The sequence below is a fragment of the Malaclemys terrapin genome, chromosome 2, assembly GCF_027887155.1.
Source record: "Malaclemys terrapin pileata isolate rMalTer1 chromosome 2, rMalTer1.hap1, whole genome shotgun sequence".
Classification (NCBI taxonomy): domain Eukaryota; kingdom Metazoa; phylum Chordata; order Testudines; family Emydidae; genus Malaclemys; species Malaclemys terrapin.
Window position 1 is genome coordinate 141,053,503 of NC_071506.1, and position 68,807 is coordinate 141,122,309.

The 68,807-nt window shown below is 57.5% G+C and overlaps 2 protein-coding genes across 3 annotated transcripts; one reads left to right on the plus strand and one right to left on the minus strand.

Moving 5' to 3' along the window:
• The first annotated feature begins 4,486 nt into the window (after positions 1-4,486).
• Positions 4,487-30,048, plus strand: AEBP1 (AE binding protein 1). Its single transcript, XM_054017540.1, has 22 exons — positions 4,487-5,427; positions 10,018-10,449; positions 17,432-17,497; positions 17,863-17,934; positions 18,281-18,352; positions 19,190-19,279; positions 20,335-20,421; positions 21,019-21,108; positions 21,525-21,617; positions 22,099-22,173; positions 22,630-22,739; positions 22,859-22,998; positions 23,657-23,741; positions 24,335-24,479; positions 25,006-25,094; positions 25,764-25,887; positions 26,244-26,440; positions 26,775-26,954; positions 27,280-27,628; positions 28,172-28,311; positions 28,399-28,498; positions 29,004-30,048. Exons 1-22 carry the CDS (start codon positions 5,175-5,177, stop codon positions 29,561-29,563), a joined length of 3,549 nt encoding a protein of 1,182 aa, XP_053873515.1. The 5' UTR covers positions 4,487-5,174; the 3' UTR covers positions 29,564-30,048.
• Positions 30,049-30,613: 565 nt separating this feature from the next.
• On the minus strand, positions 30,614-50,309 carry POLD2 (DNA polymerase delta 2, accessory subunit). Of its 2 annotated transcripts, none has more exons than XM_054017542.1 (11): positions 50,156-50,309; positions 44,985-45,248; positions 37,788-37,909; positions 35,417-35,540; positions 34,955-35,069; positions 33,877-34,075; positions 32,756-32,836; positions 32,512-32,669; positions 32,097-32,224; positions 31,488-31,589; positions 30,614-30,874 (listed from the first exon to the last, which is right to left on the minus strand). In XM_054017542.1, the coding sequence occupies exons 2-11, from the start codon at positions 45,202-45,204 to the stop codon at positions 30,717-30,719; spliced, it is 1,407 nt and encodes a 468-aa protein (XP_053873517.1). In that variant the 5' UTR covers positions 45,205-45,248; positions 50,156-50,309; the 3' UTR covers positions 30,614-30,716. The 2 variants fall into 2 exon arrangements, with proteins under 2 accessions (XP_053873517.1, XP_053873516.1); XM_054017541.1 differs by lacking the exon at positions 50,156-50,309 and adding an exon at positions 45,709-45,872.
• Between the last annotated feature and the right edge of the window lie 18,498 nt (positions 50,310-68,807).

A 68,807-nucleotide genomic window follows, 5' to 3' on the forward strand; every position in this document is an offset into this window, starting at 1 on the left:
TTAGATGGGGAAACTGAGGCATAGAAAGGCTAAGTGACTTGCCCAAGGTGTCACAGGCAGCTGTGGCGGAGCAGGGACTGGACCCCAGGTCTCCTCAGTCCTAGATCGGTCCCCTACCCACTGCGCCCCCCTTCCTCTGTGAGAAGAGGCTGTCATGGGCTTGGCAACTCCTCTGGCTTGTTCGTATTGACCTGTGAGAAACGCCTTTTCCAAATAGAGCAGCCCGCCCATCTGCCGCACCTTGGGGGACTGGACCCTGCCACAGGGTGGGCAGAGCCTGGAAGAGTGGGGGTGGCTCAGCCAGTGAAGAGATCTGAGAGCGGGGAGAGCAGCGTGTGCTGTGATGAGGCTGGAACGGGTGTAGCAGAGGTTCTGGGCTTTCCCAGGGGAGAGGCTGCTACCCGTCTCCCCAGGACGGGCAGGTCACTGGTTTGCTGTCTGGGTGAGAATTAGACAATCGGCGGCCAGAGGGGGCCATGCTGCTCATCTGCCCGCCTGTATCACCCAGGCCAAAGAACTGTCCCAAGGGATTCCTGCATACAGCCCATAGCTTGTGGTTGTGCTACTAGAAAGAGCCCCCCCCCATTGAAAGTGCCCAGGCACTGGAAAGCCCCCCCTCACCCCCGCCCCCCCATCCGGGAGTGAGTGTTCTGGCGGTTCTTCGCCCCTCCCCGTTAAACATTTGTGCCTCATTTTTGTTCTTTCTGGCTAACTCACTCTCCTGACAACAAGGCTAAATAATGAACCCCATAAGGAGCTCAGGGCTCTTGCAGGGGGGCGAGGGGAGGAGCTGTATTGGCGCTGAAATGGCCCATCTGCTTCCAGCTTCCACCCATTCATCATTAGACTCTTCAGCCCAATGACAGTAATAACCACCCTAGCTAGCAGAGGATTCCTATCTTCAGCCCTTGGCCTCTCGCTTGGTTTGTTTCCCCGGATAGGGTCAGTAAGTGGTAAACAGGAAACACACTTGTGCCGTCACCCGCTCCCCTCCCCTGTTCTAGGCACTCGTGAGCCTGTGATGGATGGGGGATTGCCCTGGGAAACATGGATTCCTTGGCACACCGACCAACCGCAGCCATCAGTGGCCTCTCGTTCACGCCGTGCGAGGAACGGCTGATCCTCTGGCATGCCCTCGAGTCCAGATCGGCCCAACCGAGGGATGTGCTCTCAGATCCAAAGCTGTGTCGGATCCCACAACCCTCCAGAGACTCAGACTCACAGGCAGCCGCGACACAGAGGCCTTGGCCAAATGGGCCTTCAGAGCCAAAGTATTCAGGACTTGCAGCTTCCTAGGAGCCAGATGCCTCCTCCGATCCTGTAGTCACTGAGAACTCTGCCTGGCCCCTAGGACTCCCGCAGTTTGCCAGGAGCCTGCTCCGGAACCCCTATTCCGGTTTCTTTAGCCCAGGAGCTGCTGGTTTCTCCTGTCATGGCTCCAATGGGACAGCCTCCAGGGCTGGCCTCAGAGATGGGTCATCTGTGGGTTCTGGATCCCTCCATCTGCCCTTACATCCTGGGCTGCCTCCTCACCTGGGACCTCAGATACAGGCCTGGGGGGACTCATTCTGTCCATGGGAGAAAGGGCACTGGGTTCTTGGGCTAGGTTCCCCGTGTGACCCCGCCAACACCTCGCTGCCTCCCAGGGCTGGCCTGCGAACATGTGACAGAGCAGCCCAGATCACGCTCTCCTCTGGAGAACACGTTGCCTCCTCTCCCCTAGCATCTGGGGCTGTGTTAGGTTGGTGTTGACCAGGCTGATCAAGGGGTCTGAGATCCTGCTGCTGCCAGTGGAATCTCTCTGGCCTCCAGCTTCTCCCACTGATGATGGGCCGACAGCCCGGTACTTGACCCCAGATCTCATCTCTGCTGCGAGCCAAGCGTCTCCCTCCAGTGCCCCTTGGCCCAGAGGATCGCTGCACCGCTGGGGAAAGCTTCCAAGATATTAGACGTCACAGGTCACAAAGCCTATTCTGCGGCAATAGGCCCTGGATGGCCAATTACCTGGTAGCAATGGACAGGGTCCCTTCCCTTGCCTGTCGAATGATCCGCTGAAAGAGGCCAGGCCTGTCCCGGAGGGGCCGTGAGCAGAGTGCTGAGGGCAGGAGCTCACTCCGGCTGGCTGGTTTCATTCCATTCCCCCTGGTCGCTAGCCTGCCGGGCCACTAGTGATGTTTGTGTGCGTAGACTGGCACCCTGCGGTGCTGCGCGGTGACCACGCTGCCCAGCGACGGGCTGGCTGTGCAGACCGGGGCGGGTTTGGAATCACAGCCATGCCGCTGATTCTGCCTCGGAGGAGACGGGCTGGGTTCCGCCGACCTCTGAATAATGGCGCCCAACCAACTCCCATTAGGGTCTGTGGAAAGAGGCCCAGATGCCTGCAGTGGGGAGCCGGGCCAGGCCAAATCCAGCCACCTTGGAAGCGAGACATCCCCTTATCCCAGCGGCTGTGGGCGCCAGGGGCTCATTCCCGAGCACTGCTGGAGTGCACAAGGTGGAGGGAGAGGTGGGCCCAGTATTGGTGCCGTACAGAGTGGGCCTGGGAAGGGCTACCCAGCGCCAGGGAACAATCTTACCATAGGGAAACTCCAGGGGGACAGTGGGTGGGTGCCAGCTGCTGGCAGCTGGGACAAGAGTGAGGTTTGTCGCTTGGCCTGGGTACAGATCCATGTCTCCCAAAGGCTGGGACATTTGGAACTGGGGGTGGGCATCTGGAGCAGGAGGGGCCCACGGTATCAGTGACACCCTGGCGCCAGCAGCTCTGTGGCTATGGGAGGCGTCTGGGGGCAACTCCCATGGCTCTGCTGCGGCCATTGACAGCAGATGTTGCCAGCTCTGGTCTCCAGCCAGGGATTAGGACATCCCCGGGGAAGGGTTCTGGGGGTGTGTTAAGGGGTGAGGCAGGCAGACTCCTCCCAGTGCCCAGGGAGCCCTGTGAGTGATCCCAGAGAGCCTGGCGGGGGTAGATACCTGATTGCCAAGGAGCCCTGGGGAGCACCCTCTGCAGACTCCCCCATCGAAGGGTGGCTGCTGGAGCAGCCTGGCAGCCAGCCCCTGGTTTGGGGCACACTGTGGACAGGGAAAATGAGGGGCCGTGACCAGGGCACACCACACTGAAACTCTTCTCTGTTTCCCAGGGGCCACGAGGAGCACGGCGGGGCCGGTGTAGCTGACACAGGAGGCTGGGCAGGACCTGAATGCAAAGGGAGCTTAAAGCTGGCTGTGCCATGTCCTTCCGTCCTGCACTCAGCATAGGGAAGGCCTGGCTGAGAACTGAGGCCCAGCAGAGTCCACTGTTGGGGAATGTGCGGCAGAATTCTCCTCTGGGTGCAGATTTGGTTCCCAGGATCTCCCTGTTGGTGTGTGACTGCTACTCGACGAAAACCTGCCCTGTGTGACCTGGCAGAGATGCTAGAGCATGTTAACTCTGAACCCTACTGATGACACATGTGCACATTTACTTTATGTCCTAAGGTGCATCACCAAGTCTTGGAGGAGGGAGAAGTAAGGAGCTCTACCACATTTGGGGATCAAAGGGTGCCATGAGGGCAGGCTATGAACTGTTGATTGCTTTAGCAGAAGGAGCCAGCTAGTGTCTTCTCCCACAATCTCCCGATGCCTTCATAGGTGCCAGCCCCCTGCTGTCCCTCCCCAGCTGCCATGCGCTGCAGGCTCTCCCTGGCAGTTCCCATGGTGCAATCACGCAGCGTCCAGCAGCTTACGGCGAACGTGGAAAGAGCGCCCGGCAAACGGAGCTGGCTATCCCGCTGCGCAGAGGGCTAGGGGACTCCTTCCATCGTCATTAAGGCACAGAATTTCCCATCTGCTGCACCAGAGGCCGCTGAGTTCAGCGGGGGGCCTGGCCACCGAGTCCAGTGGACCTGGCATGGAAACCGGTGGGCCACAAAATCCAGGGGGGCGGGTCACTAGATCCAGGGGTCCAGCTGCAGAACCAACAGAGTTCTGGGAGAGGAAGGTGACTCTGCTGTTTGTACAGTCATGCCCCCCGGGTGCCTGCCTGGGCTTTGGGCCCCCAATCCCACCTCTGCTCGGTATATTTGGGGAGAGCCCGCTCCTTCTTCTGCAGGGATCTGGAGCCATCCGGCTCCTGCGTGGTTTGGATCAGATCTTCTCAGGGACTCCTGCATTCAGCAGTGGGCCGGCATCCCCGGCACCTTGGCGTGTGCACTCTGCCATCGGGGCGGTGTGCTGAACGGGTGCCGTAGAGGGGGCGTCCCAGAGGCCGATCCCAGTGCTGGCTGTGAATGGATCTCCGACACCGCTGGAAGTCTTTGCTGGTCCTGTGGTACGTGAGCTGGTGCTGGCTGCCTTGGGCAGCATCTCCGCTTTCCCAGGCAGGATGGGGTTACAGTGAACAGCGCTGCCCTCTCTGATCCACTCTTCTCTGGAAATGGGAAGGGGAGGCTGGCCTTCTCAGAGCTAGACGATTCCTCCAGCTGTCAGGCTTCCACTCTGACAGCTGTAGGGGAGAGGGGAAGGCGCCTGCTGCTGCTGCTGCTGCGCTCTGGGACTGGATCAACCCCCCACACCCTGCAGATTAGAGTCCCGGCGGGCGACCAGGCGCAGCAAAGGGAACTGCATTGCCGAAGCCCCCTCTGCATGGGGGGAGCTGGAGACCCTGGTGGGGCAGCAGGGCGACAGTGAGGAATCTCTGAGCTCTCGGGCGCCATTTGCTGGCTGCAGCGATCACTGGGCGTATTGGACCGGTCTGTACAGCCCAGCCTGGACCCCCCAGTTTTGGGTGTGTGTGGGGGGGCAACCTCTCCAGGGCGTCGTGGGGGCCTGCTGGCTCCCAGCCCTTGGCCTGCTGCCTCTGACTTCAAAGCTGACGCAGCCACAACCTTCTGGTCTGAATTAAGCCCAGCTGTGCGGAGCTGCATTCTTTGGGGCTGGCTCCGGCTCCCCCTCCGCCCCCCGTCAGCATCGCATTCCACCGCCCGCTCCGGAAGCCCCGGAGCTGCCCTGTCCTGACAGCTGCGCCGCATCTGCCTGCTGCGGAGCCCAGTGACCCCGAAGGAAGCGAGAGCGACAAACAGCCCCCCACCGGGTCCTGTCCCCACACGGCCAGCCAGCCAGGTGAGGCCAGGGTCTGTGCCCGCCGGGGCAGGGGTCTCTAACTCTGCCCTAGCCCCCCCGGGGTGCGCGAGGCTTCCATGGGGCTTGCCAGAGCCTGTCGCCTGCTGCCGCTCTGCCTGCTCGTGGGGCTGCTGACCCCCAGCCCGGGGCAGCCCCCGCCGGAGCTGACGGACGATGAGATCGAGGAGTTCCTGCAGGGCTTCCTGCGGGAGGTCAGCCCCGAGGGCGAGGAGGAAGCCGGGGGGCAGGGTCTGGAGGAGCCCCCCGAGCCGAGGCTGAAGCCAGCAGGGAAGGACAAGGCAGCCAAGGCCCCCATAGAGGTGGAAGAAGGTAAGTGTTCTGAGAGCAACCTGGGCACAGAGGGCCCGATCCTGCCCTACCCCGCCCCCTTGGGCCCAAATCTGCCTGGCTACGTTGGGGCCCGATCCTGTCCTACCCACCCTCCTTAGGTCCAATTCTGCCAGGGCCCTGCCCAGCCCTCTCAAAACCCCATTTCCTACATCCACTCTGCACAGGTGTGACTGGCATCCAGGGGCTGGGCAGGGGGAACTGGGCCTGGAGGGATGCGCCGGCAGGGCCAGCAGAGGGGCTGGGCTGGCTGCGACGTGCAGCTTGGGATGTGGGATTCCCGCTGACTGGGTCGTGCTGGGTGCCCCTGGGGAGAGGGGGAGCGGGAGAGCAGAGCAGCCAGTGCCCCTTGCCGTGCCGGGCTTCCCAAAACGCCTTGGGAGCTGCCGCCCCTTCCCCTGGCCCCAGGCCGGGCGGCGCTACCGGGGGTACCCAGCCAAGGGTGACAGGCTGGAGACTGGATCCAGGGTCAGCCCAGGCCCAGGGTCTGGTCTCTGACCCCTGGATGCTGCAGGAACCCTTCTGTGATGGGCACCCCTGGCCGTCAGAGGTGGGTGTGGACTGTCCCTTCCCAAGGAGCGACGGGGAGCCTGACGGAGATGTCTGGAGATCAGCACCTGGTCGGTTGTGTCCTCCTAGCAAACCAGGTGGCTAGTGCCTGGGGCAGCATGCTTAGCATCCCTGGGGCAAAGCCAAGGGGCAGCCACGGTGGAGTCTGTGCCCCCTGGGGCAGATCTCTCCCTCACCCCTCATGTAGATCCCAGATCTCACCCCCTCCCCTGCCTGTCACAGTGACAAGGGAGCAAACCCCTGTATGGACAGTGTCTATTCATCAGCCCCCCCTGCACTGCATGAGCAGAGCTGCTCCCTTCCTCTCCCCTGTGCCGATGGCCCAGGTAAGGAGCAGGGCTGCCGGGGGGCTAGTCCACGCTGTCCCTGTTAGAGGGGTCGATGGAGGGTTTAGCCCCTAGGGCTGAGAATCCAGCCCCACCTCTCTCCAAGTGTTAGTGCAGAGGGTGATGTGGGGAGCTGATATCCCAGTGTCCCCCCTCCAGACAGCCACACGGGGGCACAGGTAGGGCGGTTCCCCTCGCACCAGGGCTGTCTCTGGGACCAGCTCACAGGCGGGCCAGTCAGATGGTCACAAGAGTGATCCCAGGTCCGGCTCCAAAATGTCCCCACCGAGCTGCCTCTAGGGGAGAGCCCAGGCCAGGTGGGGAGCCAGGCCCACCCCCCCAAACATCAGCAGCCCAGAAAGCATGGGCTTGGCGGAGCAGTAAACGCGACTGGGTACTGTCTTTGGGGGCGGTGCCCCCCTGTGTGTGTGGTGGATACATGATGTCTGTGTTCATGTGGTTCCGTGCATCCGTGTGTGTGTTTGTATGTATGCACATGGTTCCCTCCATGCATGTGTTTGTGTGCCTGCCTGCTGCCACTCTCAGTCTTAACACAGCTCTGCCGCGCAGTTTTCCTGGTGGCTGGCAGGAGGTGCCTTCAGCCTTCCCCAACCCCAGGCCGCCCTGTCCCATGGCGTCCCCCTCCACGCTGACCCACAGCGGCAGCTCACCGGGTGATAGCAGTGTGAACCCTGCCGCATGGGTGTGTGACTGAGAACTAGAACATTTAGAGTTTTCAGTGGAAAAAAAATCAACCTCCCCAAATATTTTGATTCGGAAATGGGAGCCCCACCCATTCCCCTGCACAGCGCCCCCCCATTCATGGGACTTGTTGTTTGGGTGCCTTGTCCTCCCATTGGCTGCTATGGGGCTGGCTCCCTGGTCTGGCTACATCTCCCATGATGCACAACAGGTTCCCCTTTTGGGGAGGGGCTTGGAAGGCATATGGCTGTGGAGCATCATGGGAGACAAAGTCCCCTGGAGAGCGTGGCGCATCGAGAGAAGAGGGGAGCGAGGTAACTGAACTGCATCTCCCATGGAGCATTGCAGGATCCAAATATTGCAGGTTTCGGGCATTGGTTTTTCCACTGAAATCCCCCCACAAGAAAGAGAAGCTTTTTGCAACAACAACAACAAAAAACGCTGGTTTAGTGGAAAAGCCAATTTTCTATATGGTCTTGATGGAAAACTTTCAGCTGGCCCCCAGCTCCATCCTCTCTCCCTCCTGTGTCCTGAGGAGGCTGCGTCATCCCTGGGCTCTATGGGGGCTGGTGCCTTTGCCAGGGCTTCCCCCAGGCTGTGAGCAGGCCCCAGAGCACAGCGGGCAGCTGGGTTCGCTTCCCCCTGCTCCCAGTCCCCGCAGTGGGGTGGAAGCACTGTGTGGATCAGGTGTCGAGTGATGGGGCAGAAAGGGGAATCCTGCATGGGAGAGCTTTGTGCTGCTGTCCTTACTAGTGCCGTGCGTGGGGTCTGAGCTGACGGGCATCGCAGACGCTGGGGAAGAGCCCAGGGCTGGGATAGCAGGGGGTTGTGGGTCCGGATTGAAGGGCATGGAAGAGCTGGGTGGGGAAAGGGATAGCCATGCACACGCTGTCTCTTGCCAGCGCTCCCGATCACACAAGCCCCTGGCAGCACGGCCCCTCTGGGCTTTGGAAGTGGGCCGCCCACTCCGTCCTGTCAGCTTTTCCAGGCTGAGGCCTGCAGAGCGGGGTTTGGCTGCTGGCCCAGCCCTCAGGGGTGAGGTTTCCCTGCTTGGCGGCTGCCGGTGTGCAGCCTGGACCTTGGTGGGGGCTTGCTCTGTTTTGCTCAGCCTGTGGGGCTGTGCCAGCTTCTCCAAGGAGGGGGGCCGTGCTCCCTGCTCAGGGCCCCGAGCAGGACAGGAAGGCTTGTCTGAGACAGTCCTAATGGCCTGTCACCCAGGGGCAGGGCCCTGGGTTAGGGTAGGTGGCTGGAGAGGTGTGAGCTGGGGGCCGATCATTGCAGGGAGCTGTTAACACTGGAACCCAACAATGGCACACTGCTCTCCCTGAGGATCGTTTTGTTAGAAACCTGCAGCTTGTCTGCTTAGCCAGGGCCGCCGGGTGTATCAGCCCCGACCAGGTCGGGTGTGGGGGCATCCAATCGCTGCCGAGGTTGGGCAGAGAGTGAGGAACTCCAACTCGGCTTGTGCCCAGAATGGGGCTTCACCCACAGACCCGGGGGCGAGGGAGCAAGGAGGAGGAGGGAGCCCTGGTTGTTGTATCCTCTGCACGGGGGACTCGTTCCTCCCTGCAGCCTGCCCTGGGCATGTCAGTTCAGCGAGGCCATGTGAGTGTCACACTCCTGGGGGGCGCTGGCCAGACAGCGGGCACTCAGAGCGGTGGGGAAGTTCTGCCCCATTCCCCCAGGAGCAGGAGTGGCTACAAATCCGAGCCCAGAATTGGGCCCTCTCTGCTCACGCACCAGAGGACATGGGAACGCTGCTGCTCAGAGCTTTGGAATGAGCCTGCGGCTGCCGCGGGGCGACAGGGTCGTTACTCAGCAGCCTCATCTCCTTCCTGTCAGCCACTGAGTCATGGAGCGAGGCCTCCATGTCTGGCTGGAGCTTGCTGGAGCCCTGGGCCAGGGATATCTCAGAGCCCCCACCCTGACCATATGCCTGAAGAGCACCTGCCTCCTAGAGTGCCCTCTTCATCACACGCCAGTCCACGAGGGGCCTCCGGGCCAGGGCACTAACAGAGCCAGATACCCACGCTTCCCACTCCCCCTTTAGCTGTTCCCTGTTCCCCTGCCTCCATGTCCAGCTGACTATGCACCAAGGTGCTAGCTTCTGTCCTGGGGCCCATCCTGGGGTCAGATCAGTGGGGCTGGAGCTGGGCAATTATGCCAAGGCATTTCCTGCCATCTCTTTGGCGCTGGCTTCCTGCCTGTCCTGGGGAGGGCGGATTGTTCCCAGAAGAGGGGGAGATGATCTGTGACTGCTGGAGAACATTCCCAGAAAGCAAACCTCATATTCATAACCATGGGAATTCACTGGGGCAGCTGATTGCTTTCGCCCCATCGGGGAGTAGAAACAATTCTCAGGACCATGGTCTCCAATCAGTAGAACGGGAGGTTTGAAACACCCCCCAAGCTGCTTGCTGAGTAAGTGAGCGGCCAAGAGTGACGCACTCAAAGAATCTGGCTAATCGTTCCAACGGGTGCCCTCTCAGTTTGCAGACATGCCGCAGCCGGATTTGCTGGCTGCAGGGCTGGCACTACCAATGCCGACCATTCACAGCTTGTGAGCCTGGCTCCAAACAGCAGATTTAAAAATTCTAAATGCTGGGCTGCTTCTGCGCGGAAGTGGTGGAGAATGCAGACAGCCTAGGTCATCGTGTGGGAAATAGAAGGAACCCCAGGGAGCTGCTCGGACACAGAGGCTGTGGACTATGGTGCTGGCAAGGCTGGGTGCCCAATGGGCTGTGGGCATCAGAAATCCCCAGTGGGTATTGTTTAATGTCCTGCTGAAAGGCAGGGGAAGAGCCAGGCCCCAACAGAGTGTGGCTGGCTTCATGTGTGGAATGACAATGACTCCCTGGGGCCCAGGTGGTTGGGGGCAGGTGGCCCCACAGACCCAATGGGGAGAGGCCTGGGGCCCAGCTGGTTGGGTGGGGGCCAGACATCGGCCTGGGACTGACTCTTTCCTTTTATACAGGGACAACTGTGAAGGTTAAAGAGAAACCTAAGAAAGGGAAAAAGGAGAGGCCTCCCAAGCCCACCAAGAAGCCCAAGGAGAAGCAGCTAAAGGCCACCAAGAAGCCCAAGGAGAAGCAGCCAAAGGCCACCAAGAAGCCCAAAGAGAAGCACCCAAAGGCCACCAAGAAGCCCAAGGAGAAGCAGCCAAAGGCCACCAAGAAGCCCAAGGAGAAGCCTCCCAAAGCCACCAAGAAGCCGTCTGGCGGGAAGAGGCCCAAGATACCACCCCCCACCCAGCCCTACGAGGAAGAGGAGAGGTACCGGCAACCCGAGAGACCTCTGATCCCCCCACCAGCCAAAAAGGATTACGACCTGCCCGAGACTTCCAGAATCGCCTCACCCTATGACGAGGAAGAGGAGAGGTCCCGGACATATGGGGAACGGGATAAAGGTAAGTGCTACAGATTGGCTGATCGGGTTGCCAGTCACTCAGCACGAGACGCCCACCTGCCCCTCACTCCTTCCCACCTGGTCCCATCGCCCGCTGCCTCTCCAGAGCCCCCCAACCTCAAGGGCGACCCCCCAATTCCTACACACGACAGGCTCCTCCCCCTTTAGCGTGAAAGGACATGACCAAGGAGTTACCAATCCGTGAATGTCACTAAACATGCTGCATGGCCAGTCTGAGTGGTGGCTTCTCCCTGGAGAACGCCTCGTGGGCATCGTCTGGGGCGACATCTCCCTGCTTGGTAGCATCAGGGTCCCTTGGAGTAGAAACAGGGCCAGGAGGCTCTCGGGTGCCATCACTGCCTCTGGCTGTATTGCGGCTCGGGATTTCCAGGAGGCGGCAGTGTTGTGGAACTTGTGCTTCAAGACTGGGTTATGAGTCTTTTCTGGGGCATGTTCGGTGCCATTTCTCTCCACTGAGGCAGAGGGCCAGGTGCAGTCACTCCAGGGGTCCCCCAGTCAGCTTGGTCGTCCCTCACTAAGATTTTCTCACCCAGCCTGACCGCCTAGCCACAAATAAGCACATCCACCTGATTCTTATGAACATCCAGTTTAACCAGTCCAGGTGAGACCCTAAATTACCTCCCATAAACAACATTGCTAGCATCTGGTTTGCAATCGCATGGGCTTCATTGCTATAGGCCAAGAGAAAAATTGCAATATTGTGTGATAAGCCACCTTTATTGGGGGGTCATAGTCTAGATCGCTTGCTTGAATGTCTGCAGGAACATTTCTGCCAGGACGGTGAGGAGCTGAGGTGCCATGTTTGATACCATTTCTCTCGACAAACAATTGGACATCTTCGGATGTGAGTTAGGTTCCATTGTCACCATCTGCTCAGAAACTCCCGTCCCTGAAAAGCCAAGTCCTAACCCTCTGCGCTGACCTAGTGGAATGCACACAGAATACTACAAGTCGGTTAGGTTGGGCATCTACGGTAATATATGGCCCTTAAAACAGTCCAGTATTATCCATGCAATGGAGCACGTTTAGGCATGTGTTGCGTTGGCTGACAATCTTGACACTTGTTCTGGCATTTCCTCCATTGTGTATCAATCCCTGCCCACCACCCGGGACTCTTGGCCAGACTTTGCCTTTTTGAAATTCCCAAATAGTCTTTGTCTAATTCTTGGAATACGCGGGCCCTGAGCCCCATAGGAATAACCACGTTCGCAACCTTGGTTTACACTTAACGGTTCTTTGTGAGCAAAGAAAGATGGACACAGCTGTCCGTGCATATTACTCCATCCACTCCTCGAAATGTCCTGCTCTTTCACCAGCACTGGGTCATTGTTAGGGTTTTGTTGGCCATGGCAAGGGTGCCACATAGAATATACCTGCCTGACTCTGGTGCCACTTCCATATGCCAGCTTACCTGCCACTTTCCAACGGGCCAGCGTGTCAAGCAATCTGCATTTGCATGTCGGTTGGCCCTTTTGAACATCACCCCTCTCTGTAACCATGCTGGAGTCATTGCCGGGACTCCTTTAAAACCGAAAGCAGCGGTTGGTGAATCGTTGCCTACCCAGGGATTGGTGACACTTTTTAACTCCACTCTGAGCTTCTTGCTCACTTCAAGTACAGCTCCCTTCCCTTCTGCCAAAAGATCTAAAGCAGTGTGATCTTCCACCCCATGTGAAATGACTGCTCCAGTTCCATTATGTGAGGTGGCACAAGCTATCTTCATAAGCAAAGGTGCACTGTAGTTGGTAAGGACCCTTCCCGATCCTGGAAGCTTCTTGACTTCATCAAGAACAGTGGCTCACTGTAGACCAGTGGTTTTCAAACTTTTTTTCTGGCGACCCAGTTGAAGAAAATTGTTGATGCCTGCGACTCAATGGAGCTGGAGATGAGGGGTTTGGAGTGTGGGAGGGGCTCAGGGCTGGGGCAGAAGGTTGGGGTGTGGGGATGAGGGTAGTGGGGTGGGGCTGGGAATGAGGGGTTCAGGGTGTGGGAGGAGGCTCTTGGCTGGGGAAGGGGGTTGGGGTGCAAGAGGGGGATCAGGGCTCTGGGCTGGGGGTGCAGGCTCTGGGGGTGCAGGCTCTGGGGTTGGGGCCGGGGATGAGGGGTTCAAGGTGCAGGAGGGGGCTCCGGGTTTGGGGGGGAGAGTACTGGGCTGGGGCAGGGGGTTGGGGCACAGGGTTGGGGCATGAGCTTACCTCCAGCGGCTCTGGTCACTGGTGAAGCCGGGGTGCAGAGGCAGGCTTCCCGCCTGTCCTGGCACCACAGACTGCGCTGTGCCCTGGAAGCGACCAGCAGCAGGTCCAGCTCCTAGGCGGAAGTCCGCAGGCACCATCACCCCCAGCTCCCATTGGCCAGTTCCCAGTCAATGGGAGTGCGGAGCTGGTGCTCTGGCGGGGGCAGTGCACAGAGCCCTGTGGCTCCCCTGCCTAGGAGCTGGACCTGCTGCTGGCCACTTCCAGGGCACAGCGCGGTGTCAGAACAGGTAGGGACTACTAGTTTTTACTGGCCGGCTGCCAAGGTCCCTGGGTGCTGAGCAAAACGACCCAGTGCCTTGCATTCCGCGACCCAGTACTGGGTCGCGACCTGAAGTTTGAAAACCACTGCTGTAGATGGACAAGGTGGGTGAGGTCTTTTATTGGACCAACTTCGATTGGTGAGAGAGTCGAGCTGTAGACCTGCACCACTTCTGTGCAACAGCTCATAACCTGGCCGCTGCGTTAAGTAAGGTCGGTCGGTAGTAACTGACCGTGCCCAGAAAGGAATGTGAGTGGGACACATTTCGTGGCTGGGATGCCATAAGGACAGCTTCACCTAGCTCTTGGGATTTATGCAGCTCATCTTTGTCGATGGAATGGCCGCCGTATGCAACTGAACCTTGGAAAAAATCCCATTTCTCCTGGTTTGCCCCAAGCCCACATTCACAAGACTCACAACGGCCACCGGGAGGTTCTCCACGTGTTCCTCACCCCTAGCTCTTGTGACCAGTGTAGTAGCCTAGTAATGCCCTCTAATAGCAGGTCCAGAGCTCGCTTCCAGATAGTGAGTGTGGATGCTATTCCAAACACCAGCCAGTGATGTTGGAATAAGCCCTTGTGTGTGTTCATTGCGCAGTACTTGTGACAATCTTCAATCTCCATTTGTAGATAGGCTCAGGCTCAGTTGATCTTGGAGAAGCGCCTCCCACCAGCTAATGAGGCAATGATAGCCTGACTTCCAGGCCAGGAGTACTGATCTTCATGCACTACCGGGCAATCTTGAAATCACCACAAATGTGGCCAGCTGTGTTCTTTTTCATAGAATATCAGGGTTGGAAGGGACCTCAGGAGGTCAACCCCCTGCTCAAAGTAGGACCAATCCCCAGGCAGATTTTTGCCCCAGCTCCCTAAATGGTCCCCTCAAGGACTGAACTCACAACCCTGGGTTTAGCAGGCCAATGCTCAAACCACTGAGCTATCCCTCTGTGACAATGCGGTTCTGGCGGAACCCAACTGAGAGTGCCAACTCAGGGCAGATTGCTTAAACAGGGCAGTTGCAGCCCAAGGCTGGGGTATTTTCCACCTCTAAGGCAAACCAAACCAGCCAGACTAAGGGAACTTCGGTCTCACCCCACTGGCTAACTGCAAGTCTCTCAAGCAATCTCCTTAGACACTCCAGTTTCCCAGTATTACCACCAGTGCCACTCATACGGGGACAAATGGTTATGAAAACCAGTACCCAAGTAACAGAAAAAGGTTCTCCTGATCCCAAAGGACCAAGCCCCAGACCCAGCTCAATATACAATTCAGATCTTACCCATAAATCACGCTGTTGCTAATCCTTTAGAATCTAAAATCTAAAGGTTTATTTATAAAAGGAAAAAGATAGAGATGAGAGTTAGAATTGGTTAAATGGAATCAATTACATACAGTAATGGCACAGTTCTTGGTTCAGGCTTGCAGCAGCGATGGAATAAACTGCAGGGTCAAATCAAGTCTCTGGAATACATCCCCCGCTGGGATGGGTCCTCAGTCCTTTGTTCAGAGCTTCAGTTTGTAGCAAAGTTCCTCCAGAGGTAAGAAGCAGGATTGAAGACCAGATGGAGATGAGGCATCAGCCTTATATAGTCTTTCCCAGGTGTAAGAACACCTCTTTGTTCTTACTGTGGAAAATTACAGCAAGATGGAGTCTGGAGTCACATGGGCCAGTCCCTGCATACTTTGCTGAGTTACAAGGCGTATCTGCCTTCTCTCAATGGGTCCATTGTATAGCTGATGGTCCTTAATGGGCCATCAAGCAGGCTAGGCAGAGCTAATCTCAGCTTGTCTGGGATGTCACCCAGAAGCATAGCATAAGTTTGCCATACAGACAGTATAGAGCCAATATTCATAACTTCGACTACAACACTGATACACACATATAGACAGCATAATCATAACCAGTAAACCATAACCTTGTCCTAGACACCCCATTTGACCCCCTTTATACCAGATTTGGTGCTACTACAGGACCTTGGTTGCAACAATGATCTATATGGTCCCAGATTATATCAATAACGTCACACCCTCCTCCCCCTTTTTCACTCCATTTGCTCCAGTTGACCTTGGGTATAATTCTGGAATCCTAAGCGCCCTATGGCAAAATGCACTGGATGAACTTTGCAAAATGTAGGAATTGCTCCCTCTTCAGGCACAAGTTTTGCTGGCAGGTGTTTTAAGGTTTTGATGCCCTCCTGAAAGACATCCTCTGCCTTGTCCACAAGGTTTGTTTTGGGCCAGAGGCCATAACATTTTGTAAATCTGCTGGCATTTCGAAATCAACGGGAATTAGGTGCCTAAACAACTTGGAGGATCTGGACCTTTATGCTCTGCTGTCCACCTGAATCTCTCTCAGCCACTGTCCCTCAAATAATACCTGACCCTCTCGCTTCACAGCAGAGAGGTTTAACAGGTGCTGTACACATTTGTATGTTGCGTTCAGTGTAATAACCGCCAGGGCGGTGAGGACTTCCCCTGTGTATGTTTTTAGTAGCACCAAGTTTTCTGCAACGTCCCCTCTTTAAAGAGCCTCAGATTATCTGACACAGACATGGCAGACCTGGTATCCAGCTCCATTTGACGTCTTGCTCCAGCCGGTGTAAAGAAATCCATCGGACCCGTTATTGTTACACAAACTGTTGGAGAGATGGAATTGGAATTGGAAAAGATTCAGAAAAGGGCAACAAAAATGATGAGGGGTATGGAACGGCTTCCCTGTGAGGAGAGATTAATAAGACTGGGACTTTTCAGCTTGGAAACTAAGGGGGGATGTGATAGAGATCTATAAAATCATGCCTGGTGTGGAGACAGTAAATAAGGAAGTGTTATTTACTCCCCATAACACAAGAACTAGGGGTCACCCAATGAAATTAATAGGCAGCAGATTTAAAACAAACAAAAGGAAGTATTTCTTCACACAGAGTACAGTCAACCTGTGGAACTCCCTGCCAGAGGATGTTGTGAAGGCCAAGACTATAACAGGGTTCAAAAAAGATAAGTTCGTGGAGGATAGGTATTAGCCAGGATGGGCAGGGATGGTGTCCCTAGCCTCTGTTTGCCAGAAGCTGGGAATAGGCAACAGGGGATGGATCACTTGATGATTACCTGTTCTGTTCATTCCCTCTGGGGCACTTGGCATTGGCCACTATTGGAAGACAGGATACTAGGCTAGATGGACCTTTGGTCTGACCCAGTACGGCTGCTCTTATGTTCTTATGCCCCAGCATTCTCCGTGGACTCCACGCTGTAACCGGCGAGCTGACGAAAGCCCCCGGGCTTGTCCTTGTGAGATCGTGGTTGTGCGTTTTGCACATCATCTGTCTGTGCCCCAGTTTGTTGCAGCTTCTGCAGGGTTTGTCTGTGAACCAACCGTCCTTTGCACGGAGGGCCAGTTTGCCGCAGCAGGGGCATGCAGACAGAGTGCTGTTCGTTTTTGAGCTGACCTCCCGTTTATTTGTTGCCTGGGTGCTGTTGCAGCTCCCAGGCGGTTTTAGCAGCTGTCTCCATCGATAACGCAATTTCTAGTGCACATGTGAGGGTTAAAGCAGCCTCAGTCAATGCTCCATCTTGCAAACCGCACAGTAACTGAACACCCCATTGAAACGCTCTCCAAACTGGCACTGTGCTGTTAATGTCCTTGACCCAGCCGCAAATTCGGGACTTGCTGTTTGGTTCTATTTATAAAAGCGGAAACGCTCCGCGGTGCCCAGGGGCTGGGGGGAGGCGACTTGGGAGAATTTCCACAACCTCAGCAAACATCTGCTGAGTAAGAGAAGCCTGGAGGGTTGTGTTCCAGGTTATTAGCTGTAACCCCCCCCTTCTGCTGAGTAAAACCACCACTTTAATCGTCTCACTTGTACCATTAGCTATTCCGAGCTTTTCCACTCAGCCAGAGAGCTGGGCCAGTCCTCGCCAGAGCTGCCAAGGGCATTTTCCCCAAACAGCCAGAGGTCTTTAAACCCTTTCCCTGCAGGCCGCCGGGTACCGAGTGCCTACCCCCCAGGGGCTGTCCCGTTGGGTACCGAGCACCTCCTCCTGGGGACTGTCCCTGTCGGGTACCGAGCGCCTACCCTCCCTGGGGACCATCCCCTCCGGGTACTGAATGCCTACCCCCTGGGGACCGTCCCGCCGGGTTCCGAGCGCCTACCCCCCCGGGGATTGTCCCGCTGGGTACCGAGCACCTACCCCCCGGGGACTGTCCTGCCAGGTGCTGAGTCTCTCCCTGCAGGGACAAGGGCGATATGGCTTCCCCAGGCCCTGAGAGCTCCTCCTTCTCCCGGCAGGGTGGCGCTGAACCCTTTGCCCGGCCTGGTCCATGCACAGCCTGACCCCCTGTCACGTGGCTCTGCCCGCAGGGATCAAGAGGGCTGTTTGGTCCCAGCCCCCTGCCTTCCCGCCCCTCCCCAGCCCCCGGCCCAACGCTCTGAACTCCTGCCCTGTGTTTTGCAGCTGGATTTCCTGAGGAGCCGGATGAGCCGCGCTGGGCTGAAGAACAGGAGCCAGGGAGCCGCCGGAGTAAGAGCGATTCAGGGAAGGGGGTTGGGGGGGGACCCAGGGAGGAGGGGTGGGGGTTGGGGGGGACCCGCCCCCCTTGCAGCACTGCCCTGGCGCTTCGTACAGGCTTGGCCCCATCTCCCTAGGGCACAGGAGCTGGGAGCAGCTCGGTGAGCTTTGGCGGGAACAGCATGGGCTGCTGAGAGCTGTGGGGGGCAGAGGTGCAGGAGCGAGGGTGGCACAAGGGCAGGGCGTGGGCAGCATGCGGGCTATGCAGCACAAGGGCGGCTGGCCAGTGCATTGGCAGGGGCGGCTTCAGAGGCCCTGGCGCAGTGGGAAGGTGCCCGGCCTGAGGACCCCTCCCAGCCAACGGGTTTTGTTCCTAGATGAGTTCCATGAGCCCCCGACGGAGCCGTGGGAGCCCGGCAGGGAAGACCGGAGACCAGCGCCTGACCCCGGTGAGCGCTCGCCAGCTGCATGGGGCCTGGCCCTGGCCGTGTGCCCCTCAGTTCCCTGTTCTGAACCCAGAGCGTCCCCGTGGCCTCGGGGAGGGCAGGAGAGTCTCCAGGAGCCCCCAGACCTGGCACATCCTGTGGGAGCCCGGGGGGGGAGGGCCGCCCCTTGGGCCCACGGACCTGGTGCAGCCTCCCAGATGGGGCTGTAGCAATGACTGCGCTGCCCTCTCCGGCCTGCTGTTTGGCTCCAGCCCGGCGCAGCAGAGAGCAGCCCCTGCCGTGTCTCCCCCGCCTGGCCCCGGCACCCTCGCGGGCAGCAGCCGGTGACTGTGTCTGTCTCTCTCCGCAGTGCTGACGGAAGAGCCCGAGCCACCCACGCTGGACTACAATGAGCAGATCGAGCGGGAGGACTACGAGGACTGTACGGGGCTGCTGCTATCTCCCTGTGGCCCCTCCGCCCAGACCCTCGCTCCTCTCTGGGCCCCGGCCCTGTGGGGACAGCCCTGCCCTAGAGCAAGTGCACCCCAGGGACCCCCCCACACCAAGAAGAAGGGGCCGGCCTGCGACCCCCGATGCTTCCTTGGGACGGGGCAGTCTCACCTCCTAGGCCCCAGACCCCCAGCGCTGCACAGCCCCATCCCCTGTGCCCCTGGCCCCCCAGCACTCCCCTGAGGCTGCAGTGTGGAGCCTGGACCACAGAACGGCCCCTGCCCAACAGCTGGGGACTGAGCAGAGCCCGGACCCCCAGTGCTGGGATCCTGTAAGATGGCTCTTAAACACCTGATACCCCTTGGGCCAAAGTCCTACAGGGCCTGAGCCACCGTGATGTCCACGGTGCCAGGCGGGGAGGATCAGGCCCACAGTCTCTGTGCGGGGGGGACTACAACCAGGGCTGCTGGCATCAGCTGCTCTCAGAGTAAAGCTGCCAGGATCCGGGCTGCTCTGCCCCCTTGACCCCACTCGCAACAGTGAAGGGAGACCACCACCCCCTGACACTGACTGCCCACTCCTGCCCCAGGATTGCCCCAGCTCTCGGATGGCCTGGTAGAAAGCCATCCCTGCATCTGCTGGCCAGGCTGCCGCCCTGTTCTCCCCAGGGGGGGCATTACTCTTCCTCTTGCCAGCCCTTTCTGCCCACTCTGGACACTCGCGCCACATGGGAGCCCCCTGCCCCAACCCTGGGAGAAACCCCCTGGTTAGAGCCTCCGCTCTCCCTCCCGCAGCAGGACAGTGACAAACCTATGTTCCTTCCCCCCAGTCGAATATGTCCGGCAGCAGCAGAAACCCAAGAAACCTCTGAGCAGGAAGAAACCTGAGAGGCCGCCATTGGAGGTGGAGGAGAAGCCAAGTACGTTTCCTCCGGCCCCAAGTCTTCACCAGCCAGGGAGGAAGGGGGCTGGGGGACAGGCAGGGAAGAAAACCCCTTGAGTGGGCCACCACTGGAGGGGTCTGAGGCTGCCCTGCATCGGTGCAGAGGCTGTTGTGTGCACCGGCACCAAACCAGAGGGACCAGGGAGCCACTCCCCTCCCCATACTTGTTAACAAGAGGCACATAAGTGCAGAATTCATGTCCTCTGCAGATTGTTTTTCCCCCGCAGAATAATAGAGTCTGCTGCGGAGGTGCTGCGATTACACCTTTCACCCACCAGGGGCTGCTGTGTCACCAGAAGAAAGGGCAGCTGGCTCAGCCAGCCGCAGAGAGGAAGGGGGCACTTTGGCCTTGGGCTCCTCCCCCTTCTACAAAGGTTCTGGTGCCCTGGGTCATGTGCCCGCTGGTCAGAGAGGTGCCCACTCCTCATGCCCAGCTCCCCATGCAAAGCAGCACCTCCCCACTGCTTGGGTGTCAGGGCCCTTCCCATGGGGCTCACAGGCTCCGCTGCATGGGGAGCCGCAGGGGCAGTGCCCTTGGGTGACATGCCCAGGCCCAACTAGACCCTTGGACTCTGCCCCTGCCCCTTAGCCACACATCTGTGACCCACACAGCCTGGGAACCAAGGACCTGCTCAGTGTAGGAGGGGCTGGGGTGCTCCCACACCGTGGTTATTCTGGCCCCGTGCAAAGTCCCCAGGGGCTAGTGAAGCAGAGGGGCAATTTAGGGCAGCCCTCAGGTCTGCTCCAGCCACTGTCCCTGAATTCGCCTCAGAGCACCTCAGACCACAGGCCTAGCGCCCTATAATACCACAGATCGATGGGGAGGAGTTGTGGGGGTTGGACCATGATCTCTCCTCTGAAAGGCCCCTTGCCTGCCCTGTCCTGGGCCACGCTGTGCTGCGGGCAGCTGAACATTAGCCCTCGAGGGTCTGTCCTGGGCTAAGTCCCCCCAGCCCTGGCAGCTCTCCCCCGCGGGCACCTGGCTGTACCTGCCTCGCTGGGGCTCACTCGGACTTTCTCCTCCCCCTGCAGAGCCGCCCGTGGAGCCACCCCCTCCGCCCCCCGAGAGGGACTACGATGAGGAGCTGCCACTGCCACCACTGCCGGACTACGACGACAGTAGGTGTCGGCCGCCTCAGGACGGACTTGTGCCCGGCCTCCTGCCCCAGCACCCGGCCTCCTCCCCCACCAGCACTCGGCCCCTGCCCTTCCCCCCAGCACCCTGCCTTCCCCGCAGCTCTCTGTCCCCCTCTCCCCTGCTCTGGACCCCACAGCTTTCTGTCCCCTTCCCTCCCACTGCCCTACACTCAGACACCACAGCCCTGGCCACCGTATGATCCCGCTCCCACCCCCACCATGGCCTGGCCTCGCACCCAGCCAGTGCATGCAGGCCCAGTCAGCATGACGGGGCTTAAGCCAGCCAGGGGAGATCTGGCATTCCCCCCCAGGAGCTAACAGGGGCCCCAGCCCTAGTTAGAAGCAGCAGACAGGGGGTCCCACCCGGAGGGCCATGACTCTGGGCAGGGCTGGGATCCTGCGGGGAGTGCTGCCCAGTGCCTACACGGCCCAGCCTTGGTGCACGCCAGCCCAGCGCCATGTCCTGTGGCATACGGGGGGGAAAATCCCTGGCGTGTTCTCCCCCACTTCCCACTGCGTTCAGCGGCAGTGTCCCCGGCGCCCGGCCGGCCCCTCAGTGCGCCCCGCTCTCGCCCGCAGTGGAATACGGCCTGCCCCAGCCCAAGAAGTTCCCCAGCAAGAAAGAGGGTGAAGGCGAGATGGAAACGGATGAGGAGCGACTCAAGCCACGTAAGGAGAGGGCTTCCCCCAGTGGGGTGGGGCAGGGCACACAGGGGAAGGGGCCATGCACATGGGGCAGGGCCAGGTTAATTGTGAGGGGGGCCAGGCACAGGGGGCGGGGCCATGTTAATTTTGGGAGGGGCCAGGAACATGGGGCAGGGCCATGCTAATTGTTGGGGGGGGCCAGATATGCTGCCCATGCACGCATTCCTCAGTAGACCAAACCCCTGGCCATGTGGGCGCCCTTCTCCCGGCTGGCCAGTGCTGCTGGCTACCCCTGGCCAGGGCGCTGGCCCTGTGGCTACATGAGGATCCCCAGGGACACAGTGCTCAAGCGGCCCCGGGCAGAAGGAACCCACCAGCCTGGTCTAACCCTCCCTCGGCCACATTGGCCTTGACCCTGCCCCTTTCCCCTCCTGGAGCAGGAAATCCCAAGAAAGGCGGCAGCAGCAAGGAGGAGGAGGAGGTGGACACGGATGATGACAAGTGGGCGGAGGAGAAGACCAAGGAGCGGAAAGGTGAGTGCGGAACTGCCTCCCTGAACCACGTCCTCTCCGGAGCGGGGCCACACCCAGGACCCACGGCGGGGCCCAGCCCTGCGGCACCGTACCCAGAATCCCGGACCCGCGGCACCGTACCCAGAATTCCCAGCCAGGGCCCAGCCCCACGGCACCATACCCAGAATCCCCGGCTGGGGCCCAGCCCCGGGGCACTGTACTCAGGACCCTCAGTGGGGCCTGCTCTCCGGCCTGGCCCTGCATAGGTCATTCCAGGTGCTCTGGCCCTGCTAGCTTGAATTAGAGAGACAAGCACACAGTTCTCCCCACCCCCACCCCGCTGCCTCTCTGCCCTTCCCAGCCCCTTCCCCTTCTGCTGCTCTGGCCCTGCTCAGCTGCCAAGGGGTGCAGGGCAACAGGCCCCTATCCCACCTCTTCTCCGTGCCCAGCCCCGGCATCCTCCCCCTGCCGCTCACTAACCCCCCGCCCCAACCACCTGCAGGGAAGCCGAAGAAGCCGGGCGGGAAGAAGTGGGAGACAGATGAGGACGAATGGACGCCCCCGGAGGAGAAAACAAGTGAGTGACTCCTGGGCTGTGTCAGGGGCCCAGCCCGCCAGCCAGGGGGCAGAGCCACATGCCCCCTTTGGAGAGCAGGGGGCAGGAATGATGCAGGGGCAGGAGGGTGAGTGAGGTCGGTTTGCCCAGGGCTGGTTAATGCAGAAACTGGGCACAGCCCCGGCAGCCAAGCTGCCCGAGCCTCAGCGCCTCTGCCGGATTGGTGCCCACACTGGGCCTGAGGGCCTGACTGGCACCTGCTGCCTGGCAGAGGCCACGCCAGCTGCAAGGGGCAGAGAGCAGGGAGAGGTCCCCCAACCGCTCCGCCACCAGCAGTGGGCACAGCAGGGTCACTCCTGGGCAGGGGGCAGCTGGGTGTGCAGGCGTGGTCCTGAGCTGGGGAATGAGGGGCCGGAGGGAGCTGGGCTAGCGAGGGCCTCCTCCTGTCACGCGGGCGCTGCCCTCCCTGCCTTGCAGAGTGCCCCCCCATCGGGATGGAGTCCCATCGCATTGAGGACGACCAGATCCTAGCCTCGTCCATGCTGCGGCACGGCCTGGGAGCTCAGCGCGGTCGGCTCAACATGCAGGTAGGAGCAGCCCCATCCTCTGCCAGGCCCCCCAACCCCGGGGTCGCCCCCACCTGCCGTTGGCCTCAGGGCAGACCCTGCCCTCTCCCCTCTCCCCTCTCCCTCTGCACACCCCCCAGGCCGGCTCCAATGAGGACGATTTCTTCGACGGCGCCTGGTGTGCGGAGGACGACACCCGGGCTCACTGGATTGAGGTGGACACCAGGAGAACCACGAAATTCACAGGGGTCATCACACAGGGCCGGGACTCCCAAATCCAGTACGTACGGGCCAGGGGGGTGTCCCAGATCCAGTACGTATGGGCCGGGTTTTTTTTTTCCCCAGATCCAGTATGTACGGGCTGGGAAGGTTCCCAGATCCAGTACGTACGAGCTGGGTGTGTGTGTGTGTGTCCATCCCAGATCCAGTTCGTACGGACCAGGCTAGGGTTGCCAACTGTCTAATCACACAAACCCAAACACCCTTGTCCTGCCCCTTCCCCGAGGCCCCACCCCTTCTCTGAGGCCCCGCCCCACTCACTCCATCCCCCCCTCTCCCAGTCACTCGCTCTCCCCCACCCTCACTCACTTTCACCGGGCTGGGACAGGGAGTTGGGGTGTGGGAGGAGGCTGAATCTGGGGCAAGGGGTGTGGGGTGCAGGATCTGGGAGGGAGTTTGGGTGCAGGAGGGGGCTCAGGGCTGGGGTAGGGGTTTGGGGTGCAGGAGGGGTGTGGGCTCTGGGAGGGAGTTTGGGTGCAGGAGAGGGTGCGGGGTGCAGGCTCCGGCTGGGCGGCGCTTACCTCAGGCGGCTCCTGGGCCTGGCTGTGTCCTGAGGCCGAGATCCCTGTACCTCCCTCCCCCCAGACTCCCTGCCCCGGCTGTGGCTGCCCCCAGCTGCCCCTGGGTGCTGAGTCCCCCCCGCGCTCTTGTCTCCCCAGTGACGATTTTGTCACCGCTTTCTACGTGGGCTTCAGCAACGACAGCCAGAACTGGGTGATGTACTCCAACGGCTATGAGGAGATGGTACGGGTCCTACCCCCCCGGCCCCCTGCTGAAGGCTCCCGTCCTCCCCCCAAACCAGCCCCACCTCACCAAGGCGGCCTCCACCGTGTCTGGGGCACAGCGGCTGTAACTCTGGCGCATGCCTCAGGCCTGGGGGGGAAGGGGCGGGATTGAGGGGCACTGGCAGACCTGGGGGGAGCCCAGGCCTGGGGGTTGGGATTGAGGGGCACTGGCAGATCTGGGGGGGAGCCCAGGCCTGGGGGTTGGGATTGAGGGGCACTGGCAGATCTGGGGGGGAGCCCAGGCCTGGGGGTTGGGATTGAGGGGCACTGGCAGAGCTGGGGGGGAGCCCAGGCCTGGGGGTTGGGATTGAGGGGCACTGGCAGAGCTGGGTGGGGAGGAGCCCAGGGCTGGGGCTGGGGGTTGGGATTGAGGGGCACTGGCAGAGCTGGGCGGGGAGGAGCCCAGGGCTGGGGCTGGGGGTTGGGATTGAGGGGCACTGACAGAGCTGGGGGTTGGAGGCAGGGTTGCCCGGTATCTGCCTCCTTTGCCTGAGCGCAGGGGCCGTGTCCTGGTGCCATGCCTGACGCTGCCCCTTGGGCCTCTCCCTGCAGCTCTTCCACGGCAACGTGGACAAGGACACGCCGGTGCTGACCGAGTTCCCGGAGCCCGTGGTCGCACGCTTCATCCGGATGTACCCGCAGATCTGGAACGGGAGCCTGTGCATGCGGCTGGAGGTGCTGGGCTGCCCCCTCTCCAGTAAGAGACAGGAGCAAACGCACCCACCGGGGCCTGATGCTGCTGAAGCCGCGGGCGGGAGCTGGGGCAGGAGGGATGGGACGGCTGGGGCAGAACAGGCCTGAGAGCCCTGCATGGGCAGGCTGGGCCAGGCTGCTGCTGGAGGGGCTCTGGGGCTGCTCCAGGTCCCCCCTCCCCAGTTGCAGGGACTCTGGGGACCTGGTGCAGCACTGGGATGGTCCTGCCCAGGAGCGGGCCCTGGCCTGGCTGAGCCCACCTGGCGCCCCAGAGGACAGGGGGCTGGTCCCACACCAGTGTCCTTGGCAGTGCCAGTGCGCTGAGCTCACCAACTAGCTGGGGAAGCTTGCTACAAAGGGCTCTGGGTTGAGCCCTCCGGGGCTCTCCACCGCAGAACCTGCCCGAGAGGCTCCACCACAGCACGGCCCCTCCCGGGCACCAGGGTCCCTCCCTCTGCCTCCAGGCTCCCAGGCTCTGGGCAGGCGGGTCACGGCTGCGTGTCTGACCAGCGGCTCTGCCCCCTCCCCAGCCGTCAGCAGCTATTACAGCCAGCAGAACGAGGTGACGTCCACCGACAACCTGGACTTCCGCCACCACAGCTACAAGGACATGAGGCAGGTGTGTGTGCAACTCCCCTGGGGATGGGAGGGAGGGTGTTCACCTCCCGGCGTGGCATTCAGAGCCATTCGGAGCTCACTGGGCTGGCTCTGAGTCTCTGCCTGCTGCTGGTCCTGCAGGGCAGCGCCCAGCTCCTGGGGTGTTTCCAGGGAACCCCCTGTCCCCTCTGGGGGGTTAGCGCTGCCCTGGCCTCCTATCTGCAGCATTTCCCAGTGCTACAGCCAGCCCTGTGTCCCTGGCATCTCGGCCCCTCCCCGCAGAGTCATTGCCAGGGACTGCCCCCTCCCCCGTGTTCGGCCAGGGTTCAGCGTGACACTGACAGCAGAGATCGACCCTGGCTCCTCTCCCGGCCCAGCTCTGCTCACGGCCAGTAGCCGGCTCATTGATCCCGGGGGCCAGAGCTGCCTGGCACCCGTCCGGGTGACGTCAGCTGATTCCATGAGCCTCTTGGGGCACCCGCTGTCCGCCCCGCTGTGCGTCCCGCTGGCAGGGGCTCCCCGGCCTTTATTCCCCTCGTGGGAGAGCAATACAGCCACCCCCCTTCCCCCCTTGCCTTGCTGGTGGCATGGACTCCCCACCCAGGGCCCCTCCGTCCCTGCCCTGGTGCCACCCGGGGTGGGCAGGGGGGCGGACAGGCCTGGCCCCCTCATGCCGCCCTGCTCCCTGCAGCTCATGAAGGTGGTGAACGAAGAGTGCCCCAGCATCACACGCATCTACAACATTGGCAAGAGCTCCCGCGGCCTGAAGATCTATGCCATGGAGATCTCGGACAAGCCGGGGGAGCATGAGCTGGGTGAGGCGGGGCCTGGGCTGCGGGACGGGCAATGGGGCAGGGACAGCAGGCGGACCCCTCCCCCGTTAGCCGCCTCCGGCCTCGGGATTTTGGCACAGCAAAGCACCAGGCTGCTTTGTATGGCGAGGGGCCAGGAGCTGGTGGCACTGGGCTCCTGGGCGTGTTGCCAAACCAGCCCCCAGTGTGGCCCCCACAGGGATTGGAGGGCATCTCTCCCTGCGTGGGGAGGAGCTCCTGGTGGGGTGGGACGCTGCCTGTGTCTGCCCAGGCTACCCTGAACCTGGTGCTCTGTGCCAGTCTCTGCTGGCGCCCTGGGCCGGAGGGCATCGCCGTGACCCCGCGCCCTCTCCCCGCAGGGGAGCCTGAGTTCCGCTACACGGCCGGGCTGCACGGGAATGAGGTGCTAGGCCGTGAGCTGCTGCTGTTGCTGATGCAGTTCCTGTGCAAGGAGTACCAGGATGGGAACTCGCGTGTGCGCAGCCTGGTGACCGAGACCCGCATCCACCTCGTGCCCTCCCTCAACCCCGACGGCTACGAGATCGCCAGCCAGGCGGTGAGAGATACCCCGTGCCTGCCTGTGCTGCCCTTTGGCACACCAAGAGCACGGCCCAGTTACCAGCCGCACTCAGAGCTCGGCCTGGCTATGTGCCCTGGGGGTGGCTGGGTGCAGGGACTGGGTGCTCAGGCATGGGGGGACCCTGCTGGGGGCAGAAAGCGGGGGGAGGGGTCCTGCTGATGCTGTGATGGAATGGGGCAGGGGAAGCCACGTCAGTCTCCATCAGCTCCATCACACCCAGCCCTTGGGGCATGGCAGTGTGGGGGGGTGGGGTGGGCTGGTGCCAGCTGCCAGGGGCCTGCTACTGAGCGGGTCATGCCCCTCCCTGCAGGGCTCGGAGCTGGGCAACTGGGCACTGGGCCACTGGAACGAGGAAGGCTACGACATCTTTGAGAACTTCCCGGACCTGGCCAGCGTGCTGTGGGCAGCCGAGGAGCGGAAGTGGGTCCCACACCGGGTCCCCAACCACCACATCCCCATCCCCGAGCACTACCTGGCTGAGGACGCCCACGTGAGTGCCCGTGGGGGCTCTGGCTCCGGTCACACGTGCCACCAGGAGGGTGGGACGGCTGGGACCCCTGCCCGCAGGGCTAGTGGGGTAGGTGATCGCAGCCTACGGGCAGGCCGGAGGGGGGCTGCTGGGGGTGATGGCAGGGAGCCAAGCTGGCATTTATGGTGGAGCTACTGGGCAGGGTGCCAGCCAATACGTGGCCACTTCATGGAGTGGGGATTAGCAGGGGAGCAGGCAGGCATGGGCACCGGGCAGAGAGGGGCTCTGCCAGGGGCAGGAGGTGGGGGCTTTTGTGCCTACGGGCCCCAGCTGTGTGTTCCCCCAGGTGGCTGTGGAGGTGCGTGCCATCCTCGCCTGGATGGAGAAGACCCCCTTCGTGCTGGGAGCCAACTTCCACGGCGGGGAGAAGCTGGTGTCGTACCCCTACGACATGGCGCGGCCGCCCCGCGAGGGAGAGGGGGAGGCGGCAGCGGGACGCTCACTGGACGACTACGAGGACGAGAACCTGGAGGCGCAGGAGACCCCCGACCACGCCATCTTCCGCTGGCTGGCCATCTCCTACGCCTCGGCTCACCTCACCATGACTGAGACCTTCCGCGGGGGCTGCCACACCCAGGACATGACCAATGGCATGGGCATCGTCAGCGGCGCCAAGTGGCACCCCCGCGTGGGGAGTAAGTGGGGGCTGGAGGGGGGGTAATGCTGCAGCAAACACCCGCCAGTCAGAGGTGCCGGGGGTGGGGGGAACTAGGACAGACAGGGCTCCCTTTGGGGAGGGTGCCAACATCACCCTCAGCACAGCCCTCAGGCCCCATAGTGCTGGCCCCTCCGCTGGGTGCCCCCTGCCCCACAGGCCACTCTAGCGTCACCCCGTCCAGACGTTTTCCAGAGCTTTGTTCGCAAGGCCCCACATGCCGAGGCTCCCGTCCCCACACCTGGGGGTTCAGCCCCCCCATTGCTCCTTGTCCCCCCCCCACTGGGTGGCACAGACAGGCAGGGATCGCTGAGCTGGTCTTCCCACACCCCGTTCTCACCGCTCTGGCCTGCTTCACCCAGGCCAGGCGCTCCCACGGCTCAAGGCCGCCCGCCCCCAGAGGCTGGCACTGCTGCAGCCAGGCTGCCTGCCCCAGGGACCCTGCCGCCCCCTCAGGAGGGGAACGCTTCCCCGCCCAGCCTCACCTGCCAGTGCTGATGGCCCGTCCCCCCTTCTCTGCCAGGCCTGAACGACTTCAGCTACCTGCACACCAACTGCCTGGAGCTCTCTATCTACCTGGGCTGTGACAAGTTCCCCCATGTCAGCGAGCTGCAGCAGGAGTGGGAGAACAACAAGGAGTCGCTGCTCACCTTCATGGAGCAGGTGGGACGGGAGAACCAAAGCGGGGGGGACTGGGAGACCGGGGGGGGCCCTGCAGCAGCCCCGGGCTAACAGCCTTTCCCCCGGCAGGTGCATCGGGGCATTAAGGGGGTGGTGACAGACCAGCAGGGGGACCCCATCGCCAACGCCACCATCATCGTGGGAGGAATCAACCACAACATGAAAACAGGTACGGCCATGTCCCGCCCCGCCGCGGGTCCCTGGGCACCCCCCCCCCAGCAAGCCCTGGCCTCGCCATGGAGGGTCCCCAGGCACTCAGCCTCCCCAGTCTGCAATGGGTGCTGTTCTTCCCCTCCACTAAAGGGCACCCAGCCTGTGCCCGGTGCTGTCCCCTCCCCCTCAGGGACTCAGCCTGTGCCCACCCAGTGACAGGCGCTGCCCCCACCTCTCCCTGGCCTTACACCAGAGCACAGACCCTGCAGCCGTAAGTGTCCCCGAGCTGGGCAGCCCCAAAGCCAAGGCTGGAGGTGCCCAGCCCTCACCAGGAGGGGGGCCCTGACTGCATAGGCCAGGCCTGGCCCTATGGCACTGCTCTGCAAAGGCCAAGGGGGAAGCAGGTGGCATCCAGGCTAAGCCTCCCTCCAGAAGGCTGCTGACAACGCTGTGAGGTGCTGGGCAAAACCCCACAACCCCCAGCTCCTGCTGCTCACCCCCCTCCCCTCGTGCCCTTGCAGCCAGCAGCGGGGATTACTGGCGCATCCTGAACCCGGGCGAGTACCGTGTGGTGGCCAGGGCTGAAGGCTACAACCCCAGCGTCAAAACCTGCACCGTGCTGTATGACATCGGCGCCACGCAGTGCAACTTCGTCCTCTCGCGCTCCAACTGGAAACGCATCCGGGAGATCATGGCCATGAACGGGAACCGGCCCATCCGGCGCATCCCGCCCGGGCGGCCCATGACACCCCAGGAGCGCATGCGGCTCCGCCAGCGGATGCGCCAGCGCATGCGGCTCCGCCAACAGATGCGCCAGCGCATGCTGAATGCCACCACCACCGGTGCCCCCCCCACACTGGCCCCCACCACCTCCCTCCCCTTCGCCTTCAGCAGCACCACCTTTGCCCCCTGGAGCCAGCTGCCGCCCACCGCTGCCACCTGGGAGACCGAGACCTACACCGAGCTGGAGACGGTGACGGAGCTGGTGACGGAGGCTGAGGCTGGGGCCTGGGAGGTGGGCACAGGGACTGCACAGCCCCTGACCACAGCAGAGACCTACACCGTGAACTTTGGCGATTAGGAGGCGCTCCGGTCGCTGCTGCCTAAGGCCCAACCCAGACGCTAGCGCCCGGTGGCCAGCTCCCTGCCTGCAGCCAGCTGCCCTTTCCTCAGCTGCAGGCACGGTCATCTGCTTCTAGAGCCCGCGGCTCCGGGCAGCCTGCTGTCGACCCAGCACTCACCCCCACCGGCCTCCTGCTTCCATGCCAGGCTCACCACACCGCTTTCTAGGAGTCCAGGGGTACGTAGCTGCCCGCAGGGGGCTGGGCATGGGGGTGCCTGACCCTCCTGGGCAGGAAACGACGGGATCCCCATGAGACCGGGCAGCACCAGCAGCTGGCCAGGCTCAGGGAGCGAGGGAGGGTTGATGCGGGACTCGGCCCAGCAGGGGGAGCTGGGACCCTCTCCAGGGCAGGGCCCAGGAGGCAGGGGCAGTGCAGCCCAGCAGGCAGCTGGGTTCCTCCACGCAGTTCCTGTTATACGAATAAATCCAGCTACGTCGGTAAAGGTGCCAGCTTTGTCTTCTCTCGCCTGGCAGAGGACGCCCTGCGCCAGGGAAGCGGGAGGATGGCTTGGCTGGGCCCCCTCCTGGCTGGCTGGGCAGAGGGGGAGAGCTGAGGGTGGGGCAGCAGAGTGGGGCGCAGCCCGGACCCACCCTGCCAGGGACCCGGACTTGCTCCCCGTCCCATGGTGGTGAAGCTGGAATGGCCAGGCCCCTGCAGCCACAGGGCATGGGCAGCAGTGCCAGCTCCCCCCGGCGTGGCAGGCTCAGGCCCTCGCCCTTAGCCGAAGAGCCAGCGCCCCACTGACAGGAGAGAGGGGCAGCTGGTCACTCAGCCAGGCCAGGCCCAGCTACAGCTTCCCGGGGAGGGAGGGACGCCAGGCCCAGAGCACACTTAGGCGGATGTAGCAGAACCAGCTCTCCCCTCCCCCCGGACCAGCGCAGGCACTTCCATCCCCGCAGATTGGTGGGTGAGCTGGAGATGGGTGCACGCAGGCCCCCAGAACTGGGCCCCCTCGGCCCGCCCCCTCGGCCACCCCAGTGCTGGAACACCGCAGCCGCAGGCAGAGGGAGGGGAGAGGTATTTTTATTTGGGTCCATTTGCACCCTGTTGGGAGCAGGCTGGCGCCTCCTCCGGCCCGCAGCGGGCGGCCCGGCTCTGCCCCACCCTGGCTCAGTGGCTGATCTCCATCTCATTCTCGTCCTCCTCGGCGCTGAAGCCGGAGAAGCTGATTGGCTGGCAGGTTAGGTTGCGCAGGTTGATGAGGCAGGCCGTCTGGGTGGCGCTGAAGTCGGGAATGGTCACCAGCAGCACCTGCTGCCCATCCGCTCCTGCAAGGCAAACAGAGGGGGGCTGAGCCGCTCCCCCACCTAGAAACCGGCACTGGGGGTCGCCTGGCCTGGGCCCCCGGCTCAACCCCAGCCACGGAGCCGCCACATTTCCCACACGCTGCATCGCTCGTGCACCCGGATCCCACTGCTAGGCCGGGAGCTCTGTCCCTCCCCAACCCCACGGGGGCTGGTGGGGGGTCAGCAGCCGTCCTGCCATCTGGGCCAGAATCTGGGTAGCCACAGGGTCACCTCCAACTGTGGTTCATGCTGCCCGTGACCAGCACAGAGGCCCAGCTCCTGGCTCTACGGGAGTGGGCCGCGTACTCAGCCCAACCGCCTCCTGCATGTGCTGCCCATGTGCCGCCCCGGGGTGCTGCCCCTGCTGAGGGGACAGCTGGCTGGGTCTTCCCAGCATGCACTGGTGCACATCCATCCAGCAGTGACACGTATGGTAACCATCTCAATATGAGAGCGGCAGGACCCCACATTCTCCAAGAACACTGAAGATCCGGCTGCTGGGGCCTCCTTTCCCTCCCGGCACTGTCGTGGTGAGGTACACGGAGCAGCCCCCCCAGGGCACAGTGCCCAGCCAGCAGGCCTCTAGGCCCCTCACCTGTGAGCTCCTTGGATTGGAAGCGTGGCGCATTCCCGCAGAAGTAGACGTGAGGGCAGTCGGTGAAGATGAAGGGGTCGGTCTTGTAGAAAGGGTAGCAGCCTGGAAGACGAAGCAGGCTGTTAAGGAGCGCCCGGCTCCGTGCCCTGAGGGCGTAGCTAGATATCAGCAACAACTCCACCCGCAGGAGCACCCTACCAAACAGCAGGACGGCCGCCTGCCCACCAATGCCAGTGGCCACATTGGCAACTAGTGCCTCTTGCCAACTCCCAGCCCCATCCCTGCTGAGCACTCCCAGCTCTAGGGGCGATGCAGAGAAACAGGGCTGCTGGGCCAGACCCCTCCACACCCTCCAGAGTCGGGGGTTTGTTCTGCTGTCGTTCTCAGAGCCAGCAGGGCTGGGACCTGATGCTCAGAGTCCAGGCCCTCTAGCGCCCTCCCGGGACACCTGCCCCTGCTGCACGGCAGCTCTTGGCCACCTGTTCCCAGCCTGGGGTAGGTGTGAGCCCCGCCTCCAGATCCACTCCCCTCAGCGCCATCTCGCTCACACGCTCAGAGCTCCTCCTGCCTGCCCAGGTGCACTGCGGGGGTCCCTGCCCAGCCCCTTACCAAGGGTGTCTGGGGCCGTGGGGCTGAGGTGCCCGACACGCAGCGTCCACTCCAGGATCTCCAGGTAGTCCTCCATGCTGCTGTATTTGAAGATGTCATTGACGTTCTGGCCAGATGTGCCCAGAAACCTGGAGAGCAACGGGAGTCAGGCTGCTTGCAGGCTGAGTTGTTCCCCAGTGCTGTCCTCACCACCCAGCCCTGAGTGTGCCAGCTCAGGAACCCACACCACTTCCCACCACGCCCCAGGCCTTTTGCTAAGCCACTGCCAGCTCCCGCCCCGTGCTGCCCAGCAGGTGGAGGGGTGGGGCTTTCCCTGGCTTCCCTCTGGTATCAGCATGGACCCAGCAGCAGGGGCACAAAGCGCTGCCCGTTTCTGTTTGCCATGCCGCCCCTGGTGCCAAGGAAAGGGCTTTACCGGACCCCGTCGATGTCGGCCTGGTAGGGGTTGGTGACCAGCTGCAGTGTGGAGTAGGCGCCTGCTAGGGGGAACATACAGTGATGCAGCGGCTGCTGGGGCAGCGTGTAGTTAGTGGGGTCAAACTCGCCGGGCATCACGTCCACTGACACGGAGGCCTACAAGCAAAGAGGGGGCAATCAGAGCCGGGCTCCCGCGCAACCCCCCCTCCAGGAGCAGCGGTCCCCGGCCCCAGCCCCCTCACACTGAGCTGCAGCAGGATCTCGTCCAGCATCTTCACCGCCTCCACGCTGGCAGCCTGGGTCTTCTTGGTCAGGTACTTTGCCTGCAAAAACAAGTCCGGAGAAGCGTCAGAGGAGCAGCCTCCTCAGAGCAGCCTCTGGGGCCAGCATGGTACCTGCTGAGCCACCCACGGGAAGCAGAAGTCCTCCCAGCCATGTCCCAGGTGGGCACGCGCCAGGACAGGCTGGGCAGCCACAAGAGAGTGAGCCCCAACTCACGTGGCAGCTACATGGGTAAGGAAGTGGAGCCAGGTGCCAGCTCCCCCTTGCCCTGGTATGATTCCCATTGCGGGCCCAGAGGGTGGCTGTGGTCTGGTGATGCTCCATCCCCCGGGAGCCCCTGGCTGCCCAAGGGGAGCAGCACTCACCCACCGTACGGCTGCTCAGACCCCTCCCCGCTGCAGGCCATCTGCCAGCACTGGCTCCTCTGCTGGCTAGGGCTGGGCTCTCGAGCGCTGGCCGTTTGACCCCACTGGAGGGTGCCCCTTCCCCCCACATCCTTACAGGGCAGAGGAGACCATGCAGACCCCAGCACAGCTCCCCATGGGTGGCCCCTCCCTTCGCTAGCCCGTTTCTAATCCACCCTCGGGGCTGTTTGCCCGCCCAATAGGTCACCAGTACCACAGGGAGGAGAGGCAGCTGGCAATGACTAGCCCTGCCTGGCGTGTGTAACTTCCTGGCCGCGAGGAGCCGCCTCTCTCCCGGAGTCCCTGGTCAGCCCAGGCAGCTCCCTAGCTAATTCCTCTGCCCCAAGTCAAGGGCATGGCCCTGCCAGCCTCTCCCAGCACCCAGATCCCACGGGGCATCTCCAGCGAGTTTCGCCTGGAACCTGGGCACGTCCAGAGATCCAGCGTTGCGGCCTGTGCCCAGCCCAGTGCCCGCTTCCCCTGCCCATGCAAGTACCACTCTGAGCAGACAGATGCATTCAGTGCTGGGGAAAAGCACCAGACCAAGAAGCCTCCACTGACCCACACAACCAATGCATCCTAGGTAGCGTCCGCCTGCCCCCTGCACGGGGGGGCGGGGGGGGCGCGAGTCTCTGGGGCTGCCAGCTGGTGCCAGCAGGCCACCGGGGCGCCCTCACCTTGTTGATGGTGTCTTTGTTCTGCGTGTTCTGGCTGAGCAGGTTGCCTGCCAGAATGACCCGGGAGATCTGTGCCGCGCAGCTCTGCTCGCCCTCGGCCCCCAACTGCCCCGTCACCACGTCCACCAGCAGCTGCATGCCCAGGAAACTCTCGCCGCTCCCGCCGCCGAGGCCAAGGCCTGACACCAGCAAGACAAACCTGTGGCCCAAAGCAACAGGTGGGAATCCTGCCGTCCAGCACACCCGGGCAGTGGGCGGGTTACCTAGGCCTGTGCGAGGCCTCGCCATGGTAGCCAGGCCATTGTTACCAAGCGGGAGAGCACACAAGGGAGATGAAGCTGCAGAGTTCAAGGCCAATTTCAGGCCAGGCAGACCCAGCAAAGGGCTGAGAGCTGGAAGGCACCAGCAACGCTGCAGGGTTTGAACAATGGCGGTGCCGACCCTTGCAGGGTGTCTGGGACCGTCCCCTGTCATGGGGCAGCAGGTGACGGCAGTGCTGGCATCAGCAGCGGGCACCTGGGGAAGGGGATCGGAGCCCCAGCTCCATCAGTCGTTCGCTGGCACTGAGACCAGGGAGGGGGAGGCGCCACTCAGCACTGGGAGACGAGGCAACAATGGACTTCAGGCCACTTCGCCCCTCCCTGCCTGGGCCTTCCCCTCCCGACACAAGGAACAGGCACGGCAGGCCAGGTGCAGAGGGGGATGTTTTAGAATATCAGGGTTGGAAGGGACCTCAGGAGGTATCTAGTCCAACCCCCTGCTCAAAGCAGGACCAATCTCCAGACAGATTTTTACCCCAGTTCCCTAAATGGCCCCCTCAAGGATTAAACTCACAACCCTGGGTTTAGCAGGCCAACGCTCAAACCACTGAGCTATCCTTCTCCCATGGAAGAGCCTCTGCAAAGCCCTGGGCAATGGACACCCTCAGCTGCTTCACCAGCCCCTGGCTTAGAGGCCTGGTACCTACTGCTACCTCTGCACTACAGGGAAGGGGAGTCAGGCCAGAGACACCCCCTCATGGCTGGCACTGCCCCATGTTCACACTCCTGGCAGGGTGCCTCGGGGGAGGCTGCCTCACCTGTCAGTACTGGGCCCTCTCCGGGGCAGCTGCCGGGGCAGGTCGGCAAAGCAGTGATCTTCCACCACGAACTTGCCGTCCTCCCTCTCCGAGCCGTAGACGGCGAGGATGGTCCCTGAGCGGCAGCACGAGGGAGAAGCAGCGTTAGGCAGGTCCATCCCAGCCTGCCTGCAGAAAGCCAGGGCCACACACAGCATCCACTCCGCCCCACCCATGGCTCTGCTCTCGTCACTCAGGGTGCCAGGAAGGGAGAAGAGCCTGTCCTGGATCCAAGTGAGCCAGCCCGCGCCACTCCTCCCACCCCCTGCCACGGACAGGGAGCTCTGCCGATGTTGCCAGGGCATTCAGTACTTGGCACACACCTGTCTGGTCTATGTCCGTTGGGGAGGAGGGAAGGGCCTACAGCCTGGCACAGGGGGGCCAGGAGCTGCATGGGACCGTGGCAGCTCCGTCGCTCTGTACCTGTCACCAGCTTCTGAATGTCGACAGCTCCCTCCAGCTTGATCCGCTGCAGTTCATCCTCCAGGATCAGCTCGTCCGACTGGTGGATGTATTTGGTGCGGGGAGGCTGCGGCAGCAGGTTGTGCTGTGGAGACAGGCCAGGCCATCGGCACGCTCTAGGAACAGAGCATGAACGGCCCCAAAGGCTCCCCCGCCATCAAGCAGCGCAGACGCATGACCAGGGTCCAGGAGCAAATGGAGAGCCCTGCACATGAAACATGGGCCCCAGCAACTCAAGCGCAGCGACCTGTTTTTTAAAGCCATGCTCTTCTCGGAAGGCAGAGCTTTGGTACCGAGCCACTATCCCTGCTTTGCTGGAGCTGCAGGAACTTTCCAGGGTCTCGGCAAAACAGTCTTTGTTACCCAGGTGCAAATGATCATTGACACATGTTTTCTCCTCACAGTTCCTTCTGGTGCAGAGGACATGCAAACAATAACTTGGAGACCTACCCAAGGAGGATGTTACTCATCCCGGTGGTACCTTCTGCCAGAAAGCCTTCCGCTGGACAGCCTTAGAATGTGTCTTTGCAATCATTACACAGGGGAGACCACTGCTCTGTTTGCCTAGAGTTGGCAGAAAGGCTGCAAGCTTTATTCCTTAGCAAAGGCTTTCCTCTTCCCAGTGGCTGAGCCCTGGCCAAGTCATTTGAACAGGACAGTGAGGGATTCGGAGCTGCCTGGGGCTGTCTGTGCATATGGCTACGATTTTGGCACAAAGGTCATGGTGTCCACAGTAATGGTGAACGTGAATCAATTCCGGGACAAGTCCACCCCACGCTTGCCTTGCAGCAACAGCTCCCATCTTTTGGGGCTGTGACTGGTTCCCTGCTCTGGGCGCTGCGATCTGGGGCACGGAGTGTTGGTGCCACGCAGGTCTAGTGCGTCCACCTGCCCCCGCCCCCCCACAGAACCCCAGTCAACTTTGGCCCGTCTGGCTCTCGATCTCCATCTATGGAAGGACGGACATGCCAAGCCTGAGTAGCGCTGGAAGCACATGGGCCAGGTCGCAAAGCCCAGAGCTGGGCCAGCCCAGTGGGACAGGAGCTGGGTGAGTGCAGGGTAGGCTCGCTTTCCACCCACCCTCCTCCTTTCCGGGACTTACTGTTTTTTCTGGCACCAATGCTGTGAAATTTACTAAAAATTTCTGTGCCAAAATCATGGCCCTATTTACGAAAACTATCTGCTCGTTATCTTGGTCTGATTGTTGCCAAGGGGACGGACTGTAGGAATACATGGGGTTAAATTTGCCAAAGAGGCTGTTTGCAGACAGGCGGCTGACGGACAGCCAGGACGAGTAACTTTCGGTGTTTCTACCTCCAGTCCCCTGCTAAGCGAGTCAGAGTAATTTGTCAAGGAAGGAATGGGTTAGGAGTGGAGTCCAAGCTTGTCAACACAAGGGAACGAAGATCACTCCCAACCAGAATTAGAAGGGCACGCTCCCAGAAGCTGACAGAGAGTTATGGGCTACAGGCTGACAGCCAGGGGGCAGAAGTCTGGAGTCAGACAGGCCTGTCTAGGACTTGATGCGAGATAAATGGATAAACAGATCCTTTGTCATTTTAATACCCATTTCTCTGCACTGCTTTGGGGCTACAGTTAAACAAAACACTCTTCGTTTAGGGAGGCTGCTTAGGGTCACTGAATGCCACTGCTCACAAGCCCCCCAAATGGACAAACCGCAGGTGCCAAACCCAGTCGGACTTGCTGGGTCATAGGTTGGTTCCCAGGGCGCTGTAGCCAAGCGTGGGAGAAAGGCAGGATTCCACTGCAGGAGAAGTAAAGGCCCAAGGAGCAGCGCTCAGAAACACCACTAAGGGGGCAGAGATGCAGCAAACCCAGTAGTCACAGCAACGCTAGGAAGCATTTGCAAAGGGATGGTGTCGTTTCAAAAAACAGAGGTGGAAGCAGTTCCAGGAGCTATCCCTGCCCACATCCCTCCAGCAGGGTTTGTGCTTGGACAGTCCCAGCTCCCTGTTTTAACGAGTCTCTCTCCCCCTCAAGCCAAATGTACAGCTGGGGAAACTGACTCTCCGGGCCAGGACGCAGCACAAAGTACCATCACACTCCCCAGACTCAGAGCACAGAGAGCAATTCAGCCAGTGTGATGGAGGCTGCTGGGGTGACAAAGCAGGGACTAAGCATTCAGGGGATTTTTAAATGTGAAAATAGACACATTCCTGTCAAGGACAACTCGGAGTTCATTGTGGTCTGCCCCGGTGTGGGCCCCTGCACTGAGAGCAGGCAGGAGATGAAAGGGGTCACCCAGCCTGACTGCTCATGATCCGAGACACCATTTGCTTGCGAGGCTCTGAGCCCCTCCCACTGTCAGTACCTCCTCGCTGATCTCCCGGAGGATGGAGGGCTGCAGCTGCATGGACTTGAAGAGGGTTCCCACTATGCAGCACTTCTCTGCGGTCTGCAGCTCACACAGCTTCTTCACGGTTATGTCGCTGCCTGCAGAGAGAAGCACAACTCAGCCTCTCCGGACATTCGACTGCCTGAGGGACAGGCTGCGCTCACAGCCACCCCGGAGGGGGGTCACACAACATGGCTAAGGGACATCTAAAGGGACGGGCATAAACTAAGGGAGAAAAATGGGGGTAGGCATGTGAAAGGGCGTGGGACTGGGCGAAAGAGGGTAGGATTGGTAACTGGTGAGTGCCAGGCTTCTAAGGGCAAGCTATGTTCTATGGGGCTAGTCCCCCAGGGAAGCTGTCACAGAGGCCTAGACCAGCCAAGCACCTGAATGCACTGTAGACAGCAAACCTGCGTGGGGCAGTGGATCTGAGGGAGCAAGAGCTGTCTCTTCTGTGTCTGGGAAAGGAACCCCTCAGCCCCCCGAACAGCTAACCCTAACTCGAGATCCCCGAAGAGGCCCAGGAATAACGGCTCTCCCAGTGCCCAGAGTCGCCATCTTGCCTTCGACTCATCCCAGTTCTCTGCGCCGTCACCAAGAGTATCAACACGCCATCCGGGGAGACAGAGCTCAAGCCCATGGGTCCCTGCGGCCCCACACCGGGATGTCAGTGCAGCAGGCAGGACACCCAGCCCGTGACACAGAACCCACATCTCTATTTCAGAGAAACCAGCAAGGGTAAGGTCGTGTCTCAGCTAAGCCATCCACAGGGCCCTCGGGAGCTGGGATGTCCCAGGAGGTCCTTTTTATCTGCGGCCGTTACCCTGTGATCACCTCCAGCCTGAGTTCCTTGGGGCAAGGGGCAGAAGGAGCCTGTTCTCCTAATGCACAACAGGAAACAGAGCTCCCATGTGATCCCAACCCTGGGTGCAATCGCTACACTGCTGTGTGTTTTCAGGGGAGGGCGATTACTCACTGGAATGCCTCCCCTAGGGCTGTGGGAATACTCGGTCATTGGAGTCATTAAATCCTTCCAGTAATACTCTCTAGCTACACCACCTGTTCCTGGGCTGGGTGCTGGAATCCCCAGGGGATATACTCCTGCCTGGGGGAGAGGCCAGACTACATGATCACAGTGGATCCTCCTGGCCTTTAAAATACGAATTCTCTGGCTCTGCGCTGAAACAAAAGGGGATGGCGCCCTCTAGTGCAGCCAAGGAAACGGCACCGATACCAGAGCAGCGGGCGTTGAATTCTCCAGCCCATACTTGTGGGAAGGCAGAGCCTGGTGCTGGCAGCTGGATTTGGCCAGCAGTGGAACCTGCCAGTTATCAAAGCTGAGCGGTCGGGATTGGTGACCATCCGACGAGAGGGGCTGCTGGGCAGACAGAAGGAAGTATTGCTTCAAACAACACACAGGCAACCTGTGGAGCTTGTGGCCGGGGGATGTTGTGAAGGTCAAAAGTATAACAGGTTTCAGAGTAACAGCCGTGTTAGTCTGTATCCGCAAAAAGAAGAACAGGAGTACTTGTGGCACCTTAGAGACTAACAAATTTATTAGAGCATAAGCTTTCGTGGACTACAGCCCACAACAGGGTTCAGAAAAGAAGTAGACAAGTTCATGGAGGACAAGTCCATCGAAGGCTATTAACCACGATGGTCAGGGATGCAATCCCATGCTCTGGGTATCCCTAAGCCTCTGACTGCCAAAAGCTGGGATTGGACGACAGGGTTTAGATCACTCGATAAATTGCCCTGTTCTGTTCATTCCCTCTGAAGCACCTGGCACTTGCCGCTGTCAGAAGACAGGACACTGGGCTAGATGGACCACTGGTCTGACCCAGTACAGGTATTCTTAGGACTTCAGTCTGGGGATTCAACACAAGACCCTGGAAATTCTGGTCCCCTTCCACTTGCCAGCCAAGACCTGAGTTCAGGATTCGCCACTTCCCTCACAACACTCAATGATATCACTAACCACAGCCGCCCAGGGCTGTCGGTACCGGCGATGCCACTGACATCTGGATTGTGCTCTCAGCAGGTGAGTAAAGGAGAAACCGATTCCCCTAATGTTTCCTCCTAACCGATTCCCCTAACATTTACACATTGAGAGCTGAGCCCATCCCAGGGGCTCACAGATCAGACTGCCTGCTCTCTTTCCACTCTGCTCACCGACATACCAGGCTGTTTGACCAGCACAGGTGACAATGGGAAAGTCAGAAATCATAGCTAGAGGGCCACTGGGATCACTAGCCCCCCAAATGATCTTTGTTTTCTTATTTCAGTGCAAGTAACCAGAACTCTGCTTCACCCCATATATTGACACCCCAGCCGGCATGCCACAGCCGGCCTGGAAACCCAGCACCCCCCTGCCCACCGGGGAAAGGGAGAACTGTCATCAATCAGGACACACTCATAGGTTTCAAGGCCAGAAGAGGCCGTTACAATCATCTAGACTGGCCTCCTGCATCGCCCAGGCCAGAGAACCTCACCCGGCGATTCCTGCATCCAGCCCAGAACTCTGCTCAGGGCTCAGCATGTCAGCTCTAGAGCTCTTCAGCAATGTTAGCTGAGTACGTACACATACCCAGCATTCAAGCCAGAGATTTACAAGACCACTCCAGGAAGCAGGACAAGGACGGTCAGTCCTTCCCGTGGGGCCTTGCACTCCCTGGGCTGCCGAGCTCTGATCAGCCACAACAGTTCTGGCTGTTCCCCGAGAGCAGGGCTCAGCACTGTGGCTGCACTTAAATTCCATTAGTTCCTGCGCAGCCTAAACAGGATAGTTAAAAAAAAAAAAAAAAAAAAAAAAAATTCCTCAGGCTCCAAGACAAATGTTGAAATAGAAATTCCACAAGAGGCTCAGCTAATCTAGACTCCGAGGCTGATTCTGGGTCATTTCCCTTGGCATCGGAACTCTGTTCTTCCCCGAGGAAGTCAGGGAGGGGCTCAAGGACATCTATAGGGGAACACACTGCAAGAGTCTCAGACACAAGGCACTATAGAAAGGTTAAATGTTAGTCTAGCTGCACCCAGACTCTCAGGCTAGGAGCTGTTAGGGTTTCATGAGACGATTAAGGCTGAGGCTGGCTAACATGGAGATGAAAGATGGGCTTGTTTACACAAAAGAGCTATTCCAGAATAACTCCTCATGTGGGGGGGGGGGACACACAATCCAGAACACAAGTGCCTTTTCCCCCATTTAACTTCACCCCCTTCCAAAAGAGAATCCATTCTGGAAGCTAAACTGAAGGAAGGCACTCGCATTCTGGAATAAGTGGGCCCACGTGGGGAGTCATTCCAGAATAATTATTCTGGATTAGCTATTTCAGTACATTTCCAAGTGTAGATAAGCCCGGGGAGAGAAACCCCTAAACCTACTTTTATACTGGATTGTCTCCCTGTTTTCTTGTACTCCCCAGTCTGACTGTATCACCTGCTGTGTCTGGTCTTAGACTGCAGCTGTTTACGGCAAGAGCTGGTCTTTTTAGTCTATGTTTATTCAGGGCCAAGCACATGGTCTAAGACTGGCCTAGGTGCTACCAGTTATTAATCCTGGCTGGCTGCTGCTGCCTCCCACAGGGATTCCCCCACTCTTGGCATTAACCCTTTTGTTTTCAAAGGGAACCCACCAAAGGGTGCATGCATGTAGGGAGGAGGAGGTGGTTGTGCCTGATGAGTGAAGAAAGCCCGTGGAGGAGGCTGACTTTGTCCTTTTCCTGCTAGGAAGGTTCTCTCAGCTCATTTCACATTAGAATGAAGGCTGTGCCTGCCACAGGAGGGTACAGACAACTGCAAAATGAGAACGCTTGTGAGCCCGGACAGATCAACCAAGTGGAAGCTGATTAGTTGAGAGGGGAAGTGGTTTTGAGAGACTGCCTGCAGCTTTGCTTTTGTTAGTCTCTCTCAAATCCTGCCAACACACACACATTGCAGCACTTTAACGATCCCGGGATAGCTACACTGGTACAGCCTCCACTAGTGTGGATGCAGTTACATTGGCATAAAGATGCTTATACCAGGACAGTTATTCTTGTATGGGAGGGACTTGGGGCAGCCACAGCCCTAGGGCCAGCAAGAATTCTAACTAACAGGGATAGAAGGACACTGCTCCCCAGTGTTGGTTTGCACTTTGCTGGGACATGCCACTTCTGCTGTTTATGCGAGAGTTTGAATGCACTGCTAGTGCCAGGGGCTGGACAGGCAGCCCAGGAGAGTCAAGCCCTGTCTATCCCCATGCAGGGCAGGTACAGCACAGAGCGCAGAAGGACAGGCTTTCCACCCCACCCTGGCCCTGACCAGCACACCTAGAGGCACCACCACTTCACAGAGGTAACTCAGATTCATAGACTTTAATGTCAGAAGGGACCATCATGATCATCTAGTATGACCAGTTTGTGATCACAGAATATCAGGATTGGAAGGGACCTCAGGAGATCATCTGCTCCAACCCGCTGCTCAAAACAGGGCTAATCCCCAGACAGATTTTTGCCCCAAATCCCTAAATGGCCCACCTGAGGGATTGAACTCACAACCCTGGGTTGTGTCAACGCTCAAACCACTGAGCTATCCATCCCCCCACCCCTATTAAATGCATGTGATGAGAATGGGATTCAAACCCACGTGTACAGAGCACAATGGATTAGCAGTCTATCACCTCCACCACTCAGCCACCTCATCTGAGCTCACAGAACCTCACCCACCCACTCTTGAAAAAGCCCCCTAACCTCTGGCTGAGTTACTGACGTCCTCAAATCATGATTTCAAGTTACAGAGAATCCACCATTTCCACTAGTTTAAACCTGCAAGTGACCTGTACCCCATGCTGCAGAGGAAGGCAACCCCCGCCACCAACTCTGACAATCTGACCTGGGGGAAAATTCCTTCCCAGCCCCAAATCTGGCGATCAGTTCAACCCTGAGCATGTGGGCAGGACCCACCAGCCAGACACCTGGGAAAGAATTCTCTGTAGTATCTCAGAGCCCTCCCCATCTAGTGTCCCATCTCCGGCCACTGGGGATAACAGGAGATTTCATCCTCCACCCTCAACCTGGCTGCCAACCAGGGGCCTCCATGAATGACCACTGTGGGGGGCTCTGATGGAGACACTTGCCCACTAGTGAGCATCCTGAGATAATCAACTCACTTAACCCAGGCCAATGAAAAGCTACCTGATCGAAACAGCTCATGCCTGGGCTGGATTCAGACAATCAGCAGCCTAGCAATAAAACACTCCACTCTATCATCATACCCCAGAGCCAGCAATTTCAACCCCGTTACAGGATACACTAAAGCACTTTGTATCAATTCCCCGGCTATTCCTTTGTCTTCTGAACGTGACCTTTAACATCTAGCAAACATCATCTCCCCCTGTCTACCAGTATCACAAGCCAGATGCCTTGAGTTATTTAAGAATTTAGATGACCACGTAGCAAATACTACAGCATCACCAATTCCAAGAGAGCAAAAATCATGAACGAGCCCTCCCACCTCAAAATCATGAGACTTTTTAAAAAACAATTAATCTGGGCTGTTTCCTCGACCCTTTGTTTGGAGCTTTTAGCAGTCACATTTCAAGCTTTTCTCTGCAACCATTTTTTTTTTTTTAATGAAAGCTGGGATTCTCCCATAATCACCTGCCTCCAGGAGCTGAGGCTTCAAGGAAAACACTAAATACCGCAAGGCACACAATAACATTGAGAGAGCGGGCAACAGTGCAAGACCCTCAAAGGTGGGCACAGCTCTGGGAGGGGGCTTGTATAGCAGCACAGTGCCCAGTAAAAAAGGTTTAAAACCCCCTACAGAAGGAATTCAAAAGCAAACCAAGAAGCTGACCTGGCCAGATGGCATGAAATTCTATAACAACCATTTATCATGTTCTCCTAGTTATGGGGGAGTCACACATTGGCCAGTATCTTCCAAAAAGGAGCCAGTTATTTATCTTTAGCCAAAAACAACAAGGAGTCTGGTGGCACCTTAAAGACTAACAGATTTATTTGGGCATAAGCTTTCGTGAGTAAAAACCTCACTTCTTCGGATGCATCCGAAGAAGTGAGGTTTTTACTCATCCGAAGAAGTGAGGTTTTTACTCACGAAAGCTTATGCCCAAATAAATCTGTTAGTCTTTAAGGTGCCACCAGACTCCTTGTTGTTTTTGTAGATACAGACTAACACGGCTACCCCCTGATACTATCTTTAGCCAGTGAGTTCTAGCATCTGCAGGCACTTGCATCATACAGCGCAATAAGGAGGGTGCCTGCCAGCTATGCTATTGCACATCATTTTAGGGCTGAACTACGACACTCTACAGCAGTTACATGTTTGAAAGGAAACTAATTCAGGTACAGTAATTCCATCAGTAAACAGCAATGCAGCCCACAGGAGCAAGGAAATGACCACTTAAACCTGCAGTCACCAACCCCACGGGATCTCTTGCTCACACACCCCACACTCTGCTGGAGACATACTCCATAACAATCTTTCCTGGCTACCGAGTGCCCATCTCAGACTCTTAATGCTACCTGAATGTAACTTTTGTTTCAGGAACAAACGCCTCCTTTTCAGTGAGCCCAGCGAAAGCTTTTCCAGTCCAGAGTCACTGCTTGGCAATGGTAGATGTTTTCCCACTGAGCTGATGTGCTAGACACCCTAAGTCTTTGGAGTGAGTCCCTAACCTGACAGGAGCAGGGCTGGAATTCAGGGCAGACAAAGCGTTTTCTAGGACATGCCAAAACTTCCTCATGGTTCAGTTGCTTGGAATTTTGTTTTGCTTAGAAACAGCTCTCTCTATCCTTCAAAAAAACAGAGCGACAGCACACAGCTTCCCAGCAAACAACAGTTTCCCCCACCACCTGGCAAGTGAAGTATGACATTGGGATTCACCCTCAGTTGGTTTCAGCTCTTGTCCAAAGGCAGGTTTCAGGACAGGCAGTGAGGGGCATGGATCGACATTCACATCACACTCCCCAGCAGTACCCGGCCCAAGCCGGGGAAGCTAATGATTCAACCAGCAGACCAAATTCAGTGATGAATCCTGGCCACATGCCACCTGAGGCATGTTGCACATACACTAAGGACAGACAGCTAGACACCATTCTGGGAATTTTCTCCTCACCTAGGATGTTACCATCACCTCGTTAACCAGACAAAAGTATTTTGTGGAAACGAACTTACCCCATTTCTGTCGGGCTCTCTCCAGCAACAGGGGTCTCATCTGAATAAGGCGAATAGCGTAGATGTGGGCATACTGGCGATTAAAGCTGCGCTCCCCGAGCCTGAAGTGCTGGGAGCAGTTAGTATATGTGGAGACGGGCACTCTGGCAAACGTGGAGGCCTCTGCTGAGGGTGGTGCCAGCAGGCCCTGGGCGGTGCGAGCTGCCTGCTCCGAGAACATGGCGGGCAATCAAGGGGCTCCTGGCGGGGCCAACAACTCTCCACCTAGGAAGATGACAAGCTCCTATTATGAACAGCTTCACTCACTCCCTGCCCCTGAACCCCCAAACCCACTCCCCAGCTCCTAGGATGATACATACCCCGCCCCTCCCATCCCCTGCTTCCCAGCCGCTGGAATGACATGCATGCCCCCTGACATCCGCCATTCTTCAAACCTGGAGTGACATGTCCACCTCCCCCCCATTCCACCATCCCCACTTTCTGGGGTGACACATACTCATCGCAAATTCACCATCCCCTGCTCCCCAACCCTTGGGGTTACACATACCCCGCCCCAAACTCCATCCCCCGCAACCCACCACCCAGGGTGACATGTGCCCACCCAAACTCCAGTCCCTCACATGCTGCCCCCCAAACTCCAGCCCCCCCCAACCCAGCCCCTGGGGTGACACGTGCCCCCCCAATATATGGGGAGCAGACGCAGGTTTCTAGGGCGCTGACGAACCTGCCAGGACCTGGGGCAGCCCCCGCTCTGCCGGGCCCCTCACTCCCGGGCTGCCAGCGCCAGGGGATGACGGGGTCAGGGCTAAGGAGGTCAGAGGTCACGTTCAGCTCCCGGCAAGCGGCAGTGCCTCCCGGGATGGAAAAGGCGCCAACGCCGTAACCCGGAAGCAGAAGGGTCTGGCGGAACTGACGTAGCGAGGGAGCTTGGCGTCTCCTGGGAAACCGGCCGCGCCGCTAGGGGCGGGGCTCCCGTGGGGGCGGGGCTCCGAGATGAGTTTGGCCCCCGCTCCCTGGGCAGGCGGGGCCCTGGGGGACCCCGGGCCCCGCCCTAAACAGGTCCCCGCCGGATAAGCCCCATGGCCCCGCCCCCTGCCCTGGAACCCCCCGCCCAGACATGCCCCCCCCTCAGTGCCCCCTCCCAGGTGTTGTGTCCCCAGCTTGGCTTCTAGGGTGCCCCCTCCCCTCCCCGCACAGGCCAGGCCAGGCCCCCCCTGGGCCAAGTGCACCGGCTGCCCGTGGGGGAGGGGGGGCGCATCAGGGATCCCACCAAGCGCCCTGGCTGGGGGGGTGGACGTACCCCGAGCTCCATGGGGGGGTTACTGTCCCCCCCCCCCCATGGCTCTGCCAAGTCCCCAGTGTAGACAAAGCCTGATCTGTTCATTGTTCTCATGGCTCCTCTCTGACCCCTCCCAAATTTACCAACATCCTTCTTGTATTCAGGCCGCACCAGCCTACAGCGTCTGCTGCTCTGGGCAGCTCAGGGTCTCTCTGGGGGAAATGCACAGGCCAGAACATCCTAGCAGTGGTGCTGTGCTGCCCGGAGGTCTTGGACCCTCTGCTAGAGCTGGGGGCGGGGAGGCTACTCGCCCTGTGGCCTTCGAATCAGTGGGGTGTGTCCCTGCAAACCCCGGATCACTCTTGTCTCTTGCGCTAATGTTGACGTCGCTAGGCCTCACCCTAGGTAACTCGGGAGGGTGGAAGGCCACTGAGTGTCAATGAAGCCTTCCTGCACTAGGCCTAAGTGAACCAAACTCTATCCTTCCATGTTTAAACTCTAATCAACCTCAAAAGCCAGGTGCAATTGGAATATGTAAGCAACCAGTTATCTGTGTGCAACCCCCTGCTCAAGCAGTAATAATGAGGCCTGCATGTTTCTGGCTGAAGGGAAAAAGGACAAGATAACGGTTTAAAGAAGTTACTAACAAGCTAGGCTTATAGCTGCCAAGAATGACTTAACTATTACCAGGGACGGGAGGGGTAGAGGGAGGAATGGGGGGAGAAAGGGAGGGCTAGAGGGGAAAGGGGGGGGGGGGTGAGGCTTAACTGCAAAATGTATAAAAGAAGAAAAACTGTTCCTGTTAATGTGCTTGATTTGAGACTTGCCAGTCTCCTTGCACCGCTTTGGGATCCCAAATAAACTTTGTTTGCTTCTCCACCTGGTGTGTTTATTGACGCGAAGCACACCGGGCAACGAACCCACTGTTGCTGTCCTCGAGCACACCTGTGCTGGCAACAGTTTTGGCGCCCAAAGTGGGGCTCGAGTCTGAAATTTAGCCTTGCCCGGACCCCTCTCAGAGGTCGACAGATTGCAGTGACGACCGACGCCCAGCGCGCACCGGTGACTTTACCGGGGGCCTCGGCGAAGACGTGGTTTGGTCGACCCCAGAGGGCACAACGGTGCAACGCGCTCGAGTAGTGGAGAAGCAGCTGCGGGCAACGGTGGGGAACCGGTCCCATGGATAGGGCGACGGTGCAGAACCGGACCCTTGGATAAGGTAGGAACAGTCCAGTGGGGACTTTATCTGTCTTGACCTGGGGACGCCCAGTGTCTACCTGTTATGACCTGGGGACGCCCAGTGTCTCCCTATGGGGCAGGGACAGAGTATGGCAGGCAGGGCAAGGTGTACACCCTTGGAATGCATTCTGGTGAATTGGAAAGTGTTTGGCGCAAATCCAATAACTAAAAGTAAACTGAAAAGGTTCTGTACAGTAGACTGGCCTCAATATCAGCTAGAGGACCAGGAAAGGTGGCCACCGGAAGGATCACTTAATTATAACACGATCCTTCAATTACTTCTGTTTTGTCAGCAAACGGGTAAATGGAATGAACATATGTATGTACAGTTGTTTATGTTGCTAAGAGATAGGTTAGATATTTTGCAAAAGTGTAATTTGACTCCGACCGGTTCGGTAGTAGCAACTGTTAGTCCCCAGAACCCCCCCACAGCTGTAATAGCCAAAGGGGACACCGGACCTGTCATCACACCCCCACCATATAAAGACAAGGTGTCTCAGGTCCCAGAGATTGCCCCCTCGGTGGAATTTTATCCGTTGATCACTGAGACCATGGTGTCCAGACATGGCTCAGATAGGAATCAGGCCACTACTATGCAGGTTTACACCCATGTGCCTTTTAACCCGGTGGACCTAGCAGCTTTTAAGGCACAGGCAGGGGAATTCTCTACGAACCCAAGCAAGTTTATCTTGGTCTTTGAAGGGTGCCTGGCTAGCTGTAAGCCTGACTGGGATGATTGTAATGTCCTTATGCGGACCCTGCTGTCTGAGGTGGAGCGTAATCAGGTTGTGTCTAAAGAAAAGGAAAAGAGGCAAGCAAAAATGATGGTCGCAGCAGTACAGGCCGGTGGCAGGGGAAAATTCCAGGAAGGTGGAAGGGGCCGGGGAATAAGAGGACATGGGCGCCCTGGCTCACAGGAAAGGTGTCTGGGTCGCAACCAGTGTGCCATATGCCGGAAGGAGGGACATTGGAAAAATGAGTGCCCCGAAAGGGAAGCTACCCCTATAATGACAGCGAAGGATCAAGAATAGGGGTGTCAGGGAAGATGGACTATCCTGCCCCTGGAACCCCAAATAAAAATGCGGGTGGGAGATTCGGACATAGACTTTTTAATAGACTCTGGAGCTGCACGAACCGCCGTAAACCAACCCCTGCAGCTGCCTATGTCAGAGTCCCTCACTGTGGTGGGTGCCACAGGGAAAGGAACCAAGTGCCCAGTATATGCCCCAGCAGAATGTGCTTTGGGAAACAGAACTCTATCTCACAAACTGGTTTACCTCCCTGATTGTCCAACACTTCTACTAGGACGGGACCTGCTTTGTCGCTTAGGAGCCACCCTGCATTTCACCCAAGATGAAATAACCCTCACCTTACCCCCAGAGAATGCCTGGATAATAACCCTTGCAATTGAGTCCTCGGACATGCAAGCCCCAGAGTGGAGCAAGTGGGAAGACAAAAGGAGGGTTAAAAAGCAGCTTTGCTAGACAGTGTGGGCCCAGGGATTTAAAAATTCCCCCACTCTGTTTGGCCAGGCCCTGGCCAGAGACTTGGAGGAGTGGGACAATGAGGACAGGGTCCTCCTCCTGCAATATGTGGATGACTTGTTAATTGCCGCTGTGGGTCTCACCCCTTGCCTTAAAGCCACTGTGAGCCTCCTGAACTTCGTTGGACTCCTCAAAAGTGGGTGTGCTCATCCTGGTTTGTTGCTCCAAAGCTCTGTATAGAAGTTATTTTACTGGAAGGATGTATAATGGCAATGTGTATGTGTTCATTGTTGAGAAAAGGTGTATAAGTGAAGAGTGGAAGTTTCCTTTGTAAGTTAAAAGAAGCCAAGAAGGAGAGCAGGAAAAAGAACAGAACGAGTTAACTGAGGGAAAAAATATAGCTAGCAAGCTCAGTCCAAAGATAAGATGCTGGCACCATCCAAGGACACTACCCAGAGCTAAGACTTGGCCGACAGCCAAGAAAAGGGGGGGCCTGAATGTGCCCAAGCAACTATGAGATCTGCAAAACATTGCCAGGCATTAATGAAATGTGTTAGGTTTCTTTTCTCACAGATAAAAGAAGTGCTACCCAAAGACCCTAGCAGCCCTGCCATTCATTGAAATAAGGAGACTGAGTCTACGTAAGGTCCATCAATGAAAAACTGCTTTGGCTCCACACTGGAAAGGCCCTTTCCAAGTCCTGTTAACCACCAACACTGCTGTGAAGTACCAAGGACTGCCCATCTGGACCCAGGCTTCTCACTGTAAAAAGACCCCTCCACCTCGGGAGGACTCTCCGACTGATGATAAGCCTATTTAAAGACAGGGTGATGTGCTAGTAACCTCTCCCCTGTATGATGCTGAACCACACTGTTTCGGGAAAAGAGAAGAAGGAACACTTGCTTCACTGAAACCACAAAGTCCAGGAATTCCTGACTACAAAAGACATTAAGAACTGACCCTGGTGAAGAAACAAAGAATTATACGCTGGCAGGGAGGCTCTTACACCCCTGGCCTCCCAGGTACAGGCTGAATGTCTAGTCTGCCAAAAGAACAACCCTCGACCAGGAGTGTCAGTGCCACCAGCCACTCTGGAACCTACCCCAGGCCCAGGACTGGTTTGGCAAATAGACTTTACTGAGTTCCCCCGGACCCAAGGATTCAAATACCTTTTCGTCTTGGTGGATCGATTCAGCGGATGGCCTGATGCCTTACCCCTTGTTTCACTCCGCATTCGCGCTCTCCCAAAGGGCAGGTTAGGGCTCAGTCCCTTCGAGATTATGTTTGGAAGGGCATGGCCTATGAATTCTACACCGGTTCTGGCAGGGAAGTGGGAAATGAGGTGTGGCTTTTTATCTCAGTATATGTGCTCTCCGTCTGCTGTTCTCTGTTCTCTCCACAGGTATACCAGAGATTTGCAGCCTCTCCCGCTGGATGCCCCTGTCCATTCCTTGCAGCCAGGCGATTCCGTTCTCATTCGGACCAGGAAGGACAAGCCTCTCCAAGAGAAGTGGAAGGGACCCCACACCGTCCTGCTGGTCTCCCACACAGCAGCAAAGGTCAAGGGACACAAGAACTGGATTCATCACTCCCGTCTGAAGGCAGTGCCCGCTCCTGAACAGTGGACCGTCCAGCCTACAGAAAAGGACTACCAGCGATGACCTGGGACTTAAACTGTTATTCAAAAAAACAATAATATCTGCTGGGAATGCCCTGTGGTCTCTTTGGACAGTCGCAGCGCACTCCCCGTGAAAAGCGTTGGTTGTGTTTACTCTCACAGTCTCACAGGGACACGGGGGAAAAGACATGGAGGCTGTGACTAAACTTAGAGCAGCAAGGCCAGGAAAACCAGGGTTAGGTCCCAGGCCTGGCTATCAGATCTGCTGTTTTCTATTCCTGGCTTTGGGACCATGAGCGAGTCTCTGCACCGCTGGGTGCCTCGGTTTCCCCAGCTATCAAATGGAGCTAATCAAGGTTTTGTTTGTTCTCCCCATTTTACAGGGTGGGAAACCGAGACACAGTTGGGACCTGTCTACACTACAGGTCTGTCGTGCGTTTGTAATCTGCTGACCCCCACATGTTGTTCAGAGCCTATGGATAACACAGCTCCTAAAGGTACGTTTGTTCTGTGCTTATCCCCTATGTACCAGCAGGGCTGGACAGCATTTCTCACTGTGATGTGGGGAGCAGGTCCTGGGTACTAAGGGTCTGAAGAAGCTCTCAAGGACTAATTTTTTAAAATAATTGTTATCAATGAATTGGGAGAAAACATAGAATCACTGTGGATAAGATTGGGGGGTGACAAAATACAGGCAGAGTGGTAATTCCTGATGGCGAGAGGGCAGTGATACAGAGCGATCTGGCTCATTCGGCCAGCTGGACCCATTCAAAGAAAACAAGTTTGAGCAGAGCCCAATGCAAGGTCCTATACGTGGCAACAAGGTACGCCGGCCACACCTCCAGAATGGGGATGTGTATCCAGGAAAGCAGTGACTCTGAAAAGGATTTAGGGGCCAGAGTGGAGAAGCCACTCAACATGAGCTCCCAGTGTGATGCTGTGGTGAACAGGGCTAAAGCCATCATTAGACGTAGGAGCAGAGCCGTGAGTAGGATAGGGAGGTGACACAGCAGCAGTGAGACACTGGGAGCAGCCTCTGATGTTTTACTGTCTAGCCGGCTTGCTTCCTAGAATGAACACTCATTGAGCGGGGTGATCCACAGGGAGTAGCTCAAACCTCCAAAGGGTCTGGCCTGCGGCAGGACATTAACACTGCAGGGGAGGGGTGGGGGTGGCAGTGACATCACAAAGGCCTTTTGCAGGACCTCAGCCTATTGGCCAAAGGTGCAGGGGAGGTGGTGACCTCACAGAGGGATGCTGACATCAGCCAGGCAGGACAGGGGCGCAGGGCCAGGGAAACCTCAGAGTCCCCTGTGGCTTTGCTTCAGCAAGTCTCCTTCTCGAGGTCTCTCTTTGAGGTCTGAGAGAGTATTTGGGTTCACGTACGTGAGCACCAGGAGGAACCTCTTTTGAGTTTTCTCCTTTCTTTTTCCTGATTTCACTAGAAAACAGACGTCCCTGTTTAGAAGGTAAGAGCCTCCGAGAGGTTTGGAACCTGTTCAGTCTGATGCATCTGGCGCCAGCTGAATTTTAGGCATGGAAAACACTAGCTTAAGGTGGCCGAATTTTATTCCCCACCTGGGATTTTGTCCCTTAGAATCACTGGGGATATTAGGGTTTGTCCTTTTTCTTTTACCTTTTCCTCCATCCCTCCCTCCTTTCTCTTCATCTCTTACTTCTTTTGTCCTTTCCCCGTTCCCCTCCCACCACCAGGAGGGGTGTGTGTGTGTCGTGGGGGGTGCTCTACAACTCCCATTGTGGGAGGTCCACCGAAAAATGTGGCGTTGAAATAGTGCTCAGACAGTGATCCCCAGCGGTGACCTGGGCCATCCTTTGCGCTCTCTGGTGAGAACCCTCATCCTCCCGCCCCTCGGTCGCTACCCTGATTGGCTGAGCAGGGGGTTATTGACAGGGAGGAGACTCAGGTCCCTGTTGTTTTCTTTTAAGACCAAGTAAATAGTCATAACCAGTCATATGTTCGACAAATTTTGCTGCTTCTCTGCAGTTCATTATTTTCTCTACCATTCCAGTTCTCCTAAAATACTTGCTGAATAATTACTATGAACTCTTGCTGGTCTGGAACTCACTTGAGAACACTTTATTCAGGTCATTCAATGTCTGAAATTCAAGATCCGATGGTTAGTTTGAAAATCAGGGCTCTTGGGTCCTATTCCCAACTCTGCCACGGACTGGCTGTGTGACCTAAGACAAGTCAATTCTCCTTGCTCAGCCTTAGCTTCTCCCTCTTTCAAGTAGGGATAACAATCCGCTCCTACCTACCTCCCGACAGGTGGAGGATAGGGATCTATTGGAGAGTGTCACTAGGAGCAGTGCATAAGATGAGGTGTCCTATCACGTTTACTCAGATCAGATTAGGACATAATAGAATGGCTGAAATAGTCTATTTTATTTGTATTTTATTATGTTGCAATTGTTAAGAGCAGCAACTACTTAGCTCAGACTGAAACATCTTATCTAATTTTTGAGATCTAAGTGTCTCCTCTTTGTGTGCGACGAGACAAACACGTACTCCTGTTCTTTTTGTGACACAGAAGATGCTTTTGTTTTGCAACAAAATATTTTTGCAAAGAATTTTCATGCCACTTGATATGATTTCAAGAAACAAACTGGTTTAGTTTGAATGGGATTTTCGGACAGAAACGGTTTCAATGAAATTTCCCCACCATCTCGATTTCTGGGCTCTATCCCTGTCTTTGGGGGGTTTGCTGTCTGTTAGAACAGGAGTCTGATTTGGATAGGGATAGAGACCTCTTTAATGTTTTTAATGAAGTAAATACTAATGGGAATTGTGTGATCATGGGAGACTTTAACTTCCCAGATATAGACTGGAGGACAAGTGCTAGTAATATAATAGGGCTCAGATTTTCCTAGATGTGATAGCTGATGGATTCCTTCACCAAGTAGTTGAAGAACCAACAAGAGGGGATTCCATTTTAGATTTGGTGTGGGTAGTGAGGATCTCTTAGAAGAAATGGTTGTAGGGGACAGCCTTGGTTTGAGCGATCATGAGCTAATTCAGTTTAAACTAAATGGAAGGGTAAACAAAAATAGATCTGTGACTAGGGTTTTTGATTTCAAAAGGGCTAACTTTAAAAAATTAAGGAAATTAGATAGGGAAGTGGATTGGACTGAAGAACTTGTGGATCTAAAGGTGGAGAAGGCCTGGAATTACTTCAAGTCAAAGTTGCAGAAACTATCAGAAGCCTGCATCCCAAGAAAGGGGGGAAAATTCATAGGCAGGAGTTGTAGACCAAGTTGGATGAGCAAGCATCTCAGAGAGATGATTAAGAAAAAGCAGAAAGCCTACAAGGTGTGGAAGATGGGAGTGATCAGCAAGGAAAGCTACCGTACTGAGGTCAGAAAATGTAGGGACAAAGTGAGAAAGGCCGAAAGCCATGTAGAGTTTAGGGTTACCATATTTCAGCAAGAAAAAAAGAGGACGGGAGGAGCCCCGCCCTAGCCCCGCCCCTGCCCCTCCCACTTCCCGCCCCCCCAGAACCCCCAACCCTCCCCCCGTTCCTTGTCCCCTGACTGCCCCCTCCTGGGACCCCTGCCCCTAACTGCCCCCCAGGACTCCACTCCCTATCTAAGCCTCCCTGCCTCTTGTCCCCTGACTGCCCCAACCCTTATCCACACCCCCACCCCCAGACAGACCCCTGGGACTCCCACGCCCCATCCAACCACTCCCCACCCCCTGACAGCCCCCCCCCCAGAACTCCCGACCCATCTAAACCCCTCTGCTCCCTGTCCCCTGACTGCTCCGATCCATCTCCCCACCCCTGCCACCTGACAGCCCCCCCCAGAACTCCCAAACACTCCCCCCCTGCTCCTTGTCCCCTGACTGCCCCCTCCTGGGACCCCTGCTCCTAACTGCCCTCCAGAACCCCACCCCCTACCTAAGACTCCCTGTTCCTTGTCCCCTAACTGCCCCCTCCTAAGACCCCCCCCAACTGCCCCCCAGGACCCTACCCCCTACCTGTACCCTGACTGCCCAAAACTTTCTCCACTCCGCCCAAAAAGCCCCCCCCCCGTTTCTTGACTGCCACCTCCAGAACCTTCCTGCCCCCTGACCTCCTTACCCTGCTGCTCAGAACAGGGTGTTGGGCTCTGTGCAGCCGACCCGGACACATGGCTGAGCTCCCCAGCACAACAAAACCCGGTCCCTGGCCCTGCACAGTGCTGCCGGACTGGGCTGCAAGGGAGCTGCTGGCTCAGAATGCAGGGCGGATCCGGCTCCTCTACAGCTGCTCCGGAGTCCAGCCCGGGACTTCCCTGCAGCCCTCCCAGCCGCTCGCTCTGCTCTGCCGGGGGGAAATCCCGGACATTGTGAGTGCTTTACAAATTCCCCCCGGACGCTATTTTTAGCACAAAAAGGAGGACATGTCCGGGTAAATCCGGACGAATGGTAACCCTAGTAGAGTTGGACCTTGCAAAGGGAATTCAAACCAATAGTAAAAGGTGTAAAAGGTTCTATAGCCATATAAATAAGAAGAAAACAAAGAAAGAAGTGGGACCGCTAAACACTGAGGATGGAGTGGAGGTTAAGGATAATCTAGGCATGGCCCAATATCTAAACAAATACTTTGCCTCAGTCTTTAAGAGGCTAATGAGGAGCTTAGAGATAATGGTAGGATGACAAATGGGAATGAGGATATGGAGGTAGATATTCCCACATCTGAGTTAGAAGCCAAACTCGAACAGTTTAATGGGACTAAATCGGGGGTCCCAGATAATCTTCATCCAAGAATATTAAAGGAACTGGCATATGAAATTGCAAGCCCATTAGCAAAAAATGTTAATGAATCAGTAAACTCAGGGGTTGTTCCGTATGACTGGAGAATTGCTAACATAGTTCCTAGCTTTAAGAAAGGGGAAAAAAGTGATACGGGTAACTACAGGCCTGTTAATTTGACATCTGTAGTATGCAAGGTCTCAGAAAATGTTTTGAAGGAGAAAGTAGTTAAGGACATTGAGGTCAATGGTAATTGGGACAAAATACAACATGGCTTTACAAAAGGTAGAGCGTGCCAAACCAACCTGATCTCCTTCTTTGAGAAGGTCACAGATTTTTTAGACAAAGGAAACGTAGTGGATCTAATTTACCTCAATTTCAGTAAGGCATTTGATACGGTTCCACATGGGGAATTATTAGCTAAACTGGAAAAGATGAGGATCAATATGAAAATTGAAAGGTGGATAAGGAATTGGTTAAAGGGGAGACTACAACGGGTCGTACTGAAAGGTGAACTGTCAGGCTGGAGGGAGGTTACTAGTGGAGTACTTATATTATGGGAACAAGTAAATAACTTTTCCTTATTCACTTTCTTCACATCACTCATGATTTCATATACCTCTATCATATCCCCCCATAGTCTCCTCTTTTCCAAGCTGAAAAGTCCTAGCCTCTTTAATCTCTCCTCATATGGGACCCCTTCCAAACCTCTAATCATTTTAATTACCCTTCTCTGAACCTTTTCTAATGCCAGTATATCTTTTTTGAGATGAGGAGACCACATCTGTACACAGTATTCAAGATGTGGGTGTACCATGGATTTATATAAGGGCAATAAGATATTCTCCGTCTTATTCTCTATCCCCTTTTTAATGATTCCTAACATCCTGTTTGCTTTTTTGACTGCCGCTGCACACTGCGTGGAAGTCTTCAGAGAACTATCCACGATGACTCCAAGATCTTTTTCCTGATTCGTTGTAGCTAAATTAGCCCCCGTCATATTGTATGTATAGTTGGGGTTATTTTTCCCAATGTGCATTACTTTACGTTGTCCACATTAAATTTCATTTGCCATTTTGTTGCCCAATCACTTAGTTTTGGGAGATCTTTTTGAAGTTCTTCACAGTCTGCTTTGGTCTTAACTATCTTGAGCACTTTAGTATCATCTGCAAACTTTGCCACCTCACTTTTTACCCCTTTCTCCAGATCATTTATGAATAAGTTGAATAGCATTGGTCCTAGGACTGACCCTTGGGGAACACCACTAGTTACCCCTCTCCATTCTGAAAATTTACCATTTATTCCTACCCTTTGTTCCCTGTCTTTTAACCAGTTCTCAATCCATGAAAGGATCTTCCCTCTTATCCCATGACAACTTAATTTACATAAGACCCTTTGGTGAGGGACCTTGTCAAAGGCTTTCTGGAAATCTAAGTACACTATGTCCACTGGATCCCCCTTGTCCACATGTTTGTTGACCCCTTCAAAGAACTCTAATAGATTAGTAAGACATGATTTCCCTTTACCTAAACTATGTTGACTTTTGCCCAACAATTTATGTTCTTCTATGTGTCTGACAATTTTATTCTTTACAATTGTTTCAACTAATTTGCCCGGTACTGACATTAGACTTACTGGTCTGTAATTGCCGGGATCACCAATAGTGCCCTTTTTAAATATTGGCGTTACATTAGCTATCTTCCAGTCATGGATACAGAAGCTGATTTAAAGGACAGGTTACAAACCATAATTAGTAGTTCCGCAATTTCACATCTGAGTTCTTTCAGAACTCTTGGGTGAATGCCATCTGGTCCCAGTGACTTATCAGTTAATTCCAAAACCTCCTCTAGTAACACCGCAATCTGTGACAATTCGTGAGATTTGTCAGCTACAAATGCTGGCTGAGGTTTGGGAATGGCTGGAAGGTGAAAAGAGACAAATTCCTATGACAAATAAGGCACAAATATTCAACAGCGAGGATGACTGACCACAGGAAGAAGCTACCAAGGAAAGTGGTGGATTCTCCGTCTCTTGATGTCATTTAATAAAGACTAGATGCCTTTCTGGAATGTGTTTACCCCAAAAGCAGCTATTGTGGTAGACAGGAGGCCTGTGATATGCAGGGGGTCAGATTAGATGCTCTAACTGTCTTTTCTGGCCATAAAGTCTACTCATTTCTGAGAAACCGAGTGTAGTATTGGGAGCAGCATCTGATGTTTTACTGTCTAGCCGGCTTGCTTCCTAGAATGAACACTCATTGAGTGAGGTGATCCACAGGGAGTAGCTCAAACCTGCAAAGTGTCTGGCCTGTGGCAGGCCATTAGCACTGCAGGGGAGGGGTGGGTGTGACAGTGACATCACAAAGGGCTTTTGCAGGACCTCAGGCTATTGGTCAAAGGTGCTGGGGAGGTGGTGACCTCACAGAGAGATGCTGACATCAACCAGGCAGGACAGGGGCGCAGGGCCAGGGAAACCTCAGAGTCCCCTGTAGCTTTCCTTCAGCAAGTCTCCTTCTCGAGGTCTCTCTTTGAGGACTGAGAGAGTATTAGGGGTCACGTACATGAGCGCCAGGAGGAACCTCTTTTGAGTTTTCTCCTTTCTTTTTCCTGATTTTACTAGAAAACAGACGTCCCTGTTTAGAAGGTAAGAGCCTCCGAGAGGTTTGGAACCTGTTCAGTCTGATGCATCTGGCACCAGCTGAATTCTAGGCATGGAAAACACTAGCTTAAGGTGGCCGAATTTTATTCCCCACCTGGGATTTTGTCCCTTAGAATCACTGGGGACATTAGGGTTTGTCCTTTTTGTTTTACCTTTTCCTCCATCCCTCCCTCCTTTCTCTTCATCTCTTACTTCTTTTGTCCTTTCCTCTGTTCCCCTCCCACCACCAGGAGGACTCTGTGTGTGTGTCGTGGGGAGTGCTCTGCAATGGGAACAGGGACAATTCTCCAACTTTGGGCAGTCGAGAGCCTGGGTGAGATAAGGGGCGTTAAAGCCCTTTGTAAAGGAGAAAGGGGAGTTTCATGGTGTTGAGCACCAAGGAATTCTAAACTTTGCTAAAACATCTAGTCTGCAGAAACCAGAAATGGTTGGGGCCACATTGTAACCGTTGTCGTTTTTAAAGCCCATTGAGGGATGTGAGTCCCACCCTTTTAGGTATCTGGGGTGCTGGGAGAAGAGAAGAGGTGCCTGTCTCCATTTTATGGCCTCAACAAACTAAGTGCTGTGCCCCAGTTCTCATCAGAGATCCCTGAAAAAAACATCTTCCCATCCATTAACATACCTGGAAAGATACTGGAACTCCTTATTAAACAATCAGTTTGTCAGCACCTACAGGACAATTTGGTTCTTAGGACTAGTGAGCATGGACTTGTCAAGAACAAATCATTCCAAACCAATCCTAGCTCCTTCTTTGGCAGGGTTACGGGCCTAGTGGAGGTGGGTAAACAGTAGATGTGATCCATCTTGGTGTTAATAAGGACATTCTCACAAGCAAACTAGGGAGATGTGGTCTAGATGCAATTAGTATAATATGTGTGCACAGATGGTTGAAAGCCCGTACTCCAACAGCCCAGAACCAAACACTCCTCCTCCTGGGCAGTGCGCTCTGACCTCTAATGGTCAGATGCTGCTTAGCACTGTCAGAGCAGCTTTTGCTGAGGGAGTCTCCCAGCACTTTCCAATAGTGGGAAAGTATGAAATCCCCATTTGACTGCTGGGGACAGAGCCTAGAGCGGGGAGCAACTTACCCAAAGTCCCACAGGTCAATAGGAAACCAGCAATGGAACCCAGGAGTCCTGACTCCCAGTTCCCTGCTCCAGTCACTCCAGCGGAGCACACTCCCTCTCAAAGCAGGGGGACCGGACATGAAGGCCTGGTTGTAATTGCCAGCTATGGGAGGGAGTGTGCAGCAGTGGTTAGTGAAGGGGCCTGGAAATAAGGACTGCTGGGTCCCATCCCTGGCTCTGACACTTGGTGTGACCCTGAGCCAGTAGCTTCCCCACCCCAGGCCTGTTTCCCATCAGTAGGATTGGGGTAGCAGCCCCTACAGACCAGGGGGGTTGGGAGGCTCCAGGAAGGTGTGTAAAGTGCCGGGATGTCAGGATCCCGGAGGTGCTGTCACCCCCGCATTAGGCCAGTGTTCTGCACCCCCTGCTGCTGGCCGAGTTTCTCTGTCCCTTGGCAATAAGATAGACTCTTGTTTTCACAGCCAGTCGATCGCCCAGTGCTATCCCCCTGCCTGCTGGCTGGGCAGGGTAACTCCTCAGGTCACCACCACCCTCTCCAGCCTGCCTTGGCTTTGGGGAGTGAGGAGGAGGGCGAGGGACGATACTGAACATCCTCCATCCATCGCTCCGTCAGCAGAGCAAGTGAGTGGCATTAGGGTTCCCCGTTGGCGTCCCCTATCTGTCTGGGGAGAGGCAGAAAGAGGGGGAAAGAATCTCTCCCAAAGGAGATTGGATTTGCAAACCGCCCCCAGGAGCCCCTCGCTCTCAGACCGGGGAGGGGCTTCTCCAGAGCCGTCTCCAGTGTGTTTGGAAAGGTCCCAGCAATGGGGCTCCCAACGCTTCCCTTGTGGGAGACCGTTCCCCAGGCTGAGCGTCTCTGAGCTGGGCCAGACCCTGTGAGCTGCTGAGCATGGAAATCAATGGGAAAGGCGGGGGTCCTGGCCTTGCTCTGCCTCGGGACTTTGACCTGGGGAATGGTTTCCCAGGAGAAGTCCAGACTCCTGGGTTCTGTTCCTTCTCTAGCCTGGGGGGGAAGTGTGGCCTGGGACGGCAGGAGGGAGCTGCTTGTCCAAAGTGACTGAGCCCAGTGATGGAAAAGGAGGAGACTCCCCGGGCATTGCAGCCCCAGAGGTGACGAGGGGGAACGCTGGGAGCAGATCATGCAATGAACTCCTGCCAGTGCGTGTAGATTGCATTACATGCACCCCTGTGGGGGGAGGAGGAGCTGCTCTGGCTGGGGCAGGGATGGGGAGGGACCAAACAGGCTGGTTAGTGAGAGGCTGCCTTGACCCCAGACTCACGCCCGCTCCCCGCTCGGTTCCAGGGTGGCCAGGCTCCTGAGGATGTTCAGGAAGAAGGCTCTGCAGGTGGCCCCAGAGCCTGAGGGAAGCAGCTGCCATCTTCCCCGGGAGCAGAGCGGCCCCTCCATCCCCACTGGCGGGGAAGGAGCTCCCGGCCAGGCCAGGAGGTGGAAGTGCCCAGTCTTCTGGCGGAGAAAACCTGCTCCCAGCGCAGGCGCCGAGGTGGGAGAGGCCAGGTCGAAATGGAGCTGGGCCAGGCTGCGGCTGGGCAGGCAGGACCCAGCGCAGGACGGGAGCCGGGCAGAGTGACTCTGGGACATGTTGTGTGGGCAGCAGCAGCCCCAGGAGCCCAGCCCTGATTCCCAGCAGGAGGCATCGCCCGGCCCGGTCACTGAGGACCTTCCAGCCTCCCCAGGGCAGGAGGTGGAGGATCCCTGTCCCACCACCAGCAGCTCGGCCCGCTCCCCATGGGACAGCAGCAGTGCCTGGGACTCGGGCAGCAGCGAGGCCGATGGGCGCCGCAGCTTTGTTCCAGGTGAGGAGTCAGGCTGGGCTCAGGGAGAGGTGAGGGCGGGGCTGTGAACACCCTGGGCCCAGGCCCTCGATCAGTGCTATGGGGGCGGATCCCCAGCCCAGGGGTCTGGCCTGAGCCACATGAAGCCCACTGACACTAGATGGTGCCACTTTGGTCCTCGGTGCTCCAGTTGGGGGGAGGCACCTCCCAGGGAGTCCAGGACAGCGTGGAGGGGTCTCTTTGCTATGGGCTCCTGAAGGAGTTGGGGGCTGAAGGCATCACTGAGACGGGGGAGTGTGGGGCCCGATCTGCCCTGGGTCCCGGAGGTGGGAAGGGGACACATTGCCCCAGCGTGCCCCTGTCCTTCCCCTGAGTGGCAGCAGGCGTCACCCTGTCCCCTTCTCTCCCTGGTGCAGGGACCGCCAGGGACTCAAGGGACGAGGAGGAGGAATGGGTGGACGTGGCCACAGAGGAGGCTGCTCTCAATAACAGCCGAGAGCAGCTCCAAGACGGAGAAAAGGTACAAACGTTCCCCAGCTGTGCTGGAACCGAGACTGTCCTGCCCCTTCCCAGCACCTGATAGGGTTACCATACGTCCGGATTTTCCCGGACATGTCCGGCTTTTGGGGGCTCAAATCCCCGTCCGGGGGGAAATCCCCCAAAGCCGGGCATGTCCGGAAAAATCGGGAGGCTCGGCCGGGGCCTCTTTGTGCGGGGCCGGGGGCATGGTGCCCGGCCGGGAGCCGGGCCGGGGTCGCAGTGCCGGGCCGGTCTGGGCCTGCGGGGCCGGGGAGTCGGGGGCCGGGCCCGCGGGGCCGGGGAGTCGGGGGCCGGGCCCACGGGGCCGGGGAGTCGGGGGCCGGGCCCGCGGGGCCGGGGGCCGGGCCCGCGGGGCCGGGAGCCGGGAGCCGGGCCCGCGGGGCCGGGGGCCGGGGTCGGGGAGCCGGGAGCCGGGCCCGCGGGGCTGGGAGCCGGGCCCGCGGGGCCGGGAGCCGGGGGCCGGGGGCCGGGGCCGGGAGCCGGGAGCCGGGCCCGCGGGGCCGGGAGCCGGGGGCCGCGGTCGGGGAGCCAGGCCCGCGGGGCCGGGAGCCGGGCCCGCGGGGCTGGGAGCCGGGCCGGGGTCGGGGAGCCGGGAGCCGGGGGCCGGCGGGGCTGGGAGCCGGGGGCCGGGGTCGGGGAGCCGAGAGCCAGGCCCGCGGGGCCGGGAGCCGGGTCGGGGAGCCGGGAGCCGGGCCCGCGGGGCTGGGAGCCGGGAGCCGGGGTCGGGGAGCCGGGAGCCGGGCCCGCGGGGCTGGGAGCCGGGGGGTGCGCCGGGGGTGGTCGGCCAGGGCCCGAGCCGACCCAGGCTGGAGCCGCCGGGGGCCAGCCTGGGCCGCGCCTCCTCCCCCCCCCCCCTTACCTGCTTCAGGCTTCAAGCAGGGGAGGGGGCGGAGACTTTGGGAGGGGGCGGAGTTGGGGCGGGGGCGTGGGCGGGGCTGGGGGCGGGGCCGGGGCCCCCGGGAGTGTCCTCCATTAGGAGGCACAAAATATGGTAACCCTAGCACCTGACCCCTGCAGAGGGTCTTGTCCCTGATGATCCACCAGCCCTAATGGGGACCTTTCTCCTCCATGATCTGGGACCCCAGAGGTGCGGGGAAGGGTCACTCTCTCCTGGCTGGGCTGTTCTTTTCACTCCAGTAACATTGCAACGGCTTTGGGGAGAGGCTCACTCCCAGGATCAGATACAGGAGGGGCAGCAGGGTGCAGGGAACAGGGGCTATTCCTGCCCTGCCACTGTCTGTCTGAGAAACCTTGGCCTTGTCATTCCCTGGCTCGGTGCCTCAGTTTCCCTTCTTGCCAGCCTGTGCCTATTTCCCTGCAGTTTCACTTGCGTGTTGGTGCCAGTCCCATCCCCGTACTGCACAGTCTAATACCGGCTCCTCTCTCTTGCCAGCACCATGACACCTGCCCTGGAGCCAGAGCTGGAGACCCACCTCCTCCGAGCTGCCCTGCATGCCGTCTTCACCCTGGGCATGGAGAAGGACACCGCCCAAGTGCAGGTAGATCATGCTAAAGTCATGGATTGAAGAGCCAGCTGTCATCCTGCCATGAGTCCTTGCTAATTGCCTGCAGTGGGATGTGAAGGAGAGAGGCCAGGATATGTGTTTGGGGGTCTCCCAGTGCTTCCCAGAGACCCGTCTTCCCATCCTGTGGCAAGTTTAGCCCCAGTTTCCCTAACTCTGACCCATGGCTCTCCCTTGCTTTCAGGATCTGCCTCGGGTCTTGCCAGACCTCCTGGACGCCATGCTGGGGAACCTGCTGGCAGAGTCCCCAGACACCGACAGGCTCCACTACATCTTGGAGGTGAGCCCGATGAGAGGGGTGGGGGCAATTTTACCTTCACTCTTAGATCCATTTTCCAGTCTGTCCTCCTAGCCGGGCCCCCAGTGGGCATCCTTGGTCAGGGCAGTCAGTGCAATGCCTCCTTTCCCCACAGCACATTAACTACTGGATCGTGTCCAGGGTGCCGCGAGAGAGAGCCAGGGCCGTTAAGAGCAGCACGGCCCTGCTCAGATTCACCATCACCCTCCCTGAGTTTGACATAAGTGACCTCTGACCCCAGCTTCCTGACTCCAGGCGTAGGTGATCTGGCTCTGACGGGCTGTAGGATCTGCTGCTGCAGGGGCTGTGGGTTAGGAGTGTTCCTCTTGGGGAGGCAGAGTCAGAGCAGAGAGTGAGCCTGGCTTGAGTCAAGTTCTTCTTGTCCTAGTTAAGTGGTGACTCTGGGCTTTTAAGGGGACTGTGCTCCAGGTTCATGCCTCCCTGTCATCCTGGAGCAGCTGGGGAAGCAAGTCTTCATGGAGGGCCCTGTCCACAGCCCTGTGCTCCAGGCTTCCTTGGGGGCAGAGGAAATTAAGGGTCTGGCTCTAGCTCCTATCCTCTCGCATCTCCTGCAGAGGGGCTGAGGGGAAGGAGAGTCCTCGCCCAGGGGGGACTGGGAGCTAACAGGAAAATGCTGATGGAGTCCCCTCTCCCTCTCCCGTCCATTAGAACTCAGCGGAATTCCCCAGGATGGGTCACCACATGGCACAGCTGGCTCTGTCCGTCAGTGACCCAGCCAAGGACATCAGCCGGCAGGCCAGGGAGGGGGTTTACCGGCTCTACCAGCTGCTGCTGCACTAGAGGGGTAAGGAACCCAGCTGGGAAATGGCACCCGCTAGAAGAGTGAGACTGGGACCCCAGCCAATTTCTCTCAGACTGACCCCGGCTGGAGGATGAGTCTCTCTATCTCTTTCTGTGTTCCACACCACGCCCTGCAATTCTGTTGGGCCGGGCACGCAGCGAGGACTCTGCCCACTGTGCAGCCACCAATGGGATTGGAAGGACACAAGCCCTGCAACCAGAAGGACAAATGTGTGTGTCTCTCTCCCTGTCACCTACTCCCTCCTGGGGGAAACCCAGCAGCTGATGGGGGACAAGGTGAGCAGCTGCATTAGACTCAGGAGATTGGGGCGGGGCCCAGGCCTCATTCCCATCCTGTGGCCATTCGCTGGCCTGGCACAAGGAGCCTGGTGGGGAATGAAAGGGAGAGCAGGTGCTCCTGGGAAGGGAGATGAATTCACCTCCATGAGCAGGAGCGAGCCAGCTTGTCCCCGGAGCAGCTCCACCCAGCTCTTTAGCCAGGCTAATTAATGACAAGCTTTGCCTCATCCCAGACTTACGTTCTTAGGACAGGGTGCTATCGCTCTTGGGAAGGGCAGGAGAGTCCCCCAAGTGCCCTCTGCGAGACTCTCCTGTCCCACAGGGCCGCACCCAATTCCTAGTGGTCTGGTGTCTGTGTCACCCGAGCCACCACCCAGAGTTGCTCCCATCACTGGCAGCCTGGGAGGCCAAGGACTGACGGGTGATGGCGTCTGACCAGGCAGGGCTGAGGCACATGGGCAGGGGACGCTTGTCCTGCTGCTGGCAAGGCTGAACCTGTTCTGGAGAGAACAGGAGGATTCAGTCAGCAGTAGGGTTACCATGTCTAATAAATAAAAAAAGAGGACCCTCCATGGGCCCTGACCCCACCCATTTCCCCACCCCCTAGCCCTGCCCCAACTCCGCCCCTTCCCCGCCCTAACTCAGCCCCCTCCTCCCTCCCACACCCAGCCATGGGGAAAGGGCTGCCCCAGCGCTACCGGCTTCACGGTTTGCCGGGCAGCCCCCAGACCCTGCGCCCCCGGCCGGCGCTTCCCCAGCGCAGCTGGAGCCCGGGAAGGGAAGTGCCTGGCCCGTGGCTCGGGGTCCGGAGGCAGGGGGGGCTGCCCGAAGCCAGTAGTGCTGGCTCGGGCAGCTCGGCTCTTAAAGTCTGAGAGGGGAGGAGCGGAGCAGCTCAGCTGGAGCCCGGGAAGGGAAGTGCCTGGCCGGCATTTTCCCAGACATGTTTGGCTTTTCGGCAATTCCCCCCGGACCGGCGTTTGATTGCCGAAAAGGAGGACATGTCCGGGAAAAACCGGACGTATGGTAACCGTAGTCAGCAGGGGCTGCCGATCCGTCCCATTCACCAGGGCTGCCATCCTGCGGCTTCAGCATTAGTGGCTGGGGTGACTTGGGGAAAGGTCTCAACCTCCCCACATCCCACTTCACTGCTGCCAGAATCCCTCCTGTCCCCCCCCCGCTACAGTCCCCTCCCTACCCAACCTGGGTGGGGCTGGAGGAGAGGGGTCTGAGAACTTGAGCTGTGGATTGGAGGTGGAACAGCTGTCAGGGGCACTGAGGGGGAGGTGGCAGGAGCTCCCCGTACAAGGAGGGGGGTTGCCACTGGAGGTCACTAGGAAGGACAACAAGACTCCATCCTGGGGGTCAGGAGGGGGAATCCATCCCTCAGAGGTGGGCAGGGGCTGGGTGGAAATGCTGCTGGTTCCAGGGGCCGTTAATCCCCCCTGGTTCCTCGGAGGCGTCTGAGTCTCAGACAGGTTCTCGTTCCCTTGCAGCATGAAGACGTCACGGCCAATGTGATGCGCCAGCTCCGTATCATGCGGCACTTGCGCCAGGTGCCCGAGGCGCTGCAGGGCCTGTGCCTCTGAGGCCACCAGCAACTCCCGCTCTCTGCTGCAGGTACTGCTCTGGCTCTCTGTAAATGGGGAGCTAGTGGAAGGGGAAATGGAGCCCCCTGGCACTCACAGAAACCCTCTCCCCTCTCTGTGGAGCAGGGTCCTTTCCTCTGCCCCCAGATTCCTTCATCTGGGACAGGAGCTCTTTCCCTCACACCCATTCCCCTCCCCCCTTTCCTTGATCTACCCCCATCCCATTCCCCCTGCGCCCAGGCAGAGCTCTGCCTGCCCCTTATGGTGCAGAAAGGCCTGTGATATGCAGGGGGTCAGATTAGATGCTCTAACTGTCTCTTCTGCCCATAAAGTCTACTCATTTCTGAGAAACCGAGTGTAGCATTGGGAGCAGCCTCTGCTGTTTTACTGTCTATTTTTGTTTACCCTTCCATTTAGTTTAAACTGAATTAGCTCATGATCGCTCAAACCAAGGCTGTCCCCTACAACCATTTCTTCTAAGAGATCCTCACTACTCACCAAAACCAAATCTAAAATGGCATCCCCTCTTGTTGGTTCAGCAACTACTTGGTGAAGGAATCCATCAGCTATCACATCTAGGAAAATCTGAGCCCTATTATATTACTAGCACTTGTCCTCCAGTCTATATCTGGGAAGTTAAAGTCTCCCATGATCACACAATTCCCATTAGTATTTACTTCATTAAAAACATTGAAGAGGTCTCTATCCCTATCCAAATCAGACTCTTGTTCTAACAGACAGCAAACACCGCCCCCCCCCCCCCAAAAGGCAGAGATAGAGCCCAGGAATCGAGATGGTGGGGAAATTTCATTGAAACCGTTTCTGACCGAAAATCCTATTCAAACTAAACCAGTTTGTTTCTTGAAATCATAACAAGTGGCAAGTAAATTCTTTGTCACAATGTGTTAACTTGTCTCGTGGCACTCAAAGAGGAGACACTTAGATCTCAAAAATTAGATAAGATGCTTCAGTCTGAGCTGAGTAGTTGCTGCTCTTAACAATTGCAAAATAATACAATACAAATAAAATAAACTATTTCAGCCATTCTATTATGTCCTAATCTGATCTGAGTAAACATGATAGGACACCTCATCTTATGCACTGCTCCTAGTGACACTCTCCAGTAGACCCAGCAGTCCTTATTTCCAGGCCCCTTCACTAACCACTGCTGCACACTCCCTCCCACAGCTGGCAATTACAACCAGGCCCTCATGTCCGGTCCCCCTGCTTTGAGAGGGAGTGTGCTCCGCTGGAGTGACTGGAGCAGGGAACTGGGAGTCAGGACTCCTGGGTTCCATTGCTGGTTTCCTATTGACTTGTGGGACTTGGGGTAAGTTGCTGCCCCCTCTAGGCTCTGTCCCCAGCAGTCAAATGGGGATTTCATACTTTCCCACTATTGGAAAGTGCTGGGAGAATCCCCCAGCAAAAGCTGCTCTGACAGTGCTAAGCAGCATCTGTTTGCTTGTGAGAATGTCCTATGGGACTGTGTCAAAAGCCTTATTAACACCAAGATAGATCACATCTACTGTTTACCCACCTCCACTAGGCCCCTAACCCTGCCAAAGAAGGAGCTAGGATTGGTCTGGAATGATTTGTTCTTGACAAGTCCATGCTCACTAGTCCTAAGAACCAAATTGTCCTGCAGGTGCTGACAAACTGATTGTTTAATAAGCAGAGGCTGCTCCCAATGCTACACTCGGTTTCTCAGAAATGAGTAGACTTTATGGGCAGCAGAGACCGTTAGAGCATCTAATCTGACCCCCTGCATATCACAGGCCTCCTGTCTACCACAATAGCTACTTTTGGGGCAAACACATTCCGGAAAGGCATCTAGTCTTTATTAAATGACATCAAGAGATGGAGAATCCACCACTTTCCATGGTAGCTTCTTCCTGTGGTCAATCATCCTCGCTGTTGAATATTTGTGCCTTATTTGTCATAGGAATTTGTCTCTTTTCACCTTCCAGCCATTGGGTCTTGTTCTGCCTTTCTCTGCTCCATTAAAGAGACCTTTAATACCCAATATTTTCCCTCCATTAAGGCATTTCAACACTTCAGTGAAGTCACCTTTCAATCTTCTTTTCATAAGCTAAACAGGTAGACCTCTTTCAATAGCTCACTAGAAGGCATTTTTCTCCAGCCCTCAGAACATTTGGTGGCTCTTTGCTGCCCCAGCTCCAATTTCTAGGACCATCTTTTTCAAAGGAGGACACCAAGACTGGAGGCAGTATTCCAATAGCAGTCTCACTGCTGCTGTGTCACCTCCCTATCCTACTCACGGCTCTGCTCCTACGTCTAATGATGGCTTTAGCCCTGTTCACCACAGCATCACACTGGGAGCTCATGTTGAGTGGCTTCTCCACTATGGCCCCTAAATCCTTTTCAGAGTCACTGCTTTCCTGGATACACGTCCCCATTCTGGAGGTGTGGCCGGCGTGCCTTGTGGCTACGTATAGGAGCTTGCATTGGGCTCTGCTCAAACTTGTTTTCTTTGAATGGGTCCAGCTGGCCGAATGAGCCAGATCGTTGTATATCACTGCCCTCTCGCCATCAGGAATTACCACTCTGCCTGTATTTTGTCACCCCCCAATCTTATCCGCAGTGATTGTATGTTTTCTCCCAATTCATTGATAACAATTATTTTAAAAAATTAGTCCTTGAGAGCTTCTTCAGACCCTTAGTACCCAGGACCTGCTCCCCACAGCACCGTGAGAAAGGCCGTCCAGCCCTGCTGGTACATAGGGGATAAGCACAGAACAAAGGTACCTTTAGGAGCTGTGTTATCCATAGGCTCTGAACAACATGTGGGGGTCAGCAGATTACAAATGCACGACAGACCTGTAGTGTAGACTGGTCCCAACT

Bases quoted from the DNA above. Each gene is read 5' to 3' on its own strand.
- POLD2 (XM_054017542.1), bottom strand. From the start codon at position 45,204: ATGTTCTCGGAGCAGGCAGCTCGCACCGCCCAGGGCCTGCTGGCACCA. The intron at 32,837-33,876 runs GTGAGGGCGCCC...TTGTTTTTGCAG, and splicing joins ACAAAGACACCATCAACAAG to GCAAAGTACCTGACCAAGAA. The intron at 31,590-32,096 runs GTAAGGGGCTGG...TTCGTCTTCCAG, and splicing joins CACGGCCCCAGACACCCTTG to GCTGCTACCCTTTCTACAAG.
- AEBP1 (XM_054017540.1), top strand. From the start codon at position 5,175: ATGGGGCTTGCCAGAGCCTGTCGCCTGCTGCCGCTCTGCCTGCTCGTG. The intron at 23,742-24,334 runs GTACGGGTCCTA...CTCTCCCTGCAG, and splicing joins CCAACGGCTATGAGGAGATG to CTCTTCCACGGCAACGTGGA. The intron at 27,629-28,171 runs GTAAGTGGGGGC...CTTCTCTGCCAG, and splicing joins GTGGCACCCCCGCGTGGGGA to GCCTGAACGACTTCAGCTAC.